Source organism: Eurytemora carolleeae, unplaced genomic scaffold (genome assembly GCF_000591075.1).
Source record: "Eurytemora carolleeae unplaced genomic scaffold, Eaff_2.0 scaffold1336, whole genome shotgun sequence".
Classification (NCBI taxonomy): Eukaryota; Metazoa; Arthropoda; class Copepoda; order Calanoida; family Temoridae; genus Eurytemora; species Eurytemora carolleeae.
In genome coordinates, this window is record NW_019398176.1 from 19,379 (window position 1) to 91,467 (window position 72,089).

At 32.8% G+C, this 72,089-nt stretch overlaps 4 protein-coding genes across 5 annotated transcripts; 2 read left to right on the forward strand and 2 right to left on the reverse strand.

The window, feature by feature from the left end:
- Window positions 1-17,802: 17,802 nt before the first annotated feature.
- LOC111716947 (prominin-like protein) lies at window positions 17,803-34,919 on the reverse strand. Its single transcript, XM_023492462.1, has 19 exons — window positions 34,835-34,919; window positions 34,550-34,616; window positions 34,103-34,232; window positions 33,620-33,720; window positions 32,757-32,825; window positions 31,857-32,002; window positions 31,464-31,590; window positions 29,928-30,038; window positions 29,088-29,174; window positions 28,587-28,691; window positions 27,741-27,847; window positions 26,558-26,666; window positions 24,665-24,760; window positions 23,530-23,612; window positions 22,847-22,973; window positions 21,864-21,967; window positions 21,361-21,440; window positions 20,364-20,514; window positions 17,803-19,552 (listed from the first exon to the last, which is right to left on the reverse strand). Exons 4-19 carry the CDS (start codon window positions 33,689-33,691, stop codon window positions 19,402-19,404), a joined length of 1,725 nt encoding a protein of 574 aa, XP_023348230.1. The 5' UTR covers window positions 33,692-33,720; window positions 34,103-34,232; window positions 34,550-34,616; window positions 34,835-34,919; the 3' UTR covers window positions 17,803-19,401.
- A 317-nt stretch (window positions 34,920-35,236) lies between these two features.
- On the reverse strand, window positions 35,237-39,355 carry LOC111716949 (prominin-2). Its single transcript, XM_023492463.1, has 6 exons — window positions 39,241-39,355; window positions 38,664-38,758; window positions 37,866-37,945; window positions 37,184-37,262; window positions 35,946-36,044; window positions 35,237-35,457 (listed from the first exon to the last, which is right to left on the reverse strand). The coding sequence occupies exons 2-6, from the start codon at window positions 38,731-38,733 to the stop codon at window positions 35,252-35,254; spliced, it is 534 nt and encodes a 177-aa protein (XP_023348231.1). The 5' UTR covers window positions 38,734-38,758; window positions 39,241-39,355; the 3' UTR covers window positions 35,237-35,251.
- Window positions 39,356-40,268: 913 nt separating this feature from the next.
- On the forward strand, window positions 40,269-59,213 carry LOC111716950 (transmembrane GTPase Marf). Its single transcript, XM_023492464.1, has 29 exons — window positions 40,269-40,347; window positions 40,814-40,941; window positions 41,563-41,622; window positions 42,085-42,119; window positions 42,512-42,638; window positions 43,318-43,367; window positions 43,507-43,617; window positions 44,486-44,534; window positions 45,564-45,640; window positions 46,045-46,154; window positions 47,081-47,166; window positions 47,809-47,885; window positions 48,352-48,423; window positions 48,973-49,035; window positions 49,753-49,769; window positions 49,878-49,964; window positions 50,504-50,591; window positions 51,006-51,090; window positions 52,285-52,366; window positions 52,967-53,000; window positions 53,630-53,724; window positions 54,047-54,165; window positions 55,678-55,760; window positions 56,414-56,486; window positions 56,697-56,760; window positions 57,262-57,306; window positions 58,068-58,178; window positions 58,262-58,271; window positions 58,401-59,213. The coding sequence occupies exons 2-29, from the start codon at window positions 40,887-40,889 to the stop codon at window positions 58,491-58,493; spliced, it is 2,058 nt and encodes a 685-aa protein (XP_023348232.1). The 5' UTR covers window positions 40,269-40,347; window positions 40,814-40,886; the 3' UTR covers window positions 58,494-59,213.
- Window positions 59,214-63,937: 4,724 nt separating this feature from the next.
- LOC111716946 (zinc finger protein 64 homolog, isoforms 1 and 2) lies at window positions 63,938-68,075 on the forward strand. 2 transcript variants are annotated; one of them, XM_023492461.1, is made up of 2 exons: window positions 63,938-64,144; window positions 67,397-68,075. In XM_023492461.1, the coding sequence occupies exons 1-2, from the start codon at window positions 63,958-63,960 to the stop codon at window positions 68,044-68,046; spliced, it is 837 nt and encodes a 278-aa protein (XP_023348229.1). In that variant the 5' UTR covers window positions 63,938-63,957; the 3' UTR covers window positions 68,047-68,075. The 2 variants fall into 2 exon arrangements, with proteins under 2 accessions (XP_023348229.1, XP_023348228.1); XM_023492460.1 differs by lacking the exon at window positions 63,938-64,144 and adding an exon at window positions 65,212-65,652 and having other exon boundaries at window positions 67,310-68,075.
- Window positions 68,076-72,089: the final 4,014 nt, after the last annotated feature.

The window sequence follows — 72,089 nt, forward strand, 5'->3', positions numbered from 1 at the left end:
CTCTAGCTCACTTTCTCTCTCTCTGGAAGAATCTATTTTTAGTTCCACTCTCTACCACCAGGATAATTAATTAACTCGACGGAGGAAATCCGGGATTTTTTATCACAAAATCCGGGAAAACTTTTCACTTCTTAATTTTCACTAAATTCACGTCACCGGGTCACAAACTATATTCACATCTAAATTCTTCCACTGTTAAGCTAAGTTGTCATCTTCTCTGTAGAAAAACAATGAAATTTACAAAATGGTTCTATAATTATAATTATAAACAACTTTACTATGAAAAGGTTTGGAATGGTATGCGCCTGTCTGCATTTTAAAACTGCAAAGTGAACAAAGGTGCTGGGGTGGTTTTAAACAATGGCTAAAAATAAAAAGAATAAAAAATCAAGGGAACATCTAATTTGTTAAGATTTAGTACAGAATACAATTGTAGGTAGTGATATGTTTTAAGTTGGTTCGTTTTTGTTTCGTTTTTAATTCGTTTTGGTTCGTTTTTTTCGTTTTTGGTTCGTTTTTGGTTCGTTTTGGTTCTTTTTTTGTTTTTGGTTCGTTTTGGCTCGTTTTTGGTTCGTTTTTGGTTCGCCTTTGGTTCGCCTTTGGTTCGTTTTTGGTTCGTTTTTGTCTTTATTTTCTTTTGGGGTCCAAATTTTGCGAATTGTAAGAAAATTTTGTAAAATGAAAAAAACAAACAAAAACGAACTATATAATATTTTGCTTATCCTATTCGATTCAATGAAAACAAAATTTTAAAAATCAAAAAAAGGCCTCTAAATTACTGTTTTTACAAGCAATAAGTTTTAAGGTTTTTTTTAAAAAGAACGTCAATATGAATGCAATCAGCAGTTTTTGAATTAGGTCTTAAATCTTTATCATGTGAATTTAAACAGAATTTGGTGTAATCCTTTACATTCAGTTTAAACAACTGTTTAAAACTTTCATTTTGATTTCATGATGTTGATTTTTTACGCCAAAGGGACCTTTTATGTAAACAAAGGGGCATGCCTGATTCACAACGTTGTACCATTTAAACCTTTATCTGATCAATAATATCGTCACTATCATATGCACAGAGAAACCACCCCACCCCCCAATATGCAAGAAACGGGTTTAAAAAAGTGTTATCGTACCTTTGGGCCGGGTTTCTTAGCCTACATATGCGTTCCAAAAGTGTTCAAAAAAAGTATTAAACCAAAAATAAAAAAAATACTATTTAAATGAATGAAAAGTTGTCTCCTATATTTAAGCAACAATAATGAATGATAGCAAATGGAAGTCAACAAGATTTTATACTTTATCCATATTATATTTAATAGACAGCGATGGATTTAGCATGTATACATATAATGTATATTATGTGTAGAGGTAAGGAAATAGAGGTAGGGATAGGGAGGGATGAGGAGGGATGAGGAGGAATGAGTAGGGATGAGAAGGGATGAGGTGGGATGAGAAGGGATGAGGAGGGATGAGGAGGGATGAGGAGGGATGAGGAGGGATGAGGAGGGATGAGGAGGGATGAGGAGGGATGAGGAGGGATGAGGAGGGATGAGGAGGGATGAGGAGGGATGAGGAGGGATGAGGAGGGATGAGGAGGGATGAGGAGGGATGAGGAGGGATGAGGAGGGATGAGGAGGGATGAGGAGGGATGAGGAGGGATGAGGAGGGATGAGGAGGGATGAGGAGGGATGAGGAGGGATGAGGAGGGATGAGGAGGNATACTCCTCTACTCTTCTCCAGCCGGGTACACCAACAGGTATACACACACACACACACCCTCTCACACACACACGTACACACTCTCACACACACCAACAAATACAGAAATCAAACGCTATAAAGAAGTCCAAATCAGGATATTAATGAAATGTCAAAGGCTTTGACTAAGTCCAAATTTGCATATTAATTTTTATTTAGAGTTCTTTATTTTCTATTGTAAAAAAAAAAATTTGAGACTTCACAAAACAGCTTTTTTGCTTCATGTGGCTTTTTTATAGTGCAAGGAGGCTGGCCATCAGAGGTCATAAGTTTTGGTGGCGATATCGCTTTATAGCACTGTATTTCCACCAGCCAAACTGCAGTATGTAAACATTCTGTCAAATAAGCTGAATTTTCTTATGGAGAAATAAATCATCCCACAAAGAAGTTTAACTGTCTTTTTAAATCAGAAATACTTATAACTTAAAGGGACTGTAAAGGAAAAATGAAAGGGGGTATATGCTGAAACCTGAGCATTTAAGTAGTTGATTGAGACCTATAAGAATAATTTCTTATGTTCCTGTCTCGAGAAATTGATATAAAACTGTGTCAAAATTATACCAAAACTTACATATGCAAGATTCTAAACGGCTAAAAATGTAACAAAATTCTACAGTAAACTAATCAGTAATTATACATTATTAAAACGTTTTATATGTCTCAAATATTTCTCCACAATACTTCATTCTCAGTTCAAATACCATACATTGCCGATCACTCACGTAAACTGTAAAAAAACGTGTTGAAAATTTAATATATATTTTCCTAGGGCTACAACAAAGTATAAGTATAAGTATAATCAAAGGCCAAGGCGTTGTCACACTTTAGAGTCTAAAAAGGTAAACCAAAGGCCAAGGCATTGTCACACTTTAGAGTCTAAAAAGGTAAACCAAAGGCCAAGGCGTTGTCACACTTTGGAGTCTAAAAAGGTAAACCAAGGGCCAAGACGTTGTCACACTTTAGAGTCTAAAAAGGTAAACCAAAGACCAAGGCGTTGTCACACTTTAGAGTCTAAAAAGGTAAACCAAAGGCCAAGGCGTTGTCACACTTTAGTCTAAAAAGGTAAACCAAAGGCCAAGGCGTTGTCACACTTTAGAGTCTAAAAAGGTAAACCAAAGGCCAAGGCGTTGTCACACTTTGAACTCTAAATAAGTAAACCAAAGGCCAAGGCGTTGTCACACTTTAGAGTCTAAAAATTTGATGAATAACTTTCATAGCACTGTAGTTTCAGTATAAGTAAATATTTCAATTTACTGTTTAGCCCCGATATAAGGATTCATATCTCTAATTGGATAATGAGATAGATAGACAGATAGATTTTAACGCCATGCAATTTCTATTGGTTCAGAATAGACACTAAGCACAGGTCTGAACCCTGATTGGATCAGGCGCTAATGGAATCGCATACAAGTGTGATAGTTGTCTATATCTATTTGCATCATATCCAAGGCATACCATCTGGCCAATAAGTAGGCCAAATCTAGTAAAATAACTTATATAAATTAAATATTAAATCACTAGATATTAAATAACTGACCATGCATAAAATAAAGAAATTACTAAAATATTGATTTTTTTGTTTTTTTCGATTTTCTGAAAAAAATCCAGTGTTTTACTGTTATGATCAATTAAAAATTATATTGATTTAAACAAAAACATACATTTCAATCAACAATATAATGGGCGTATACAGAAATTTGTTTGTGTGGGGAGGGGGGGGGCTTAAAAAAATTTTGATTTTTGTTGGGGGGCCCCGGACCCATTGGGGCCTAAACCCTCCTAGAAATCATAGAATTCACTTATTCAGAGGGGCTACGCCTCCATAGCCCTCGCCCCTGGATATTCTACTGAATATTTGCAGCTTGCAGTATTTCCTGCAAAAAAAATTCGAAATAGAAATTACTGTGTATGTATTAAACTATACAGTCTGAGCTGGGAACTTTGGAATGGGATTTCCTTAATCCCGATCGGTTCATTAATCTGGAGCTTAATAACAAGAGGAGAACTAGCATTATTTAATCTGGAGATTAAGAAAAAGAGTGGATCAAGCATTGATCTTGATATCCACTATTCTAAAGTTTACAGCTCTGACCAATCATTACTGTTTAAAAAATTTCAGAAAATTAATAATATTCTCAGATATTGGAGTTTTTTTCTATTCAAGAAAAGTTTAGTGTTTTCCACTTGATCAGAGTTGTTTTCTTCCCAAAATCTTTAGAAATTTTACAAAAATTTAATTAAAAAGTTTTAAAGAATTTTGAAGAAAAAACTGATTTTTTAGAAATAATTGAAAAAAAATGTTACTCCCTTCTTATCATTAAAAAAGTCGGTAACTCTCCACAGAAAACTGGTTTATTCCATATATTTAGGTTTACTCAATATTAAAACTAGGTTTACTCTATTTAGAAACTAGGTTTATTACTCAATATAGAAACTAAGTTTACTCTATTTAGAAACTAGGTTTATTATTCAATATAGAAACTGGGTTTACTCAATATAAAAACTAGGTTTACTCAATATTGAAAATAGGTTTACTTAATAAAAACTGGGTTTACTCAATATAGAAACTAGGTTTACTCAATTTAAAAACTAGGTTTACTCAATATTGAAACTAGGATTTACTTAATAAAAACTGGATTTAATCAATATAGAAACTAGGTTTACTTAAAAAAGAAACTATGTCTACTCAATAAAGTAAGTAGGTTTACTCAATATTGAAACTAGGTTTACATAATTAAAATAGGGTTACTTAATAAAAACTGGGTTTACTCAATATAGAAACTAGGTTTACTCAATATAGAATCTAGGTTTACTCAATATAGAAACTAGGTTTACTCAATATTGAAACTAGGTTTACTCAATATTGAAACTAGGTTTACTCAATATAGAAACTAGGTTTACTCAATATTGAAACTAGGTTTACTTAATAAAAACTGGGTTTACTCAATATAGAAACTAGGTTTACTCAATATAGAAACTTAGTTTACTTAATAAAAACTGGGTTTACTCAATACAGAAACTAGGTTTACTCAATATACAAACTAGGTTTACTCAATATTGAAACTAGGTTTACTCAATATAGAAACTAGGTTTACTCAATAAAGAAACTAGGTTTACTCAATATAGAAACTAGGTTTACTTAATATTGAAACTAGGTTTACTCAATATAGAAACTAGGTTTACTCAATATTGAAACTAGGTTTACTTAATAAAAATAGGGTTACTTAATAAAAACTGGGTTTACTCAATAAAGAAACTAGGTTTTCAATATAGAAACTTAGTTTACTTAAAAAAAACTGGGTTTACTCTATACAGAAACTAGGTTTACTCAATATAGAAACTAAGTTTACTTAATAAAAACTGGGTTTACTCTATACAGAAACTAGGTTTACTCAATATAGAAACTAAGTTTACTTAATAAAAACTGGGTTTACTCAATATAGAAACTAGGTTTACTCAATATAGAAACTTAGTTTACTTAATAAGAAATGGGTTTACTCAATACAGAAACTAGGTTTACTCAATATAGAAACTGGGTTTACTTAATATAGAAACTAGGTTTACTCAATATAGAAACTAGGTTTACTCAATATTGAAACTAAGTTTACTTAATTAAAACTGGGTTTACTCAATATAGAAACTAGGTTTACTCCATAAAAACTGGGTTTACTTAATAAAGAAACTGGGTTTACTCAACATAAAAACTGGGTTTACTCAATATAGAAACTAGGTTTACTCAATAAAGAAACTAGGTTTACTCAATATAGAAACTAGGTTTACTCAATATTGAAACTAGGTTTAATTTATATAAATAGGTTTACTTAATAAAAACTGGGTTTACTCAATATAGAAACTAGGTTTACTCAATTTATATACTAGGTTTACTCAATATAGAAACTAGGTTTACTCAATATAGAAATTAGGTTTACTCAATATAGAAACTAGGCTTACTCAAGATAGAAACTAGGTTTACTCAATATGGAAACTAGGTTTACTCAATATAGAAACTAGGTTTACTCAATATAGAAACTAGGTTTACTTAATATGGAAACTAGGTTTTACTCAATATAGAAACTAAGTTTATTTAATAAAATTTGGGTTTACTCAATAGAAACTTAGTTTGCTTAATAAAAACTGGGTTTACTCTATACAGAAACTAGGTTTACTCAATATAGAAACTAGTTTTACTCAATATAGAAACTAAGTTTATTTAATAAAATTTGGGTTTACGCAATATAGAAACTAGGTTTACTCAATATAGAAACTTAGTTTACTTAATAAAATTTGGGTTTACTCAATACAGAAACTAGGTTTACTTAATATAGAAACTAAGTTTACTTAATAAAATTTGGGTTTACTCAATACAGAAACTAGGTTTACTCAATATAGAAACTAGGTTTACTCAATATAGAAACTAAGTTTACTTAATAAAAACTGGGTTTACTCGATATAGAAACTTAGTTTACTTAACAAAAACTGGGTGTACTCAATGCAGAAGCTAGGTTTACTCAATATAGAAACTGGGTTTACTTAATACAGAAACTAGGTTTACTCAATATAGAAACTGGGTTTACTTAATATAGAAACTAGGTTTACTCAATAAAGAAACTAGGTTTACTCAATATAGAAACTAGGTTTACTCAATATAGAAACTTAGTTTACTTAATATAAAAACTAGGTTTACTCAATATAGAAACTAGGTTTACTCAACATAAAAACTAGGTTTACTCAATAAAGAAACTAGGTTTACTCAACATAAAAACATAGTTTACTCAATATAGAAACTAGGTTTACTCAATAAAAAAACTTGGTTTACCCAATATAGAAACTAGGTTTACTTAATATAAAAACTAGGTTTACTCAATATAGAAACTAGGTTTACTCAATATAGAAACTGGGTTTACTAAATATAGAAATTGGGTTTACTCAATATAGAAACTAAGTTTACTCAATATAGAAACTAGGTTTACTCAATATAGAAACAAGGTTTACTCAATATAGAAACTAGGTTTACTCAATATTGAAACTAGGTTTACTCAAAATAGAAACTAGGTTTACTCAATATAGAAACTAGAATTACTCAAAATAGAAACTAGGTTTACTCAATATAGAAACTAGGTTTACTCAATACAGAAACTAGGTTTACTCAATATAGATACTAGGTTTACTCAATATATAAACTAGGTTTAGTCAAAATAGAAACTAGGTTTACTCAATATTGAAACTATGTTTACTCAATATAGAAACTAAGTTTACTCAATATTGAAACTGGGTTTACTCAATATAGAAACTAGGTTTACTCAATATAGTAACTGGGTTTACTCAATATAGAAACTGGGTTGACTCAATATAGGAACTAAGTTTACTCAAAATGGAAACTAGGTTTACTCAATATGGAAACTGGGTTTACTCAATATGGAAACTAGGTTTACTCAATATGGAAACTGGGTTTACTTATTATAGAAACTAGGTTTACTCAATATGGAAACTGGGTTTTAATCAATAAAGAAACTGGGTTTACTCAATATAGAAAATAGGTTTACTCAATTTATATACTAGGTTTACTCAATATAGAAACTAGGTTTACTCAATATAGAAATTAGGTTTACTCAATATAGAAATTAGGTTTTCTCAAGATAGAAACTAGGTTTACTCAATATGGAAACTAGGTTTACTCAATATAGAAACTAGGTTTACTCAATATAGAAACTAGGTTTACTCAATATAGAAACTAGGTTTACCCAATATGGAAACTAGGTTTACTCAATTTAGAAACTAGGTTTACTCAATATAGAAACTGGGTTTTAATCAATAAAGAAACTGGGTTTACTCATTATAGAAACTGGGTTTTTCTCAATGAAACTGGGTTTACTCAATATAGAAACTGGGGTTTTCTTAATGAAACTGGGTTTACTCAATATAGAAACTGGGTTTTAAACCCTCTCATAATTCAAGATGAGAGAGAAAATTCAAGTTTAGAACTGTCACAAACATGACATACTCTTTATTCTCATTAGATTATTTTCTCCCCCATATATAACTACAACAACATACAACTACAACAGCATACAAATACAACCACATACAACCACAACCAGATACAACTACAACCACATACAACTACAACCACATACAACTACAACCACATATAACTACAACCACATACAACTACAACCACATGCAACTACAACCACATACAACTACAGCCACATACAACTACAACCACATACAACTACAACCACATACAACTACAACCATATACAACTACAACCACATACAACTACATCCAGATACAACTACAACCCCATACAACTACAACCACATACAACTACAACCATATACAACTACAAACAGATATAACTTCAACCACATACAACTACAACCATATACAACTACAACCACATACAAGTGCAACCAGATAAAACTACAACCACATACAACTACAACCATATACAACTGCAACCTGATACAACTAAAACCACATACAACTAAAACCACATGCAACCACAACCAGATACAACTACAACCTTATACAACTAAAAAATACATACAAATACAACCAGATACAACTACAACCATATACAACTACAACCATATACAACTAAAACCAGATACAACTATAACCATATGCAACTACAACCACATAAAACTACAATCAGATACAACTATAACCACATACAACTACAACCTTATACAACTGCAGTAAATGTTCTACTCCATAACCGTTTCTCGAAACGTATCTATCCAGGTACAACTCAGATTCTCTTGACTATCAATGTGAATACACGTCTCTAATCCCGGGAACTATCAACGCCAGTGCAACTGGGCGTGATCTCGTTAGCTATTGGTGTCAATACGGACACCAGCAAGTAATTAATCAATGTCTCAAACATGACACAATCCACAGGGTTAACTCGTGAACTATCAATGTCAGTACAACTGGGCGAAATCTTGTTAGCTTTCAATGTCAATACAGACACTAGCAATCAATTGATCAGTGTTAACTAGGACACATTCCTCAAGGCTACAATCCCGTGCCTAATCAAAAACCACTACACAGGGCGCGATCTCATTAGCTATCGATGTCAATACAGACACTAGCAATCAATTGATCAGTGCTAGCTAGGACATGATCCATAGGGCTACAATCCTGTGACTAATCAACGCCACTATACAGGACGTGATCTTGTTAGCTTTGGATGTCAATACAGACAGTAGCACTCAATAGATCAATACCAATATTCAAGGTATGATCTCTACTTGTATGTTTCAACGAGAACCTAATTACTTCTAATATCGTAATCAAAGCAGAGTCTCAATCAAATAACTTTATTTAATATCTTAAGTTACAAAGTTAACCGGAATTGACATAGTTACAATTCCTACTATGTTATCTACATTACATGATTAAGACCATCGTATTATGTATTTATCGCACAGTTAAACTTTTATATATATATATAAATATATATATAAACATATACTAAGATAGAAACTGCCCACTCCCACGAGAGAAATCTTGCGCCTGCGTAGTCAGTCTGTAAACAGCTTCTAAAACTAGTTTTTCACAATACGTTCTGTACAGATCCGCAGGGAGAACTCAGGAATTCACAGGGGCATCAAATAGACTTCATACACGGAGCATGGCTCGCGTAACAAATGTAATTGGTCAAAATAAATTTGACAACTTAAAACCAAGGTTTTTTCGGCCTTGCTCACGTTACTGGCCTAAAATTCTGCTTAGACTTTTACAAAACTATAAATTACATCTAACAAATTTTGTTTTAAAATATGTGGTATTTTTCATACAACTGAGATGCGTAACAAAATCACAATTTTAGCTTTATTTTAGCTGGAGAGCATCCTATCCTATAACGGATTAAAACAAATTTAAAAGTTTATAACCGTGTCGTTATTTTCCCACCATATTTATCAACTACAATGATTAAATTATTTAGTAACTGACGTTTTAATGTTGATTGTTTGAATTTAAAATCAAAACTGAAGCCAATGACGTCATATCTAAGTGTACAGAGCGTACACACTATTCGGATAAATTCCTAATGCCCTATCTTCTACTATTCTACCGTCTTTAAATATACCTGTATATATACAGTTTAGAGTACATATATCTGTATATATATACAGTTTAGAGTACATATACCTAAATATATACATATAATTTACACTATAAAGTAAAATATAAAGTTTGATTTTCAATTCCCCATAAATCAAGTTTGTATTTTCACGTCTTAAAAGATCAAAATGCCATCTTTTGAATATTTAAAATGTTGGATTCTTCATGAATAACTATTTTCAATTTTATTATTTTGGAACCCGGAAGAACCAGAGGAATATTTTCAGCTTGGTTAAGCAAATCTACGCTACCTTAATTGAAGAAAGTCTAGTTTCCTGGCTAAGCTGGGTTTCTAAGCTAGTAGGATAAATTGTTTTTCGAAAGATTTTCAAATATTTGTAATAAGTTTCGAATTGTAGATACATGCTGTACACAAAATGAAAAATAATCTAAATTAAAGGTTTTATATATTTTTGAATAAACTTTCAAGTCTAAACTTATAGACCTTATCTCAATTCAGAAAAGCTTTTTCTGAAATTGAAAAAGTTTATTTTTTAGATTTTCAAAGTTTCAGAAAAAAACTTTTAGGATAATATACATTCCACCCTCACTTTTCATTTATTATTCAAGTTACTATTATTGTGAAGTTATAACAGGAGTGGTTAAAATATTATTAGGAAAACTTAAGGTTGTACACTAAGGTTGTAGCAAAAATCGTGGAAACGTGATATTCTGTAAAACTGCAGTACGTTGTTCATATCAATGGCTTAATGTTGTAAACTTAGATATAATGAGATTATTCATTGAAACTGTGTTTTAATTGAATTCTTAACATGATTAGCTTGAATCATGCGACATACATAAATTATGCTATAAAACAAGTGTGGAGATAGCATAACTGTGTTATATCTATCCTCTCTAATCCTATATATATATATAAAAGTTTAACTGTGTGATAAATACGTAATATGATGGTTTTAATCATGTAATGTAGATAACATAGTAGGAATTGTAACTATGTCAATTCCTGTTAACTTTGTAACTTAAGATATTAAATAAAGTTATTTGATTGAGACTCTGCCTTGATTATGGTATTAAAAGTAGTCAGTTCTCGTTGAAACATATGAGTGGAGATCAAACCTTGAATGTTGGTATTGATCTATGAAGTCCTAGTGTCTGTATTGTGTAACGGAGTTCAAAGTGCATATTTTTAACAAAGAATGTCAGATCATGGTTGGAATCAATTATTTCTGTATATGAGAACTCTGCTGGGTGTTTACATAAACTAAAACTCTTTTTTGTAAAATTCACAAACGAATGTAACAGATTCTTTAAGAATTGATATTTGTGCTTTTATGAATAGTTAAAATGTATTTATATGTTTGTATTTTTTGTGAACAAAAACGCTCCTATATATTCCGTAACAAGTTTTAACCAATAAACATTTTTCAACCCCCACCATGTATCATTTAGTTAGACCTAAGGTTTAACAATTGACATCCATAGCTAACAAGATCGCGCCCTGTATAGAAGCGTTGATTAATCATGGGATTTTAGCCGTGCGGATTGTGTCCTTGTTAACACTAATCAATTGATTGCTAGTGTCTGTATTGACATTGATTGCTAATGAGATCGCCCCCTGTTTAGTGGTGTTGATTAATCACGGGAATGTAGCAGCGTGGATTATGTCCTGTTTGAGACACTGGTCAATTGATTTCTATTTGCTAGTGTATGTATGTAGTGGCATTGGTAGTTCTTGGGATTGTAGCAGTGTGAATTGTGTCCCTGTGTGACATTTAAAACATTGGATTATCCCTATCATTTGGGATCGTTGTATATAGCTTGGTTGATAGCTACGCTTGTGTCCCTGTGTGGCATTTAGAGCCTGGGATTCAGTCCTGGTTGAGTTTGATAGCGCATAGATTGTACCTGGATAGACACGCTCAAGAACCTTGTTATGGAGTAGGAATTTACTCAAAGGTTAGACACTCTGGATGCGCTCCAATGTACTAGAGGGAGGGAAGGATTTTCTCTGTTTTTTACAGCTGACAAGCAGAGAAAAATTCTTCCGTCCATACACTAGCAACGTTGTCACTTTAGCTTCCACCAATACCCAGTTACATCATTTGAGGATTTTCAGTGTCCATTGCTATAAAGATGACATTTATATCATAGTACATTGGAGCACAACCAGAGTATCTAACCTTACTGTACAACCTTGGGAAAACTTTAGTTTTACATACAGTGAGACCTATATAACTGTGGAATAGGAAAACCATATTTATGCAATATTCATATGAATATATGTATATATGTTGTTGTTAATGTTTTACCCAAAGAGAATAGAATATATATTAGAGTGGAATTTACTAGAAAAAAGTGCAAAACGGACATTTTACTGTTTCCATACTGCAGCTGTACTTCACATATTTTTGCTATATATAACCTTTTGGGCCCTGGAACATCATTTTATAGGAAATCTAAAATTAATATTAAAAGAAAACCAAATTATGAAATAGGCTGCTTTAAAAAATCGCAATTGAAATGGATAGTTATACATACTCTATTAATTTACTGTACTGCATATAATTTGTGAACATTTACATGATTTGTACACTTTGAACTCCCGTTCAGGCTGAAAGGGACTGACAAAATTCATACCGAGGGATTGTCTAAATTCCACTCTCATATATATTCTATTCTCTTTGGTTGTACCAGGAGCTTGAGAACCAACTTATTAAATAAACTGGTTCTGTGTAAACTGCACAATAGCTGTGTTGCATGTTTATTGTGCTATTTATAATATTTTATCTATGACTGTTTACTATCATAACTGGATTCTAACAGTCGTCTTCTTATTCCACAATTTAGAGGTTTACGGATCAGGAAATTACTTTTGGGTAACCCCTGCATTTATTTATACCTTGGCATGTACAATTCACATTCACAATGGTACCCTCAGAAACTAGTCTGTTGTAAATAATAAACAGTTTTGTTGAACAAAATCATTAATCTCCCCACAGACCCCTTTGAAAGTCGTCTTTACCAGGTCTTTTCCAAGGATGTCTCCGACAGAGTCTTAACACCAAACCAAACTTTCTCCGATACTCGATTGTAAATCAAAACAAGTTTGTAAATTATTTCAAACGCCTGTATAAGGAAAATTCCGAACATTTTATTGTTTTCATAAATAAATTCTTAAAACTAATAAAAGAGTTCTCTGAAAATAGTTTCCGAAAATTAAGTCCCAAAAAAATAAAAATATACGCTCCAGGAATATAAAATCTAGGACTTTATTTACCGTGACCCTTTGACTTGGGTCCTGGGACTTCAGTAAGTTGGGACTCTTTTACCTAACTTTTTATTCTAATATTTTGATCAAGAAACTTTTTTTCCTGTGTTTTTCTTTTATGGATTCTCCTTATGTAGTCGGCGATTATAGGATGATGTTTTTCTCTGAGAGTAGGATTGGGGTGGGGTGGGTAAATAACAAGCTTAGACCGGTTTCTTAGTCAAACTACCAATGCCATAATACACAGGATGCGACTTTTTTTTACAATTTATTTTTAAATTAAATTTTTCTATGTCTTCTAAGGATAAATTATTTGATCTGCCAAAGAAATAAACCGATTTCCATACATATAGAAAACCGTGAATATAAATAAAATACTTGCCAAATCTTTTACAGTCGTCTCGTCTCTGAAGTCTCTTCCGTTGAAGGTAACCTTTTATTATATTCAATTAACAATAAGAAATTAATTTCATGCAATACAATATAGTGAAAACTCTGAAATAGAGTGGAGACTCCATTACAGAAAGGAGTGACCAGAGTCTACTAATAATTAGTTTCATCAAAGACCTTCCGTCCCAAGAGAAGACACCGTTTTTGCGCATTTTCGATAAATTTACAAACAAAACTAATTTTTATGCTTCGTGACATTTTTCCGTGAACTTGATCATCATCATTCTTTTTTAAAGGGCATCTTTAGTTGAAGTTTTAGCTCACCAACTCAATCACAATTTTTTGTAGCCTTGGACATGTGAATTTTAAATCTAAGACTGCAATGGGCTTGTTTCTATTGCATCAGTTGGAAAATTCCTGATACATTTTTGAGAAAGAGCATAAATATTTTGGTTGCAGGGACACAATTAATTATAGTCTTTGGTGTTCTTTAAACAACGATATACTTTGATAAATAGATTAATAGAAGGATAGAAATCTAGATATCTATCTATCTATTTATATACCCAATGCTAGAAGATCTAAGATGCATATCCAACAATCTATTAATTTATGAAGAAGCTAGATATTTATATTTGCTTCTATCTATCTATCTATCTGTCTATCTATCTATCTATCCATCTATCTATCTTTCTATCTATCTTTCTATCTATCTATCTACCTACCTTCATCTATCTATCCTTCTATCTATTTCTATCTTTCTATCTATATATCTATCTATCTATCTATCTATCTATCTATCTATCTATATATACCTGGATAGGGTTCAGATTTCCTGTAGAGGGATATGAGAGGTACTCCTAGAGCTAGCACTGGCAGATATAGAAGAAAACACCTAGATAGATAGATAGATTGTTAGATTAATAGATAGAGAGATAGATTGTTAGATTAATAGATAGATAAATAGATAGGCATATAGATATAGAAAGATAGATAGAAAGACGATTAGAGAGGTACTCCTAGAGCTAGCACTGGAATATAGAGAAGAATACACCTAGATAGATTAGAAATCAAAAATTGCAATCGAAAAACGTCTTCATTGTATTGATATATACAACCACGACTGTATTATACAGATTTATAGATTGGTTACAAAATATTTAATTATCAACTTTTTAATTATTAAATATCTATATTAGGAGAGTTCTCGGTTTAATCAGACATCTATGAGGGTTGCGATCACAAATTTGATTGATCAGGCCAACAGGTATTATATTGGGATATATATTATAAACCTTTTTTCACAAGAATTAAATCATAAAAATTTGCTTAGAAATTTGCAGCATAGTTCTGCAAGATTGATACNGTTCAACGGAATCTCAAGATTATCATAATCTTTATCTTTCAGATCTTAAGGAAATCGTTCTAAAAGAAATCTTTATATTTCAGATTTTAGATTTAGAGGAAATCTTTATATTTATCAGATCGCAAGAAAATCTTTATCTTTCAGCTCTCAAGAAAATCGTTATCCTTTAAATCTCAAATTTCAAGGAAATCTTAATCTTTATTTCCAATCTATGGATAGAACTTATCATCTTTATAATAATAATCTCTGTATGTATAGAACCTATAATCTTTAAATTTCTAATCTTTGGATAGAACCTTTATTTTTTATATTTCTTATCTATGGAGAATCTAAATCTGAATGAATTTGCAGTTTCTGGTTTTATTAACCTGAAAACTAGGGTAACACAGTTTTTCTACAATAAATCAAGTTTTGATGTTTATTAACAGTTTTCTAGACTACATACAATAGGTTCTTATAAATGATGCATTTTTACATTTTTGAAAAGGCTTGGTCAAGAGCAGGCCCTTCCAGTTGCCGAATTTAAAGAATTTGAGCGGCGGTTTAAATTTAAGCCGCGGTTTAAATATGGTTGGTTCCACTTAAAATTGTAACAAAAGATTTAAGCCGGCGCTCAATTTAAACCGGGGTTTGGCGGATTTAAACCGCGGCTCAAATTCTTTAAATTCCATCTCAGGTCATTTATATTCGTTGATTTTATCCGATTCAACTTTTTTACTTCTTACTGTAATTTGTAATTTCAGGTGATCCTGTCCGATTTTCACCTTAAGGGAACATTGATAGGGAGATATTCTTTATTTTCAAACGGAAAACTAATCATTTTTAATCGTGGATTCTTAATATCAATCTTGCAGAACTATGCTGCAAATTTCTAAGCAAATTTTTATGATTTAATTCTTGTGAAAAAAGGTTTATAATATATATCCCAATATAATACCTGTTGGCCTGATCAATCAAATTTGTGATCGCAACCCTCATAGATGTCTGATTAAACCGAGAACTCTCCTAATATAGATATTTAATAATTAAAAAGTTGATAATTAAATATTTTGTATAAATAATATAGTTGGATATAAAAAAAGTTATCACAATTAATTTCATATCAAGCCAAAATAATTGAACAAACGAATAAATGAATTAATTAATCCATGAATAAATAAATAGATGAATCGATGAATAAATGAATGAATCAATCAATGAAAGGAAGGATGGATGAAAGGATGAATGAATGAATGAATAAATGAATAAAATGAATAAAATGAATAAATGAATAAATGAATGAATGAATAAATGAATAAATGAATAAATGAATAAATAGATAAATGAATAAATAAATAAATGAATGAATGAATAAACCTGCAGTGTGATGACACTACTCTTAAGATGTCTAAGAGTAACCTTCATGTCTGCAACTACCTTATTCATACCTTCCAACCATAGTGCCTGTAAACAGAATACAGATAGTTAGATGGATATATATATCAGATAGATAGATATACAGAATACAGATAGATAGATAGATATATCAGATAGAAAAATTGATATGCTAGATAGTCAGATAGGTAGATGGATTAGATAAGGAGGACAGACAGACAGACCGAAATACGAAGAAACTTTTTTAGTGCAAGAGATATAAATATGTGGAATAATTTTCCATACGAAATCATAAGTGCTGGAAACCTGAACATTTTCAAAAACAAGTTCGATAACTGGCCGAACTACTGAAAGGCCAATGAAGTTAGAAAAGAGGTTTTATATGATCACACCTGTGATATATAAACATTAACACACCAATTAAACCAATTAAACCAATTAAACCAATTAAACCAATTAAACCAATTGAACCAAATAAACCAAATAAACCAATTAAACCAATTAAACCAATTAAACCAAGTAAACCAATTAAACCAATTAAACCAATTTAACCAATTAAACCAATTAAACCAATTAAACCAATTAAACCAAGTAAACCAATTAAACCAATTAAACCAATTAAACCAATTAAACCAATTTAACCAATTAAACCAATTAAATCAATTAAACCAATTAAACCAATTAAACCAATTAAACCAATTAAACCAAGTAAGCCAATCAAACCAATCAAACCAATTAAACCATTTTGTTCATTGATCTCCTCAGATACAATGGCATCAAAATTCATCTTTCTCTACAGGGTTGCCCACAAAAGATGAGATTATAAAGACGACCCAAAGTTTAAACTAATTATGCTGCCCTGAATATAGTCTCACAATGGCGTATTTGATGATTTGTAAAAAAAGAAAGAGGGAATAAATTCCGTAGAGCCGTCTCTATAGTCTCATCCTTAATCAGCAACCCTGTAGGTTTAGATATTAAATTTGATAATATTACTTCTGCCGTTTTCTTGCTATCTATGTAAAGCTGAAAATCGTTTTTACCTTTTTTTAAGAGTTCTAACCGGGAAAGAAAAAAAAACTTGAATTATAGTAAACAATTATATTTCAAATTTATGAACGGTCAAAATTGGAAACTAAATTACATGGAATTATTCAAAAACAAATAATATATATATATAATCACTTTCACTAATATTAATCTTATTAAATAGTGTACAGAATTGGTCAGAACAAAATAGTAAAAAGACGACATTTATCATTTCGGCCTTTCGGCTTTTAATGCTAGTGAAGGAATTAAGCAATTTTGGTTTGTTTTTAAAAGAAAATATCCATCATTTACTCAATCAAATTCTGACATTTATAAACTCGCAATTTGAGAAAAACGAAGAAATGCGCCAAACTACACTGTGTACACTGTACACATTGTGTACACTGTTAGTCTACACTGTTGCAGTTTCTCCGCGAACAAGGGTACAACGGGTACAATCAATTTACTAAATTCTAGAACATTAAGAATTTAAGAATCAATCTTTCAACAAATTTTCAAATTTTTCTAGGTTTTTTCTTCTAATAAAGACGACAAACATTTTGATTTTAATTTCTGAGCCAGAGAGAAAAATTTTGAGATTCTTAAAGGGTGTAAATGCAATAATGAATCTTAAGTTTATCAAAAATTGTTCTTAATTAAGTTTCCAAAAATGTATAATCATAACATTAATATCTAATAATTTTCCTAGCTACAAAATCAGAATTATGTCACAAAAATCAGACTATAAATTAAAAAAAGCTTAACTAATACAAAATGTTGTGGAAGATCTATTTTCAAAGAAAAAGGGGCCATTATCCATGCAAGGTGTTCCTCCCTGGAAACGGTTTATTTTCTATGAATGGTTTATTATTACAGAAAATAATTTCATTCCTGGAAAAAACCTCCAAATAATGACCCTTGTATCGATGAGAGGTATATTTAAAATGAATACTTAATCTATCAGCAAAATGTCTTCAATATTTTAATCAATAAAGCAAATAAAAAATATTTTTGGTCTCCAGAATTGTCTTGAAAATGAAACTACAAAATATTTGTAATAATTTATGCTCGCTTGTTGATTCAGTATTTGATTTTTGATTCAGAGGATTAAAAATAAGATCAACTTGGAAACTTAAAAAATTAGTTTGAAACTGGGAGAATTCGACTAAAAAGAAGGGATTTACACTGTACAGGGTGTTCCACAAAACATGACAGTTGAAAAACGACAAAGATAGTCTTTGATGGCTATTAATACAAAGTTTTTTCTGGCTACCACTGATCAAAGACGATCCTTGGTCGTCTCTCCGGTGTCATGTTTATTAGGACACCCTGTATATATAACAGTAGTGGCAAGCAATGTTTCAAGTTTCACAGATTAAAAATCTACAGCTGAGACATTTCAAAATACGATCTATGCATCTTTCCGACAATATAAATTTTTCTAATAATAAGTTTTTTAATGGGCAGTAGGTCGGATGATTCACCATTAAAGTGGTAAAATTAGGTAAGACTCGTTAAGGTTCGCTATACCGAACTTATCGAAAACATTTCGGAACATTTTATATTTAACAATCTGAATTTTAAAAGTTGTGAAATATTTGTAATATTCTGTTCATAAGTTTTGAACAAAGTGTTCGCAATTTCAAAATGTTTTCTGCTCTTCGGTATTTCGATCAAAATGTTAGTATATTACGATATAAGGATTTCTATTGACAGTGTTGTAATCTGGAGACAGGATAGATAGGATAGCCAACCACTAGGCAGAAAGTTCCGCGGTGCATCCAAATAGTACAATTCTAAGTACAACAGTACAAATATTAACTAAGTAAAATTTATGTAGACAAAATCTGAGTACTTTCAAAAACTATATTAGGTTAAAAGATAATTCAAAACTGGGTAATATAGGAAGTAGTACTTCAATAGGAGTACTTGAATCTAAGCAGATTGGAAGGAGTACAAAGCAGGAGTACTCTAAGCTAGGTAGGAGTACTTCAATAGGAGTACTTTAAGCAAGTTTGGAAGAAGTACTTCAATACGAGTACACATATTTCAATAAGTAAAGAGTAAGACGACGCCTCCGGTCAAAGGACTCGAGGCGGAGGACTTCAGGCGGAGGATTTACTCCGGAGGTCCCGGATAGTAATAGGGAGGCGGACGCTCATACTCTCCGCCAGCTCCAGGTACTGGACCAGGCAGTGACGGGTTACTTGTATAGCGCGGCGGAGACACTTCCTCCGCCCCGTAATTCCTGGGAGCTATATCTCTGTACCTTAATTGTGAAGATATTAAATACAGAAAAAAAATTAAGGGAAAATTTTATTAAAATTATCACAGATAGGTAGAAGGTATATAATTAAGGGAAAATTTTATTAAAATTATCACAGATAGGTAGAAGGTATATAATTTAGGGTGACCCAAAATTCCATTAGAAAAAAAATTAGCAGCCAGGCTCAAATGGTTCCATACACATAAAAGTGTTCCTAAAAAAAATTCAGAAGTCTAGGAAGCAATTAAAAAAATTTAAAATTAAAAAAATTTCGAATTAGACCTCTTAGCTTTGAACTGCTACCTGAGCAATGCACTATTTACCTCATTCCCCTTAGCTATGAACTATCCACCTAATCGACCCCTTAGATATGAACTTTTTACCTGATTGACCCCTATTTATAAACTATCTGATTGACCCACCCTAGCTATATACTGCTTCATGATTTACCCCCTAGCTTTGAACTATATACCAGATTGACTCTCAAATAACTCTCTAAAATTAGACCTTCCAAACAGATGAATAATGTATAATAATGCATGTTTAAAGCAATCTTGGATGCATAAATATTACACAGTTGTTAGTGCAGAAGGAGCTATTGAGAAGATCAAATAGTTTAGTGAACATGAGTTGGAGATTACAAACCTTAAGGTCTTTGCTACATCCTTCCTTAAGTCAATTAAGGCAGATCATGCAGTTCTCAACGATTTCAATGCCTACGATGCTGCTGAAATATTGAAAGAAGAATGGGATTATGATGTTGATTTTAGTTTGAGAAGAAGTTTGGAAAACCACTACCCTGATTTATTCCTACCTGGCGTCCGAGTATTGGTTCTGCGGCGGAGTAGGTCGTGAATGAGTATACTCCGGGAGGAAGGCGGACGGATTCCGCCTGTGCCCTTTCTTACGATTCTTATTCTCCGCCCCGCTACCCAATTCCAGGGGCTGGGACTCCACCAGGGGACCTGGTAACAGAGCTCATGAGTTTACAATGCGACCCATTAAACTTTGATGGAATTTCATAAATCTTTGATAGAATTTTCATTCTCAAAACTTTGATAGAATCTCATAAAACTTTGATAGCATCTCATAAAACTTTGATAACATCTCATAAAACTTTGATAGCAACTAATAAAACTTTGATAGAATCTAATAAAATTTTGAAATAATCTAATAAAATTTTGATAGCATCTCATAAAAATTTGATAGCAACTAATAAAACTTTGTTAAATCTAAAATTTTTGATAGAATCTAATAAAATTTTGATAGAATAATGTAAAACTTTGTTAAATCTAACAAAACTTAGAAAGAATCTAATAAAACTTTGACAGAATCTTGTAAAACTTTGATCGAATCTAATAAAACTTTTGATAGAATCTTGTAATACTTTGAAAGAATCTAATACTTCTTTGACAGAACATTACAAAACTTCGTAAGAATCTAAAAAACTTTGATATCATCTAATAAATCTTTAATAGATTCTTATAAAACTTTGTTAGAATCTAATAAAGCTTTGTTGGAATATATAATGAGAAACAGAAAACTGTGGAACAGGAAGACGACTGCGAGACTTAGTTATGACTTTAAATAGTCCAATGAACACAGAAATTGTGCAGTGTTCATAGACCCATCTTTCTTATTTAGTTAAATTTCAAGCTACTGCTAAATCTATTTGCTTTTTAACAACATCAAAAACATAAGATTGCTAAGATGCATAATTTGATTAATTTTCCTTCCTTAACCATCACATTTCTTTAACTGAAAAAAAGATTAAAAAATAGTTAAAAAAAATAAAAAAAATGGTATTATACCTGGATAGGGTTCAGATTTCCTGTAGAGGGATATGAGAGGTACTCCTAGAGCTAGCACTGGCAGATATAGAAGAAAACACCTAGATAGATGGATAGATTGTTAGATTAATAGATAGATAAATAGATAGGCATATAGATATAGAAAGATAAATAGAAAGACGATTAGAGAGGTACTCTTAGAGCTAGCACTGGTAGATAGAGAAGCATACACCTAGATAGATTAGAAATCAAAAATTGCCATCGAAAAACGTCTTCATTGTATTTATATATACGATCACGACTGTATAGCTAAACAGACAGATAAACATATTGATAGAATGTTGGATTGATGTAGATAGGGGAAAACGATTAATAGAAAAATTACAAAAGTAGATATATGTTAAACATTAATAGATAGATATTAAGCTAAATAGATACTGGTCAAAATTGGCCGACAGAAAGAGAGAAGATAATGATAAACTAGAAAATAAAATCTGCGAAATTTTGTTAAAAGAATATCCTACCAGCCAATAGCAGCCCAGAACCCATTGAAGGGATCCACGATCTCGTTGCACAGCCCCACCACGGTAGCGTTGAGACTGGTGGAGAGAGGGGCACAGAACCCAACCTAGACAAATCATTTTATTAGATCTGGGAAATTTTGAATGGACGGAATGAGTTAAACTCATTATTTTGGTACGATGAGGTTTACCCTTCTCTCAGTGCCAAGGTTAAGTTTTGGTTCAGCTGAGGTAATTCAAAACTAGGTTGCAAAAGATTTAGTTTAATCCATTGTAAATAGTTGAACTGCCTCTCACTTATTCACAAATCACCACCCTATAACTGACCAGCCTCCTGTATAGTAACCTGGAAAAGGTACTTGATCTCCAGTGTATTAACGTTTCAGAACGTTTTCCTTGACCTCCTGTTTAGTAACCTGAAGGTGGTATTTGACCTGCACGTGATACTGACCACCTGCTAAGTGACCTGAAGGTGATATTTGACCTGCACATAATACTGACCTCCTTTTTAGTGACCTGAAGGTGGTATTTGACCTGCACGTGATACTGACCTCCTGCTTAGTGACCTAAAGATGATATTAGACCTCCACATGATACTGACCTCCTGTTTAGTGACCTGAAGGTGGTATTTGACCTCCACATTATACTGGCTTCCTGCTTAGGGACCTGAAGGTAGTCCTTGACCTCCTGTTTAGTGACCTGAAGGTGGTCCTTGACCTCCTGTTTATGGACCAGAACGTGGTCCTTGACATCCTGTTTTATGGACCAGAACGTGATACTTGACCTCCTGTTTATTGACCTGAAGGTGGTATTTGACCTCCTGTTTCTCGACCAGACCATGGTCCTTCACATACTATTTCTTAAAGTGACCAGAAGTTGGTATTTGACTTCCTGTTTATTGATCTAGAAATGGTCTTTGACCTTCTGTTTAGCGATCTGATTCTTTTGTTGACCTCCTAAATAGGAACCTCCAAAAAAATACTGACCTCCTGTTTAATCTTAGAATTGACCCTAGTAGCATACTGGTCTATCAGCCCAATTATCTCTCCGGCAAACTGTGTTGTCAGTTCAGTCACTAGTGTTGGGCCTTTCTCCCGCAGGTAACTACTCGCACTAAAACAGAGTTCAATTTATTCAACAGGGGTGTACATTTTCTAGAACCCCTCCCCCTTCAGAGAAATAAGCGCACATTCATATTTTTAAGATTTTCTATGCTGTATTGAGGAAAATAAATAAAATATAAGTTTTTAGGTAAAAAATAACAAAGTATGAAAAAAAAATTTTAGATATCTAATTTTTAATAATCATTCCCCGGGTGGGAGAGGTGGAGGGATGGAGTTATTGTTAAAATTATATACCCCGTGGCCGAATTTAAAGAATTTGAGCGGCGGTTTAAATTTAAGCCGCGGTTTAAATATGGTTGGTTCCACTTAAAATTGTAACAAATGTTTAAATATTTAAGCCGGCGCTTAATTTAAACCGGGTTTTGGTGGATTTAAACCGCGGCTCAAATTCTTTAAATTCCATCTCTGGTCATTTATATTCGTTGATTTTATCCGATTCAACTTTTTTACTTCTTACTGTAATTTGTAATTTCAGGTGATCCTGTCCGATTTTCACCTTAAGAATAAATGAATAAATAAATAAATGAATGAATGAATAAACCTGCAGTGTGATGACACTACTCTTAAGATGTCTAAGAGTAACCTTCATGTCTGCAACTACCTTATTCATACCTTCCAACCATAGTGCCTGTAAACAGAATACAGATAGTTAGATGGATATATATATCAGATAGATAGATATACAGAATACAGATAGATAGATAGATATATCAGATAGAAAAATTGATATGCTAGATAGTCAGATAGGTAGATGGATTAGATAAGGAGGACAGACAGACAGACCGAAATACGAAGAAACTTTTTTAGTGCAAGAGATATAAATATGTGGAATAATTTTCCATACGAAATCATAAGTGCTGGAAACCTGAACATTTTCAAAAACAAGTTCGATAACTGGCCGAACTACTGAAAGGCCAATGAAGTTAGAAAAGAGGTTTTATATGATCACACCTGTGATATATAAACATTAACACACCAATTAAACCAATTAAACCAATTAAACCAATTAAACCAATTAAACCAATTAAACCAATTGAACCAAATAAACCAAATAAACCAATTAAACCAATTAAACCAATTAAACCAAGTAAACCAATTAAACCAATTAAACCAATTTAACCAATTAAACCAATTAAACCAATTAAACCAATTAAACCAAGTAAACCAATTAAACCAATTAAACCAATTAAACCAATTAAACCAATTTAACCAATTAAACCAATTAAATCAATTAAACCAATTAAACCAATTAAACCAATTAAACCAATTAAACCAAGTAAGCCAATCAAACCAATCAAACCAATTAAACCAATTAAACCAATTAAACCAATTAAACCAATTAAACCAATTAAACCAATTAAAAACCAATTAAACCAATTATATAACTAGGTAAGAAAACTAACTAGATATACAGTCTACAGATAAAAAATAAATAAATAAAACAAATTAACAACAAACTGAGAGTTTAGAAACGACCGATGAATGAAAATTACTTGTTCCCTGCAGTTGTTAACTTACTTTGATAAAAATCATCAAATTCTAATTAAAATTAATTTCAAAATCAAAAACATTTGGTTAGAATCAAGATACTTATAGATGGACAGATAGATAGATAGCTTAATGAATAGAGAAATGAATAGATAGATAGATAGATAGATGGATAGATAGATTGATATATACCTGGTTTTCTATCTGAGTGGATAATCTAGTGCTGCCCTCAAACCTCCAAACCTCCTTCAGCTGACGCAGCTTAGAGATGAAACTACGCAGGTCAATCTAGATAGATAGATAGATAGATAGTTAGATAGATTGATAGATGAAAAGATAGATAGAGAGATATAGATAGATGGATAGAGAGCGGACCAATTATTTAAAGTGAGTGGGATCAGGGAACAGGAATATAGGGAAAGGAAATGGCGCTGGTCCGGCAAGAGAAAGCCAGTCGCACTGCTTTGCAGACCAGTACAGTAAACTTACAAACACTCTTGTGGTACAGACACACAACATGACTACAGTCAAGGAAATTGTAGAACAATGTCGTCAATTATAATTACACTTGAATAACGAGTAGTTTATTGTAAACTTTAATCAAATTATATTCTTTGCATAAAAATTTGGCTTTATAGTGTTGACTTAAATATGTAAATAATATATTACATGCATATTAAACTTATTTTTAATTAAACAATTAACAATAAACAAATGTACTCTCCTAGACTGTACAAATACCGAGACTCTTACATACTGTATAAACCTACAATACAAACCTTCGGTACTTTAAACTGACACACACTCTTTAGGTACAGACACACACACATGACGTTTCCGCCCCCTGAGTGGGATGCCTAATTCACAACGGTTCCCTGTAAACCCTTTAATTGATAAGGAATGAAAGAAATATCAATATTCACCCTATGATGTTAAACATGCAAAAAATACAAATCAGTTTCAAAACTGTATGATAAGAATCATTGAGAATGGAGTGGCTGCTGATTTGAGAAAAACTGAAGCTACAGCTGATCTCTAGCAGACCACACATGAAGAAATCAAGATATTCTCAACATTCCTATTTGGAAGATGGAGAATTAATTCTCAAGTATCAAGTAAGTATTTTGTGCTTAAAATTAATTCTTTTCAACTGTGATGTCTCTGCTAAGTGATTTCAACAGCTGAGACAGTATAGAAATTACGATTATTTAAAGTGTTCAAGACAGAGAAAAGCCCATCTAGTAGTTACTCTGAGGCCGAATTTAAAGATGTTTAGATAGATATGGTTGGTTCCACTTAAAATTACATAAAATTTTTCAAGATTTAAGCCGGCGCTCAATTGAAACCGGTTTTTCAGGGTTTTGAGACGCTGCTTTAATTCATCAAATTCGGACTCAGATTGAGGGTTGAAACTTACGACTGTGAATGGAAGTTTAACCAACACAGTTTTTCAGAACTATTTTTAATTAACTGATGTTTGATAATACGAGGGGGAAAATAAAAAAGTTGGTCATCAGATCATCCGATCATCCGATCATCAAATCATCAGATCATCCGATCATCCGATCATCCGATCATCCGATCATCCGATCATCCGATCATCCGATCATCCGATCATCCGATCATCCGATCATCCGATCATCCGATCATCCGATCATCCGATCATCCGATCATCCGATCATCAGATCATCAGATCATCAGATCATCAGATCATCAGATCATCAGATCATCAGATCATCAGATCATCAGATCATCAGATCATCAGATCATCAGATCATCAGATCATCAGATCATCAGATGGCAAATTTTTACCTTATTGATACTTTTTCTCAAAAAAATTGATTTTCCCCCATAACCATTTATTTCCCCAATTCAAAGAATAAAACCTTAACATTTTTGAGGAAAAAAATTATCTTTTAAAAGTGGGGGTAATGATTTTTCTAGAAAATGTACACCCCTTGAGAATGAATGAGAATTTGGAGAAGAAAATGGAAATGGTATAGGAAGGAAGAGAGGAGTAATGGGGGGAGTAATGAGGGGAGTAAGGAGGAGAATAATGAGGGGGAGTAATGAGGGGAGGGTCACCTTTGTAATCTGATCTTCAAGAAGATCCATAAATCTTGTGAAATCCATATCTGATATTTTAGTATCAGCCAACTTCCGTAGATCAGCAGCAGTTTCAGGAGACAACAGACTAAATATAAAAATATATATCACATAATTTTAGCCTACTTATAAACAGTCCAATTGATTTTTAAGACAGGGTCGATTTTGAAGTGTCGAAAACCTGGGGTCTTAAATTTGACCGTTTTGGCTCACTTATGCTTTTCTGTAGCCTTTTACATGTACATGTTAGAACTTTAAATCACTTCTTGTTAGTTTTAGTTTTTAATAAGTAATTGACAAAATTCTTACAAATTTTTTGCTTGAGAACGCGAGACCTTTAAATCACAGTGATATATATAAAAATATTTAAATCAATAAAAACCCAGTTCACAGATATCTAAAATTAGGCTCTGAAACGGAAAACGCGAATATAATTGATATTTAGTTTGTGCAATGTAAAGATAACCTCAAGATACAATGAAAACTAGAAAACTGTAAAATAAAAAGACGACATTCAAACACTTGCTGTGTCTCATAAAAGACGACATTAAAACAGTCTTTGTGTTTTTATAAAGCAAATAGTATCTTAAAATCCCTCATTACGTGAAATTAGTCTGTGTACACTGCACACTTGCTGGGTCTCATATTAATTGGAATATTTGATATCATAGCTTGAGCCTATAGGTCGTCTTTCTTTTCCACAGTTCATTGATTCTTACTTACTGTCATGATCCCAGAAATATTTTCTATCGAAAATTAGGATGAATGAATGAAAGGCTGAATGAATGAATGAAAGAATAGGTGAAAACATAAATGAATTAATGAAAGGATGAAAGAATCAAAGGATTAATTATTAAGTGAGTGAATAAATGAATAAATGGGTGATAGAATTAACGAAAGGATGAAAGAATGAAAGAATGAAAGGATTAATTATTAAGTGAGTGAATGAATGAATAAATGGGTGATAGAATTAACGAAAGGATGAAAGAATGAAAGAATGAAAGGATTAATTATTAAGTGAGTGAATGAATGAATGAATAAATGGGTGAATGAAAGAAAGGATGAATAAATAAATGAATGAATAAATTAATTAATAAATAAATAGATGAAAGGATGAATGAAAGGAAGGATGAATAAATGAATAAATGAATAAATGAATTACCGTATATCTGCTAACTGATCCAACTGAACCTTATTCTTCAAGTTTTCAATAAATTCTCCAATACCATAGTGAGCTCGCCAGTTAGATAATTGAGACAGATTATAAACCTGGAAAATGTTTTAATAATTTTGATAATTTTGAAAATTCTCGCAAATGCAACAAATTGCTTTTTAAAATTAGGCAAGAAAAAAGGGGTGCATAAAAATATAAAGATACGACACTCAAAACTCTTTCCCAAAAACTCGCAATTCATCCAAATCACGAAAATTTTGTGATTTGGATGAAATTAAATCAGACTTTTCTTAGAATTGAAGTGATCAAATCTGACAATTTGTCATACTTAAGTCTGATGATTAAGAATGCCTTTAACATTTCCTTTACTTATATTGAATCGGTCAACCGATATTGTGCCAGTCCACTGATTACAGATCAGAACCTTTAATCGCATTAGATTATACTGAATAATGGGTCGTTGGTTATTAATTATTTATTTTTTGAAATAAAACAAAAATATGCAAAATTAAGTCTATCAGGAGGAAATATTTGAAACCCTCCAGAGATATAGGTTGTGAGAATATTTTCCCCCCAATTCAAAAAAATAAAAAAATTAAAGGATAAATAAGGAGGCAATTTAAGTATTTATTGTTTAAATTATATTTAATATAACTAGTGGTGGATTTTTAGTATATTTCGTCAATGAACGAACAACTTTTTAAAATAAAAATTATAGATTTATTTGTAACGATGATGTTGGCTGTACTTAGATAAAAAAGGAGAAAAAAGAGGGGTTAAAAGGGGGAGGCGGAGGGGGGGGTAAAGGAGGGAATAACCCCATCAGGATATTACCTTCTCTAGTTTGAGTATGCTGAAAATTGTCTGGTTAGCGTGACAGCTTCTGATCAACTCTACAGCTGTGTAGTGTTCACGGGATCGTCTTCCTCGGTTTAAGATCTAAACAATCAATCAATCAACTGATACTTTAATCAATCATTCAATCAATTATTCATTCTAGCATTCAATTTCCAAGCAGACTTCCATTCATCCAACCAATCATCTAATCAGTCAGTCAGTTCATCAACCAATCAATTAATCGATTAGTTAATCATTCAATCCATAAATTAATCAATCTATCGATGAATTTTCAAGAAAAAGACTATAAAATATTTGGATCGAAATCGATTGAGATGTTCCACCCAAAACAAAATTGAATCCCTACCACCTCTTAAAAGACTTGGCTTTGTGTACACTTGGTCAACAATTATAAAAAAATTAACCTATCAACTAATCAATCGGTCAATAAATCAATCGATCCGTCAATAAATGAATGAATCAATCAATCGATCCTACCTCTGAGAGAGTTGGCTGTAGATACAGCTGATCAACCTGGCGGAACAAGTCGGAGTCATTTGGAGATTTTAACGTTTCACACACAACCTTTAATAGATATTTTTATTAAATAGAAAAAAGTAATAAAAATTAACATCAAACTACGCCTGGGAACCTAGTTGAATTAAACAGGGGATTCTAGAAATTTGGGAAGAAAGGAGGGGGGGGGGGAACCCAGGGTGTACTGTGCAGTGTACACTGACCAATTTAATATAGCTAGTTATTGGGAAAGAATTTGCTTTAAAACAACATCAAATATAAATAAGATTGCTTAAATGTCGTTTTCCTATTCCATAGTTTAATGGGTCCGAAAACCCAGTGTTGCTCCTTATTTTCTCTCAGGGGCAAAATTTTGCATAGTCTTGGGAAAGAAAAGTTTTTAAAATTAATTACTATGAACATCTGATTTCTTATATTGTGCCAAAATATGACCCTAAAGAAAATATATTTAAAAAAATCAACCAAAAACGATTTTCTTTGTTAGATTCGTTTTTTTAAGGGAAAAAATATTCTCCGTATCCAATATCCATGTCAGCAACATTTCTTTAAGATTTACTGATATTTTGTTGAAAAAAAATGTTGAGATAAATTTCCTTTTTTTCGTTATTATTATGCTTAAACTTCATAAACCATTCAAAGATAAGGAAATATTTGATATCTCTTATTTTCAACAGTTCAGATTTGTGTTTGAGAGCGATTTTGGTTGATATTTTACTCTTTGCATCCAGATCCGTGGATCCGCATATTTCAGCGGATGCGGATCCGGATCCAGGAAGCCCAAATGTTGCGGATCCAACTTACCTTCTCAACTGAAGCTCCAATAAGAAAGTGTGCTGTGGTCACCACCATGATAACAAATGAGAAAAGGAACGTGAGATAAATTCCAGTTACCAGGCAGTTGGCACCAGTCCCCTACAAAGTATCATTATTATTCATGTTATCATTCATTAGAGACATTTTGATAAATAGAAACGTCTGCAAGAAGCGACGATCAAAATAATTCACTAATTCTTTTTACCCTCCGCTTCATAAGTGCAATGCAAAACATATTTTAATTCATGCGACATCGCACATTTTTGGGTTAATTCAGAGATTTTTGTTTAATTAATCTTAAGACACAGTTATTAAAAAATAATGATGATTAAATGACAATATCTTTATTTGCTTTCAAAAATGTACAACCTTCTGTCATGTTATGGCTGTAAAAAAAAATTGCGATTTCTATGCTTTCTTGTCTTTTTAAATGCAACTAATGTGAATTAATAGTTCATTAATTAAAAGTTATAAATCTATATAATATAACAAGACATTCGTAGCCGGCCAAACGCCTGGACTGAATTGGCTGATGGTAAATCAGAATTAATATTCAGAATCTCCGGTAGAGGCTGAGTGGGCGTTTCCTCTCTCCCCCTCCCCCCTTCATACTTCATCTCTCTGCGTCCTGAGAGGTTGATGTATAGGAGCAATGACGACCTCGCCAACCCTCTTGGAAAGGTCAAAGTCGTTTTTATGTTATTTTACACTTTGGATTTTAGAGTGCTTTCTTGTGGATTGTTTAATATGTCCCAAAACATTTAAGACATGATACATTTGTGGTAAAAAGTACAATCATTTTGGGCGGAAACAGCCTCTAGAGTCTACATGTCATAAACAAATTGGGACGGATTGTTTTAAAGAGAGTATCAACATAGTTTAAATTGACCCTCCATTAAAAAAATGAAAATAATGGCATCGTATTATCATTAATCTAAGCTTTAATCTACACCAGAGCAAGACAAAGGTTGAAATGCATAACTTTTATGACGCTGAAACGACGCAATCTTAAAATAAAGGGTCTTATTTACATTGACAATCCCTTGAAGTGTACACTGTGCATGAAATACCGCAATATGTACACGGGATACATCTTGTGTATTGATTGATTGTCCCTCTGTTGAGTTCAGCGGCATTACGCTTCCTTGTACACGTGCACAAGCTATACACAGTGCGCAAGTGCCACACGCTTATGTTGTTTCAAAATATACAAATTAATTTTGTTTTGGTAGATTCATTAATGCTCTTAGTTGTTTATAATATGTTTTTATATGTATATAAATTAGCAATCTCGGTTTTTTCTGTGTTTTGATTGTTAGTAGGTTCGATCATGACTCAGTAACCCTACGACCGATTTGCCTTAAATTTTGATTGGGGAACTGGGTAGAACCACGGTTATGCTCTTAGCTTGGTTTTAAAAATCTAAATTGAGAGGGTTGACTTTTGTGGCGAAAGTGGGTTGACTTTTACAGGATAACTCTGGGGAAAGATGAGTTCCCAAGCTAGTTTATTTATAAAACTGACCTTATTACAACATTCGTCTCCGTAGAGACCTCCGGCTCTCTTCCCGCACATCCCGTAGAAGAGGCCGAGGACGAAACAGACGAGGATCAGGAGGATGAGGCTAGAGAGCCCGATACCAATATAGTACCTGAACATATACCAATATGGTCAACTATGAAACAACCCACCATGGAGAAATATTAAACACACTTTCAGCTCATAATCTCATCTAAAAATTTTAAAAAATCAAAATTATAAAAAATGCTAAAAAGATTACTTAATATGGGATACACCCACCTGTACTCAAAGTACGGCTATGTATGCTATTGAACCCACCTACACTCAAAGTACTGCTGTGTTTACTATTGAACCCACCTGTACTCTAAGTACTGTTGTGTATACTATTGAACCCACCTGTACTCAAAGTACTGCTGTGTGTAATGATCAATGAGAGGAACATCCTTCTGTATAACCCCAATATCCACTTCCCTCAGTGCTGCTTGAATCTCAGAGTTCTGACGGTCAAGCTCTTCACCTAGTGCTCGAATCTCCAGTTTTACCTAAAAAAAAGAGAAAAGTTAGCGCTAGAAGAAAAAAGTTCTGAGGCGGGAGTTTTTGGTTGAGATAAAGCTGAACCCCAGAGTGAGAACTAGAAAACTCTAGAATAAGAAGACGATGTTTAGACTTAAATTATGACTTCAAATAGTCAAAAAAAAACATGAGAGATGGCAATAGTGCAGTGTAAACAGACCAATTTTACTAAATAGTTGAAACAACATCAAATTTACATAAGGGCTGCTTTAATGTCGTCTTCCTAATTCACAGCTTTCAGGTAAACTCACTTTAAATATCATTTTAGAATAAACATGTCTAGATTATCTACAAAAATCATCAGGTCAGAAAAAAAAACTTTTGATTGTCTGAGGTTTAAATTTTCTAGACCTTTTATTGGTCAAACCCCAGATCGCTGATCAAAGAAAAGAACAATAATAGCATCATCTGCAGGGAATAAAAAATGTCAGCTTTATGGCTTGTGTATTCTTTTTACGAAATATTTCTTATCAACTTGTTATGTCATGAAAATTAACAATATATAAAAAAATAGGCATAATAATGAACTATTATATTCGATACGGTATGAGAAGGAACTTCTTTTCGCCGCACCATCAAAATAATTTCACAACATTTTTTGTGCAGATAAACTTTTAGCAAACAAACAAAGAAGCAAGAATACTTTTTGTCACAATTAGAATATGTATTTTACAAATAAAAAATAAACTAAACATACCTTTTTAGAAAGATTTTATAATTTACCTTAGGTTTAATATCATCAATTGATTTCTCTATTTCTTTCTCAATACTGTCAAACTCCGCCTTTCCGCTCTACACAGAAAGAGTTAAAAACGCTTAATTTACTTTTTAGAAATGTTAAAATTTCAAGAACTTTATTAATAGCGGAATATTTTTAAAATACACCGACTTTTTTTAACGATATTTAAAGAGTTATTTTTTTTGCGTAATTTATTAGATCAGGGGACGTATTGGGATTTAACCCATCACATTCAACAGACTTCGTAAAGGGACTGCCTGGTGCCAACGTAATTACAAGTCATGCAAAGACGGCAAAGTTCGATTAACACCGTGCTTAGCAGTGCTTAGGATCTATTTAATTTTGATGCGGATCCATATCCGGATCCGGATCCAGATCCAGGTCATTTCTTTCCTGATTTATTTAATTTTTTTAACAAAAAATAATTTTCAAATTTTCTGTTTTATTTTTTTTGAATTTTTGTATTTATATTGATGAACCATTAAAAAATGAGGAAATTTTTATAATCTTCTTTTTTTCTAAAAATTCAGATTTGGGTTTTAGGAGTAAAAAGTGTTTTTTTCCCCGTTTTTGGTTGATATTTTACCCCTTGGATCCGGATCCGTGGATCCGCATATTTTTGCGGATCGATGTTTTTAATTTTGAAGAAAACTGATCATTTTAATTGTGGTTTCTCTACATGAGTGACTTACGCATTTCTATTGCAGAAGATGTACCAAGGAAACTATCAGAAAAACAATATCTTCCACAATATTGATCAAATAAAGGTTTTAAGGGTACTGTTATGAATCTTTGAATGTGGAGTCACTGGAAAAATACGCTTACAGTCCCTTTAACAATGACTTACCAATACTTTCTTCTCAATATCATTCTGAATAAGATCGGAGACTCCTCGTAGGGTAGAGGCGAGATCAGGCATGTTAAACTTTATATTCACAAACTCCTCGGCTAGAAAACAAAAAATATAGATTTTTACAAAAAAAATAATTTTTAGCACCTTCGGGGAAAATTGGTATAAATTTCTGATAGGTAAATAATTAAGTTGTAAAACAGTGAAAAAAAATGTCAATACCTGAAAAGCTATCTATTTTCCTCTGGGTCAAAAGTTTCAATTAACGAATAATTTGTCAACTCATCGGAAAAGTCCAAAATAATTCTCAAAAAGATTGAAGCAAACTCACAAAAAGAAACATGCTTATGACCTCGAATACTGATAATGCATATGTACTTTGATTAGGTGTAGTGTTATTTTATTAATATATAATATATATATGAATATTATTAATATTAATATATTAATATATCTTTTTTTAATATCTTAAAATCCTACCGAGTGCTAAATCCTGTTCTAGATTATACTCCTTGAGAAAGCTGTTACACCGAGCATCTTCATTACAGTCCCTTAGAGCCACCACCAGGGACTCCTGGGCCTTCCCCAGTCCATCCTTCAGCTGCTCAACCTAAAAAACACCACATGCTTACAAATGGTGTCAAAACAAAATGGCGGACAAATAAAATGGCGCCAAAACAGACGAAGAAACAAAATGACCAAAAAAAAGGCAGGAAACAACTTTATAATGCGCCAAATCAAAATGGCGGTAAAACTAACTGACGTTTACACAAAATGGGGTCAGAAAACAATGGAGTATAACAAAATGGAGTGTAATCAAAAGAAACTAAGAAAAATAAAGGCGAAACAAAATGGTATCAACCAAAATTACATTTAAAAAGGATTAGGATCAAAAGAGAGAACGAAAGTAAAAGAGGAAGCACCAACCTTCTCCTCTAGTGTCCGGGTATCTGCTAGAATATCCTTCAGGTTTAATCGAATCTGTCCCAGACCACTGAAATAAAAATATTGCAGCTGTTATAATCCCTTAGCATAAATGTTCCTAACTGAATTTATGAAAATATGTTTTTTAACTCACGCAAACATTGATTCATTAAAAAATATAGTTTTGTAAACATTTGACGAGAAATATCCATCAAAGCTGAAGCGGAAAATTTTTCAAAAGTTGTATCTCAATAAATAAATCAGTTAACAAATGAGAAGAAAAACTACCTAACAATAGCTGTTAGATTATTGATGGCAATTGCTTTGGTAACTGTTGCCAAGGAATTCTTCAAGATGAGACCAGAGTCATCAAGAACCTAAAAAATATGAAAGATATGAAAAAAAATTCTAAATTTTTTAGTTGAAAAAAAATTATTATCTTANTAGATAGATAGATAGATAGATAGATAGATAGATAGATAGATAGATAGATAGATAGATAGATAGATAGATAGATAGATAGATAGATAGATAGATAGATAGATAGATAGATAGATAGATGATATTATAGATATGCTCAAGATACACTCCAGTATCCTCCAAGCTATCCTCAAGCTAGATGGATAGATAAGATAGATGGATAGATAGATAGATATGATAGATATGCTCAGGATACACTACAGTATCCTCCAGGCTATCCTCAAGCTAGATGGATACATAGATAGATAGATAGATAGACAGATAGATATATAGATAGATAGATAGATAGATATATAGATAGATAGATAGATAAAGATAGATAGATACCTTCTTGGTTAACTGTTGGCTACCCTGGTAACTGTAGTAGTTGGTAACATATGCGCATACCACTCCGAATACAGTTGCCATCACAAACAGGGATACAAGGACCCCTAAACATTTAGAAATTGATTAATTGATTAGTTTTCCGATTGATAGATCTTTTATTGATCGATTATAGTGAACAGATCAAGTAAAAAGATTATGCTTCAATAGCTGAAGGGCCCGTAAATTGTTTTATTATATAGAAGATTAACAATTGATCGATTGATTGATTGATATCAGCTGATCAAATGATCAATGAATAAACTGAAAAAGTAAAGCATATTTATATACTCAAAACAAGATCCGGAATAAATATTTTAGAATACCTCAATTAGTCATTGCTAGGTCAGTAAAATAGAAAACCCAAAGATTAAAAAACCTGTTTTTTTTTCTCTCTCTAATATTGGAAATTATACAAGCTATTAGTGACGCAACTTTCTACGTGTATCATAATGCGTATCTGCTTTAAAGTCAGGTAAAAATATTCAGGTTTCATTATCATGTATTTTTGTATTTTTTTTTGGGGGGGAGGGGATTTCTAGAAATTATCAAATACCTATAGTTACGCGCTTGCATGCGTCAGAGCGCTTGTCGTAATGCGTATCCGGATACGCAGCACACCGTCCACAGCAGCGGCAACAACAGAAACAAAATCCTGAAAATACGCAATTATATATTTTCCCATATATATGTGTTTGTTTATTTTTCGTCGTAATGGCTTAACCATTTAAAAAACAATTCTCCAATAAAATAATGATATTTCAAATTTTGAATAATAAACGCAAAAATAAAAAAAATATCACTCGACTAGACAGCCGTAGGACGGGGGCTTAGAAGCTTAGTTAAAAATATCAAATAAAGATGAAAATTTATTAATGAAAATGTGGTTAAACTATGTACGACTGATTCAACTATATTAGTTTTACAGAATACTCAAGTTCAAGTGGTTTAAAGGGAGTGTCTGGCTAAACATGGTAGAGCTGATTCAGGTGGTTTAAAGGGAGTGTCTGGCTAGACATGATAGGGCTGATTCAAGTGGTTTAAAGGGAGTGTCTGGCTAGACATGGTAGAGCTGATTCAAGTGGTTTAAAGGGAGTGTCTGGCTAGACATGGTAGAGCTGATTCAATTGGTTTAAAGGGAGTGTCTGGCTAGACATGGTAGAGCTGATTCAAGTGGTTTAAGGGGAGTGTCTGGCTAGACATGGTAGACCTGATTCAAGTGGTTTAAAGGGAGTGTCTGACTAGACATGGTAGGGCTGATTCAAGTGGTTTAAAGGGAGTGTCTGGCTAGACATGGTAGACCTGATTCAAGTGGTTTCAAGGGAGTGTCTGGCTAGACATGGTAGACCTGATTCAAGTGGTTTAAAGGGAGTGTCTGGCTAGACATGGTAGACCTGATTCAAGTGGTTTCAAGGGAGTGTCTGGCTAGACATGGTAGACCTGATTCAAGTGGTTTAAAGGGAGTGTCTGGCTAGACATGGTAGACCTGATTCAAGTGGTTTAAAGAAAGTGTCTGACTAAACATGGTAGAGCTGAATTAAGTGGTTTCAAGGGAGTCTCTGACTAGACATAGTAGAAAGAGGATTTTAAAGATCGATTTTGCACTCTTACTTAGAAATAATTCTCTACAATACTGGATTCTTAATTACTCTACCAATACAATGTATTAAAAGTTAAAATAAGCAAGAAATTGTGTAGAAAAAAGAAGATTGGGGGAAAGAAAAAATGGTGAGGGAATTCAAGAAACGAAGGGGGGGGGGGAATATTCAAGAATTCAGAATTATTCCCACCTACCTGTTATCGGTATAACAACGGCAAGAAATATCCCGAATATTGCAGTTGTAAGAATTCCAACATTCTGGAGCATAATATCCTAAAGAAGATTTTTTTTTAAATGTTATAATGTAGATTTTTTCTTTAAAGTACCTTAATAATAATTATAATAATAATAATATTAAATACGTAATTTAAAGTAACATCCATTTACTTGCTTCACAACAGTATCCTTTATATCTTATGCAAAAATATTTTTAAATATGTCAAAAATCTCAAAATCAACGTATCTCTTACTGATCAGAGCTGGGAACTTTTGAACGGTGGATATCGGGATTAATGTTTGATCTTTTTTTTTCTTAATCTCCAGATTAAATAATGCTTGTTCTCCTCTTGTTATTAATCTCCAGATTAATTAACCGATCGGGAACTTTTGTGTTCGATACTTATAATCCAGATCGCTTATTCTCGATATCCACTGAGGACACTTTTAATTTGAGGAACTAAAAATGCATTTTCCAATTTCCATATCTTCATTTGACGATTAACACGCGGGTTATCGAATAAAGATTAAATTAGTCTGCAGATTAACATCAAGCATTGATCTCGATATCCGAAAACATGAGTTCCTAGCTCAGGGTAAACATTTATTAAAAATCTCCCTTTCAATAACCCCCCCCCCCTCCCACTCCTACTTTTCTACCTGCCAGTTTTCTTTGAGTAGGTTGAGAACATCTTCAGGACTTTTCTCCGCAGCTTCGTGTATAGTACTCACGTTTATACCTCAAGTATCATTATTATTACTGTTATCATTTTATCAGAATCGTCATAAGAATTGTATAATTAAAAATTGTGAAAATTCTAAATTTTATAAACCAGATTTACTTATCAGGGAAAATTCTTTAATTTATGTGTTCTCCAAAATTTAATAAATAAAAGTAAAATTTTTATTTGGGTAAAGAAAGAGGGGTGCCCCCCCCCCTCTCACTTTAAGAAAAGAGGAAAGGGTTTACCAAAAAGGATTAGACTTCAGAGACGACTGTACAGAACTTAGGATGTCTGTTTCCTTAAATTCGTGATTCTCTGCAACTATAAACTTTTTCCTTTCTTTTCTAATGCATTTACTAAGCCAATAAAAGAATATTTTCAAGGCAAGACATAATTTCACCTTGGGATCGTCATATCACAAGAGTAAGCAGTGCTTAGGATCCATTTACTTTTAATGCGGATCCGGATCCTGGATTTGCATTGGAAAAAATGGATCCGGATCCGGATTCAGGTCATGAACATTTCTTTTAGATTTACTGAACAAAATAATTTTTTCACAATATTTTTTCAAATAATTTTTTTTTCAAATAATTTTTCTCCTTTTTGTTTTGTTAATGCTATATCTTGATGAACCATACCGAGAAAAGGAAAGCCTCAGAACTATTTTTTATCGTCTTTAGATTCTCATGCTTTTTTGATAACCCTGTATGTGCGGGGGGGGGGGTTTACTTACTTGGTGGAAGAACGTTATCTCTCTGAATAAGATCTAGAAACGTGTTGGCCAGGAAGTAAACGTGTTCCATTCCACGAGCATTAAAGCTGGCATCACTAAACAAATAAAAATAAATAACTTTTTTTTTCTTCCTCTGAATCTGTCTGAGCAAAAGTTGTGAAGATATTCATTATTTTACTCGCTAAAAATAATTTTTTTTAATAGTGGTTTTCCTGCAAAAGCGATTTACATACAAGTGCTGAAGAGACAAAGAAGGGGATTATCAGAATTTGAACAGATTTTAAACTAGAAAAAAAACATAAGATTCTCTGTCTAAAATTGTCATATCTATAAAATATTTGTCAACGAAGTGTCGCTACTCAACATCCTATTTAGTAGCAAAATATTTCCACAAAAAAAATAGAAATGAGGGAATCTGAGTTCAAGATTTACGTATTAAATTTTTAACTAGTTCAGCGTCAATAGAGGATAAGAAAATCTTACAAATTTTATTTCCTTATTGCTGAGCTACTTTACAATAAAAGAAGTTGAACCAATTGTATTTAGTTCAACTACTCTTCTCTATTCAAAAATGTACCTTCTGTAGATGGGTTGAGAAGGGAGGGGAGTATATGTGACAGTATGCTGTAGTACACCTTCAGGGGCGGTTAGTGAAACATCCTGACTGTGCTAAAATAATAGTTTTTTTTACTTCCTATATATGCCTTCAGGGGCGGTTAGTCTACATTCTTACAGTGCTTAAGTATGAGGTTTCTAAATTATTTGTACATCCTCAAAATGCTAAAAGACAGGGTTATGAATCATATGTGCGACCCTAATATGCTAAATATATTAGGGTTGAACTCCTGTTTATGCCTTCAGGGGCGGTTAAGTTAGGGCGGGCCCGTAAAGCCTATTTGTAACGGTGTTTTTATTATATTTCCAATAAAATGAAACCTGAAATACCATAAGTAAAATGTATTATTATAATTATTAATATTAATAATAATTTTCTTCCTAACATGCCATAATACATAATAGATATAATAATAGAAATGATAAAAAACCATTTCTGAAATTAAGAATATTTAGAAATTAATGAAAATCGCTTTCTTTATATAAAAAATGTTGTTTAACATAAATCAGCTGACAGAGAAGCAGGAACTAACTAAGGCAAAACAGGGAAATTTTCTCAATACTTAAATTAATTATTTTTAAAGTTATTTAATTACTATTTAGCAATATTAATTGATAAAATAATTAATCTTTTGAGAGAATGATAAACCCTGGCCTTTGGCAGGGTTTTACTTGGGAAGAGACTGGACGCCATTAAAATTATTGACTCACAACAAGGTCAGATTGAGGAACATATTTACTGCCATTAACAAAAATCGAAGACGACAAAATCAAGCGCATCTGCTGCGTTTGATTTTAGTTTCATCTTCCACTTCGTTCTGTATTTATTTATCTCAGATGGTGATGGCCATATAAATCGTAAACCTTTTTTTTGAAAATACGCCAAACTTGCATTAAAAATCCGCTAGTTGCCCTTTGGTAAATCTATCGTGAAGACATGAGTATGCATAGTTTTAAAATGTGTGATCTGTTAAATCAAGATCTAATCAATAATTGTATACTAAACGTAAATGTTCTCTTTCAGAGAATAATGATAATTTAAATCTCCAAGAATAAATCTTAGATCTAGGGAATTTTTTGATAATTCGACAATTATTTGTATTTTTGAAAGGAATTCATAGTTTTTTTTGTATATGTTTGTCATTCCAGTTTTAAGATCTCAAATCAATTCATTGGGGTATTATTTTCAGGGGAAATTATAGTCTTTTAGATTAGTCTTTTATATGTAGATTCCTAGAGAACGATTTTGGGACCCCCCTCATTTCTCATCTATATATACAATTTCCTTGTTAGCTTGCAACCGATTAACTCAAAACGGCTGAACCGATTGGGCCCAAATTTTTGTAATTCTCTTGATACGATCTAGGGAAGGATTATGGATGGTTAGAAATAAAAATCAAAACAAAACTTCGAGTATTAAAATGCATGAAAAAAAAAATAAGAACAACTACCAATAATTAAGAGATAAAATCGAAGATGGAGGGGAAGTGTTCTTGTAGCCTAGTTATTTATAATTATATAAAAAAATTCGTTAGTTATCAGCGCTTCAGTGTGACCGGTTCTGCACTTGAGATTGCTCGGCTCGGTTGATAATAAAATACAGCTGAAATGTCTGGTAGTATCAGTAGATCTGTTTCTCTTCTGTCTCCAGAGGATGGAGTTGGTAAATATTTAGTAGCGGATTATTATAATTGGGGGGGGGGGGGAAGATGAAACATCCTTTTTGTACCCTCCCCCCCACTTTCTGGTATATAAGTGATGTCATCACCCTGGAAAGATATGGGATGCAATATTTATTTCATTGGCCAAGGATTGTTTAAAAATGTTACATATTAAATCCATTAAAAACAAAAAATTGGTAAGTGCTGAAGCACAGGGGCTTGTCAGAATGCTTAATCCAATTAAAATTAAAGTTTAAATAAATGATCCGTTTTTTTAAGTTTTCTTTCAACAATAATTTAGATGTCGCGAAATTTTTTTAATTTACAAAAATAATTAATTTTAAAATCAAATCGATGAAGAAAAAAGTTTGAAATTAAATTGTCCAAACCTTTTCCAGAACGTTCGTTTTTAATTTGTATCCTAATTTTTATTCTTATGAAAAAAGCTCCTTTAAAGAAAAGGTTTTTAACAAATCATTTTTTAACTTACCACTTAATACATACAATAATGAGGCATGATCTATAGTTGTTGAAGTATACTGTTAAGTATGTGCATTAGTGTGAATCAAATATAGATATCAATAAATAAAAAAGTAAAAATAATTCAAAAATGTTTTGTTAAGGTTTAGCTGGTGGCCTGCCGGCATCCAATCCCAGGGGAGATTCAGGATTCGTTAATCCAGGTAGAGAATAAATTTCTCTTCAGACTTCTCCTTTTTCCTTCTTTCTTTTTTCTTCTTTCTTCGCCTTTTTCTTTGTCCCTCTTTTTTATTCATTCTTTTCATTTATCCTTTCTGCTCCTCTTTTTCTCCTTCTTCATCCTCCGCCTTTTTCCTTCTCCCTCTTTCTTCTTCATTTTCTCTCCCTCCTGTTCTGCTTTCTTCCTCTTCTCCTATTTTCTCTGTTACCCCATCTACTTCATTATCACTCTACCTTCTTTTCTTGCCCTTCTCCTAACCCCCCCCCTTTCTTCCTTTTCTCTTGCCCCCTTCTTCTACCCCCCCTCCTTCTTTTTCCTGTCCTCCATTCTATAGTTATAATATTTGTAATTTAATAAAACATATGAAAGTTTTGCTCTAAATAAAATGTGTTTGATTTTGTACAAGGCTTTTATTAAATTAAATTTATTTCTAATTTATTTTCAGCCAACTCTCCTTCTCCTCTTCAACACTTCGTTCAGGTGATACGTGTAATCAATCAATAATTTGATCAAGTAATCTCACATTTAATTAACTAGTCAATTAGTTAATTAACTAACTAATTATATAATTATATAATTCATTAACTTATAAATTAATTAATTAATCAATTAATTAACTAATGAAATAACTAACTAATCAGTTATTCAACTAAGCAATTAATTAACGAACCAATTAATTAAGTTATCAACTACTTAATCAATCAGCCAATCAACTGGTCAATTTATCATTTGAACAACTTATTTATTCTTTTATCAATTCGTTAGTCCTTTAATCAAACAATCAGTCAATTTAAAGATCGATCTCTTTCAATTAAAACACCTTGAATATATAAACCAGGCGAAAAATATCAATCAATCAATCAATGCTCTAGGCGAAGAAGAAGATCAATGAGGTGTTCCGTGAGATGGAACAGTATATCCATGAGACAGAGAGGTTCCTTGACACTGTTCCTGAGGATATCCTGGAACCTGATGTTCTCAAGAAAGCTCTAGAATTCAGTAAGTGTGAATACCCTAGCTTAGAATTCGGAATCGTACACTTCTAGCTCCCTAGATCCGGATCCGTATTCCGTATCCGCTAAAATATGCGGATCCTGGGTTTCAGAACTTGGATATAATATCTGCCAAAATATTGAGAAAAAGTCTTGCTCTCTAAATTCACATTTTAAGTGTCAACTGTTAAGATAACGTTAACAAGTTTTGAAGATTTTTATCAAGAAAACTTTTGTTGATTTCTTTATATTCAACTCTAATCAGGACATTATTTCAAGTTAATATGTTTTCTGGAGATGTGTCTTAAAGGAACATTATTTCAAGTTAATATGTTTTCGGGAGATGTGTCTGAAAGGAACGTAAATTCAAGTGATTCTCCTTCATTTAAACAAAACGGCATGTACGAGTCACCCTTCTAGACGTTGACTGAAAAAGAATGCATAAGATATCTGTCATCTTCTCCGTGTAAATTGATTTTTGTCAATTGTGGTTTCTCTTTGCTAAAATAAAACACTTCAAGTTAGAAAAACGACAATATCTTTCACACTCTTGATCAGATAAAGGTGTCAAGGGTACCATTGTGAATCATACATCAGATAGAGGTTTAAAGGGTACCATTGTGAATTAGGCATACAACTCTAAATGGAAATTACGTTTACAGTCTATATAATCAGCAAATGTTAAGGTGGAAAAGTGAACGGCATCAGGGAAGTTTTAGAACGAGATCACATGAAGGTATGTCAATCAAACCGTTTAAAACAAAATATGTTAAATTGGTGTTTAAAACAGAAATGTTACATTTTAGAAAATTTCGAAACAATGGGTTAAATGGAATTTTCTTTAACATTTTAAAATCTTTTTGAAATATTGATAGGTTGCATTCTTTGGACGTACGAGTAATGGAAAGAGTACCGCTATTAATTCTTTACTCGGAGAGAAAATTCTTCCTACGGGCATAGGACATACCACCAGCTGCTTTCTCCAGGTATAGGACATACCACCAGCTGCTTTCTCCAGGTATAGGACATACTACCAGCTGCTTTCTCCAGGTATAGGAAATACCACCAGCTGCTTTCTCCAGGTATAGGACATACTAGCAGATGCTTTCTCCAGGTATAGAACAAACTACCAACTACTTTCTCCAGGAATAGGACACACTACCAGCTGCTTTACCCAGATATAGGACATATCACCAGCTGCTTTCTCCAGGTATAGGACGTACTACCAACTACTTTCTCCATGTATAGGACATACTACCAGCTCCTTTCTCCAGGTATAGAACATACTACCACCTGCTTTCTCAAGGTATAGGACATACTACCAGCTCCTTTCTCCAGGTATAGAAAATACTACCAGCTGCTTTCTCAAGGTATAGGACATACTACCAGCTGATTTCTCTAGGTATAGGGCATGCTACCAGCTGCTTTCTCCAGGTATAGAACATACTACCAGCTCCTTTCTCCAGGTATAGGACATTCTACCAGCTCCTTTCTCCAGGTATAGGACATACCACCAGCTGTTTCTCCATGTATAGAACATACTACCAGCTGTTTTCTCCAGGTATAGGACATACAATCAGCTCCTTTCTCCAGGTATAGGACACACTGCCAGCTGCTTTACCCAGGTATAGGACATACTACTAGCTGCTTTCTCCAGGTATAGAACATAGTATCACTCCTAGCTGATTTCTCCCTTTTATATTTATTTTCTCAGACAAATGTGAAATATTTCTTAATCTGTTCTATTTTGAAAAGGAGTTGTTAACTTAAACTGGAACCTTTGGAATATATCAACAAAAAATCAGCAGTCAAATTTTGGTAAACTTGATTTAAAAATGAAATTAATATATTTAGGTTGAAGGATCACAGACTGGGGAAGCATACCTCACTACAGAGGGATCAGGTTCATAGGGGGAAATGAGAGTGCTTTTAAAAGTGTGTGCGTGGGGGGGGGGGGTATAGAAAAAATGTATTATACTAGCCATAGAGGGCGCTTCGCGCCCATCTTCTAAATTAATTGTGAACATGTTCTCTTTGTGTACATCGTAAAACAAAACAAAAATAATTCGCGGATTTTCACAAAAAATTTCGCGGATTTTCAAAATTTTCAAAAATTTAATGACGATCGAATTTTGATGGAGACAAATATTTGAAATTTTGATCATTCATAAACCTTCCCTGGGGTCCCTAGATGTCCCACAAAAAAGTTGGGCCCGATCGGTTCAGCCGTTTTGACGTTTATTGGATACAAACAAACAAACAGACAGACAGACAGACAAGCCAAATTTATATATAGATATCCCTGATATTTTCAAATTCTCTGGTATTCTCTTCTGTATTGTAAAGCCATATGAAACTTTCTATGATCATGTTGTTCTACCCAAGGGTGGCTTGCAATATTTTCCAGAGTAAGGAGGGGAGGGGGGGGGATTATTGAATTGATTTCCCCCCCTTATGGTATTTTAAACAGGGAATTTATTAACTTTTATTTCAAAACCATGACAAGGTAGGGGTAGGAGGGGGGAAATGTGTAACCAAATTCTTTTTTATTTTTTAAAAAGAATGTTTTTTTTGTGATTATTTGGTGGCGCAGGGAATTTTTTTTTCAAACAATAATCTTGCGCCTCTAATTTGTCAATGTCCAGGGGTGGGGGCGTCCTCCTTTCCTTCCCCCTTAATCCGCCTCTGTTTCTATCTATATCTATCTATTTATCTCATTCAAACTTTAATTGAACAAAATTACAGTAAAAATCTATATATGTATAATAAAATGTAAACACTCATTTACAAAATGCTTTTCGCATTATTCTCTCTATTTCACGTTAGATTTAGGTTTGACTAGTAGCATTTGACAATTCTGGAGTGGGATTTGAAAGAAAGAAAATAGGAAATATATATCTATCTATCTATCTATCTATCTATCTATTATCAGGTGAACACAAGAGCCTAACCTCTCTCTCACAGCTCGGGAACGCGCTCAGTACAGAAACCCTGGAGCACAATAGCCAGGTAACTCACAAGCTTAAAGGGGACTGTTCACGTTATTACGGAATTCTGATGGTTCAATTGCATTTTGAATTTTTAAACCTTATTCAGTTGTTTTTCGAAAGCCTTTTTGTCAATATATTTCCCCCCCCTTTTTTTCTATAAGGGACATAATTTTTCAAGAAAATATATGGTGTTCCACAAAACTTGACAGAAACGTAAAAGTCGTACTTGATTTTTGCAATAATTGATAATTTGCGACACTTCTAAATCTCTAAACTTATAAATCTAAAATTAGATTTCAATGCCGCAAATTATAAATAATTTCAAAGGTCAATACTACCTTCAAGTCGTCTTCTTACTGTCAAGTTTCGTGGGACACCCTGTATAGTTAATATAACTCTGAATTTATTTGTTTTTATTCCCAGGTTCGAATCCACTGGCCGGTTGAGAAATGTCGACTCCTCGGAGAGGAGGTCGTCATCATCGACAGTCCAGGCATTGATGTCGAAGCTGACCTCGACAATTGGATCGACAGGTAGGAACCTGATCATGTTTTTTCAGAGGCGCAACTTGGATATTTTGTTTGGGGGGGGGGGGGAAGTATATCTTCTAAAATTTGTGGTTTTATCTAATCTTTATAAAAACAAATTCTGTATTTTCACTTTTGACATGAAAAATAAATATATAAATTAATCCCTCCCCCCTTCTCCTCTCCTGTTGAGATATAGCAACCTTTGGTGATAATAGTATTCCAGGTCAGGCTAGGTCAAGATAGATAGATAGCCACGGAGTATACAAGATTGCTATTAAAGTGAGGGTCAAAAAACTTAATAGGAAAACGACGTTTAATCAATGTTTTGCATATTTCAGATCTAAACTTGATTTTATTTATATTGATTTAAAGAAATATAGTTTGATTCTAGCTTGAAAATCACCCCATTAAAGGGAGTCACCTGCTATGTAAGGTAGTTAAACTGAGTATGCAGTGTTATGGACAAATTCTTTAGGATTCATTTGAGACATATTAAACGTTTCCACTATGTATAATTACTGAGTTTAAGCGCAAAGTCGACGTTCAAAATCATGATTAATAATTTAATAATTAAAAAAAAATAATTCTGAAAACGTGCTCTTTCAAAAGTACGATTTTGAACGTCGACTTTGCGCTCAAACTCAGTAAATATATGTCGTAGAAACGTTTTATATGTCTCAAATAAATCTTAAAAAAAATTTACCACAAAAATACATATTCAGTTCAACCACCATAAATTGCCGGTCACTCCCTTTAAGTGAAATCGGTCTGCGTGTAGCACACAATTGCTGTCTTTCATGTTCTTGGACTACTGAAAATCATAAACTGCGTCTTAAAGTCGTCTTCCTATTCCAAATTTGTATGGGTCTCACCGTATGGTCCACGACACAAATAATCATTATTAACCTAATTGTGTCTGATATGTAAAGGTTCTGTCTGGACAGCGACGTGTTTGTCCTGGTCTCAAACGGGGAGTCCACCATCATGAACACGGAGAAAAGGTTTTTTCACAAAGGTAGACATCTTTGTCACAAAGAAATGTGTTTATATACTGGTTATATTTTGTATGGCCCATCTCTTCTAAAAATAACTTTTGCCTGTGCTGGTAAGATTTTGTGTAATTATTTTGGAGAAAATTATATAATATTTATCAGTAATAACAGTAATTCAACTATCCGTAACTAGTTCAACTTCTTCTCGCTGTTTATGAAATCCAACTTTTCCTTGTTCTTCGCCTTCCTGCCCTATAGGTGGCACAGGCGGTCGTTCTTGCCTGGTTTTGAGATTCAACGGTCATCGCCGTGTACTTCATTTAGTTGAACTAAACATCTATGCAAAGATGGCAATGTCCGATTTACAACGGTAGCTTTAAAATCTTTGTCTGATCAAGTGTGAATTAGATACAAATTTTTATCATTTCGAAAACTGTATATTTTCGATTGTGGTTTCTCTGCAAAAGTGAGTTGCACAGGAAAATATAGGAATTATCAAAGATAAACACTTTGAACCTAGAAAAATTAAAAAATCTTCCACATTCTTATCACTCAGATAAAGGTTTTAAGAGTGCTGTTGTGAATGGGGCATTGTCATCTTTACGTGAAGGGTCATTTGAAAGTACGCTTACAGTCCCTTTAATTTGATGAACATTGTTGTATAGTGAGTGAAAGATTGTCGAATCCAAATCTGTTTATTGTTCACAATAGATGGGATTGCTCAGCTGGGGAGGATTGCCAGGTAATCATCAACATTACCGACCCAAGATTTACCAAATTGCGGGATGTTAAGTTACTTAACTGACCCTTGGGACGGATCTTGTAAATAACATCCCGTTCGTGAAACATTTACTCGTTTTCATATCAAAAGACAATACAAATGTGTATATTTCTTTATCAATTAGTAATCAAAGTATAATTTTGACAACTTATTTTCAAGTGGGTTCTCTACAAAAGGGACCTACGCATTTCTACTGTCGGAAAACATACAGGAATTAAACATTTTCAAACCTAGAAAAAAAGGCAATATCTTCCACATTATTGTTGAGATAAAGGTTTAATGGGTTCCGTTGTGAATCCAGTTTTTCCATCTTTGCATGGAGGATCACTTGAATTTACGCTCATAGTCCCTTTTACTTCGGATTCAGTTGAGAGAGCTCATATAAATCTTTAGAAAAGAATTAAAGTTAATATAAGTTATTTTGCAGGAGGATGTGCGTAAGCAGCACACGAATAGAGCAGTACAGTTCCTAACTCAAGAGCTGGAGATTTGTACTAAGGTGTGTACTGCAATTCTTATCTATATAATAAAACTAAACATAAAACAAGTGTATATGTTCCCTACAGCCGGTCAAACGGCTGGTCGAATGGGCTAAAAAAAATTGAGTGAACCCAGGGGTTTCCGGGGGTAACATATACTAAAAAAATTCTAAAATTTATATTTTTCAAAAATCTAATTATTTTTTTTCAATAATCTTATTTTTTTTTAAAAATCAAAATTTTTGTTGCTATAATGAAATTTTTTATTATTCCACGGCTAACGCCGGGCCCTTCAGCTATTGTACAATATTAGTGTACAGCTTCTTCAGAAGCCGTTCAGCACGTTTTTTAATTTTTTTTGGGGGGGTAATATTTCACAATTATCACATTTTTTATGTTCAAAATTTGAAGAAGTTTAAATGGTCTTACAGTATTCATATACATTTTTAGTGACCTTAAAACAGGAATAAAAACCCTTTTAAAAATTCATGTGAAATTAATTTTTAATGAGAGGGGGATTATTTTGTGAATAAAATAATTACCCCTGTATTTCCCCCTGATATGTTCAGGATGAGGCAGCAGACAGAATATTCTTTATATCAGCTAAAGAAGCTCTTCAGACCAGGCTTCAGGTATCTATCTATCTTCAGACCAGGCTTCAGGTATCTATCTATCTTCAGACCAGGCTTCAGGTATCTATCTAACTTCAGACCAGGCTTCAAGTATCTATCTATCTTCAGACTAGGCTTCAGGTATCTATCTATCTTCAGACCAGGCTTCAGGTATCTATCTAACTTCAGACCAGACTTCAATTATCTCTATCTATCTATCTAGTTATCTTTTTATTTATATATCTATTTATCTATTCTTTTTTCTTATTAGGGTTTCCATTCGCAAAACTTTTGCGCAATTTTTGCGGAACGAAACGCAATATTTTTCTTTCTTTGCGCATCAATTTTGCGCGAAAAAACCGGTTCTAAAACGTTTGGTTTTACCATTTACAACATTCTATTATAAACCTGATTTTACCATTTTCAATATCCGGCTTTAATACTGGTTTTACCATTTAAAATATCCTGTTTTAAACCCGGTTTTACTTCTTACAATATCCTGTTCCAATACCAATTTTACCATTTACAATATCCTGTTCTAAAACCGGTTTTACTTGTTACAATATCCTGTCTTAAAACCTGTTTCACTGTTGGAAAATTAATTATTCTAAATTAATTTACAATATTTAAAATAAACATGTTCTCTTCCGTTCTTTCATGATTACGAATTTTAAGTAGGTTAACTCAGGGATTCAGACTCAAGGGGCAAAATATACATTTATAAACTTTATGTTTCAGAAACTGAAATCCCATATGTTGATCCTAATCCACCTTATCAACTATATAGACTACGTCACTAGCACCGTAGCACACAATATTTCCAACGTCCTCTGGTTTCTAGGGTAAACACTGTTTTATTATAGTTCTGGAAAGATTATGAGCCTGGTGCAAGAAACCTCAAGTAAAGCAAAACAAGCGGAAGAGATTATGAAAAAAGAACTTCTGCACCGGTAAGTAATCCTACAATCTACAACTCATCAGGGATGTATATTTTCTTGAAAAATCATCCCGTTAAGATGTTTTCGCCGAGTTCCCTTTTTCACCAGGTTTAAAAATGTGTATTTTGTTATGGCGTTACTAATACAGCAAACGGCACTGGTCAATGTCATGTTCAGGTATGAATAATGGTGGCGGGAAGTGGTGGGGGTAGAGCCCCCTCCCCCCTCCTCCTCCAGATATAATAATACACGTATGATAATATTAAAAACTAACTTGGGAACCCAGCGTGGACCAGGGGAGTCATAGTTAGTTTCACCGTTTACACGCCCCTTGTATATTACAATTTTATCTATTTTTCCTGATCAAAGTAGACCCTTACAACCTAGACTCTCAAAACCAAGCTAAGAACATTCCCGTGGCTGTCCCGAGTTCCTCAATTAATAGTCGAGGCAAATCGGTCCAGGGGTTCCAGAGTTATGATCGGACAAACAAACAGACAGACACACAGATAAACAGAGATTACAACTTTATATATATAGATGTGTTTTAGACTTGATTTTACTGAAAGAGAACTTGAGTTTATGACCCTGGAGATGAAGGATAAAATCTGCGCTATTGTTGAGGATGTCGAGTGGAAGGTAGGACGTAGGTTTAATCGGAGGGAGGAAGATAAGTTCTAAGGGAAGGGAGTCGCCCTTAAAGACAAGTACTAGGGGAAGGGGGTCTCACCCAAATATAAGTTCCAGGAGAAGGGTATCAACCTCAAAGATAAATTCTAGTGGAAGGGGGTCTCACTCAAAGATAAGTTCTAGAGGAACCCCCTAAAAAGATAAGGACTAGAGGAAGGGAGTCACCCTCAAAGATAAGTTCTAGGGTAAGGGGTTGTTTCTACTAACATTTGCACTACAATTTTAATTTAGTTCAATAACCAAAGAAAAGTTAAGTTAAGTGTGACTTATGATGTTTGCCCCTATCACAAAAGAGCTAAACACTACTTTTTTTTGAACAAATCGCTTTTGAGGGAGGATTTAATTTCTGAATCACCCTTANAGTCAGGTAGGTTAATTTATCCCTTCCATCCTGATCCTCTGGTTGTAAACGTTTATAAATCTAAACTAAACCACTATGTAGAGTCAGGTAGGTTAATTTATCCCTTCCATCCTGATCCTCTGGTTGTAAACGTTTATAAATCTAAACTAAACCACTATGTAGAGTCAGGTAGGTTAATTTATCCCTTCCATCCTGATCCTCTGGTTGTAAACGTTTATAAATCTAAACTAAACCATTATGTAGAGTCAGGTAGGCAAATTTACAGGGATGAATATTTTGATGGGGAATCTACACTGTTTGTGCATGATGGATGCTTACTGTTCTCAGATGAACACATTTTCCATTTTATGCCTGAAAAATTAAATAATAAAAGTATTTAAAAGTATAAACCCAAAACATCCGACAGTCGCTACGGTTGGTATGAGAGTGTACCTCCTCTGCTCCTCTCAGTGTCGCGCATACTCGTCCGCTGTTTTTGCGCTCGGTCTGAGCACGGTTTTCAGTTCAAAGGTACCTGACAATTTAGATAGAACTCCACTATCTTAATTGCTGTACTATCCTGCATAGAGGAACTATATTTATTTTCGGTTAAAGGGACTATTAGCTTAATTTCAAGTGACCAGATGGCAATGCCTGATTTACAACGGTACCCTTGAAATCTTTGTCCGATAAAGTGCAAATTAGTTATGCTTGGTTTTTTATTTAAAATATTAATTTTTATTTATGGTTTTCTGCAAAATTTACTTGCACATTTCTTACATAAAAGAAACATTGTAGAATTTATCAGAGTTAAACTTTTGAGCGAGAGTAAATCGGGAATTGCAATCTTTGCATGGAGGATCACTTACACTTACACTTACACTTACACTTACCCTTACACTTACACTTACACTTACACTTACACTTACAGTCCCTTTAAGTTTGAAAAATAATTTCAAGATTGGCGTCTTGGTAAAAATGATATTTAAATGAATAAACATAAAAAGTCTTACAATTTGGAATTTGTAAAAATTTGTCGAACAAACTTTTGAAATAAACAATAATGTTTGATTACTGAACGAACGATGTTTTTGAAGGAATGATTTTGATCAACGGACGATTTTACTGAACAATCCTCTAGTGAGAAAACAAACGAAATAGATGGAAAATAAACGATAATTTTGAGAACAAACGAAATCAATGTTTTTTGAACGATTGAAAAAAGTGTGTTGTTCACAAATGATAAACGTACGAAATAAAAAAAAGGCCGAACGTATCCATCTCTACTTAAACTGGTTCTAGGCGTTGGTTCAAACTTGAAGAGCCGACTATCCTCCGATCTCTCCCAGAACATGGAGACACAGCAGAAGGAGATGATGGACAGGTGGGGAAATTTTTTAATAACCAGGCTTTCAGGGCGCTTCGCGGCAAACTTCTATTTCAATTTTGAACATTTTCTCGTTGTATTCATTGTAAAACAATAACAAAAACAGTTAGCGGATTTTATCAAAAAATTTCGCGAATTTTTTTAATTTAATGAAAATCGAATTTTGTTGAAGGCTAAACCCTTAAACCTTCTCTGGGTTCATTTGAGGTCCCACACAAAATTTGGGCCCTATCGGTTCAGCCGTTTTGGCGTTGTTTTAACACAAACAAAAAGACAGACAAATAAAGTATAAAGATAGATGCCATAGCGCTTCATATTACTAGTCATCCCAGTGTCATACGTCAGTTCATCTCCCCTTTTATGATCACCGTTTTATGCATCAAAAACAATGTTAAAACATTAAAAACTACAAAATTACATAACTAAATGCGTGTTTAATTCTAAAATGCATCATTAAGAGTATTATTAGTAAATGAATATAAGATAATAGAAAAATATTTAAAACCTGACCCAAATTTTCGTCAATTAAAATATTGAGAAAGAACCCCTAATTGTTGTCCTTTCATAATAATAATAATAATATTTGTAAATCTTTAGAATGACAGCTCTACTTCCACCTGAGAAACAAACGGTTAGTAAGCACCTTCAGGCATTTGTTGATAAACAATATTTTTCTTATTCTAAGAACTGAGTTCCCTCCACAAATGCTAATTTATTAATCATTATATCTTTACAACCTGATGTCGGAGACCTTCGTTATTTTGCTTACATAGTCAAAGTTTAAAATACCAATGTTTAATATGATCTGATTGCAAAGATATATGGATTAAAAAACCATAGTTGGAATCTCTAATCTTTTATCGAAAATTTATTTCCCCCCTCCCCTTCAAAAAAACAATTTATTATTATTAACGGCAATGCTTATTCCATATTGTATTAGCTTGAATGGACTGTAAGCGTAATTTCAAGTGAGGCCCTCCAAGCAAGGATGGTAATACCCGATTCACAAAGATACCCTTGAAACCTTTATATCTGATAATTTAATTCTGATAATTCCAATAAGTTTTCCTGCAGCGGAAATGCCTAGGTAACTTTTGAAAGTAAACAGTTTTCAAGCTTGTAAACATTGATATATAATTTATTACTAATTAGACAAAGCTCTGAAGGTTTACCATTGAAAATCGATTGCAATCATTGCATGGAGGGTCACTTTGCCTTTAATGAACAATGGCTGATATAGTAAAATGTATATTTGAACAGGTTTCCCGGAATATTCTGCCACGTCGCGAGGCATTCGAGGTTCTTTATCATCTCAACTGTGAGAACCTGTGCGCAGACTTCCAGGAAGATTTAAGGTAAGTCTTGCGCGCTCGTGCGTATGTTTCTTCTTCTGTAATTTTTCCGTTTAGTGTTCATCTGAAGTGAATAAAGATAACATTGAATTGAGATCTTAAGACTCTTATCAATAAATTATGGTATTCGTATTTAAAAGTTATGTTTCACTTTCTTTATTTCAAAGTGAAGTTTCTTATGTAAAAAAGTTATTTTCCACTTTTTGAGGTTTAAAAGTTATGTACACGACGTTAAAAAATAATGTTCCTCTTGTTAAAGTTTAAAAGTTACGTTTCTTATGTTTAATAGTATTTTATTTTAAAATTCAGCAGTGTTTTTTTTCAGTTTCCGGTTTTCTCTTGGATTTAGTTCTGTTCTAAACCGGTTCCTGTCGAGTAAACAAACAAAGAGGACTCCCAGGAGTCCGGGGGGAATACCTAGAGGACTCCCACTCCTTACTCCAGGTAAGCAATCAAGAAGGACTCCTAGGAGTCCGGGGGAATACCTAGAGAACTCCTATTCCATACTCCAGGTAAACAAACAAGAAGGACTCCCAGGAGTCCGGGGGGAATACTTAGAGGACTCCTACTCCATACTTCAGGTAAACAAACAAGAAGGACTCCCAGGAGTCAGGGGGGAATACCAGAGGACTCCCACTTCTTACTCCAGGTAAACAAACAAGAAGCTCCTATGAGTCCGGAGGGAATACCTAAAAGACTCCAACTTTTTACTCCATGTTAACTCACAAGGAGGACTCCTAATAGTCCGGGGGGAATACCAAGAAGACTCCCACTCCTTACTCCAGGTAAGCAATCAAGAAGGACTCCTCGGGGGAATACCTAGAGAACTCCTACTCCATACCCCAGGTAAAAAACATGTAGGACTCCCAGGAGTCCGGGGGGAATCCTAGAGGACTCCCACTCCTTACTGCAGGTAAACAAACAAGAAGGACTCCCAGGTGTCCCGGGGGAATACCTCGAGGACTCTCGCTTCTTACTCCAGGTAAACATGAAGAAGGACTCCTAGGAGTCCGGGGGGAATACCTAAAAGACTCCAACTTTTTACTCCAGGTAAACTCACAAGGAGGACTCCTAGGAGTCCGGGGGTAATACCTAAAGGACTCCTACTTCTTAATCCAGGGGTCGGGGGTACAAACAAGGAAGACTCCCAGGAGTCCAGGGGGATACCTAAAGGACTCCCACTTCTTACTCTAGGTAAAAAGGATAAAGGGAATGTTCACCTATTCATGGGCGTACTCAGGAATTTGTTCAGGGTGGCTTCAATTTGTTTCTTACCGTTGGGGCCTAAACCCCCTGAAAACCAGACTACCTCAGGCGTGAGGAATACACGTGTCATTAGGGGGAGTGCTGATGGGTGGGATTGCCTTGGGCCAGGAACAACCCCAGCGATTCTCTTTAAATAAATAATAAAAAAAAATTTACTGATCCAGGGGTGCTTGAGCCCCAATATACACTCCCCTATTGTACGCCCTTATTTGAAAAAAATCGTACTTTTATTTCTAGAATCACAAATAAAGTGCATATTCGAGGGTAAAGATGGACATTGGTGTGGTTTTTAGCCCAAAAGATTGATATTATGAGTATTTGGGAATAGTTCTAAATATCCCTTGAAGCACATTTGAGGTTGGAACTTTTGAATTGTTAAACCCTTCAGAAATCCAAAATCCAAAATTTTTGGTGTCGCACAGATTAAGTTCATTCATTTTGCATATCTGTGAAGGTCCGACCAATCAGCAACAACTAAAAATCTGCTCTCCGTCGCAAAAATTTGAGCTGGCTTTTTTTAACGGATTAAACACTTAAAATTACTTCAAATCCAAAGTTTTAGGCTATAAATGTGTTATAGATGATCGGTGTCAAAAGAAAGGTTTCGACTTATGGTTGAAATATTATCGAACGCAAAAGTATATATTCAATTTTACTTCTTAATATATTCTACAAATTTATCTATTATAGACACCCCATCCAATGAGTTCTTTGTTCCCCAGGATGATTGGTCTTTGTTAAGCAAACTAGCAATAGCTTCTATATCCTCACAGGTATTTACACTGTTTATATACACCATGTACTTTACACCATTACCGTACTAAAAAGGAACTGTCAAGTCTTCATATTTGAACTTTTATTGTAAAATATATTGCATAAAAATATACGAAGGTATTCATCATTCAATATCTTAATTATAATAAAAGTTCAATGTTAACAGTTTGAATCAGGTTCAAATTTGATACTGCAAATGCTAGATTTCTCTTCAGGGTCTGATGAAAAACTTTTAATATAAATTTTTTATCACAGAAATGTCGGATAGAAGTAAGACTGGTTCAGCCTAATTTCAATTGTGGTTTCTCTACATAAGAATTAAAAACGACATCTTCCACATTATTGACTAAATAAAGGTTTCAATGGTTGTGAATTGGTCATTGTCATCTTTGCATGTTGGGTCACTTGAAATTATGCTTATGCTTTAAATATCTATTTTAGGACTTTTAGTATTTGTTTTTAAGTTAATATCTCTACTATTCAGGGTACAATGGGTGGACTTCTTGTTAATATCTCTACTATTCAGGGTACAATGGGTGGACTTCTTGTTAATATCTCTACTATTCAGGGTACAATGGGTGGACTCCTTGTTAATATCTCTACTATTCAGGGTACAATGGGTGGACTACTTGTTTTTATCTCTACTATTCAGGGTACAATGGGTGGACTTCTTGTCGGTGGTCTTCTGTTCAAAACTGTTGGCTGGAGGGTGCTAGCTGTTACAGGTACATTAACATGAAATAAGATTTATCATGATTTTAGGCAGTGTATAGGATTCGGATCCATTGAATCCACAACATTTTGGTTTGTAAATCTGGATCTGCATAAATATGTTGACAACAAATGGAGGCTGCATGCAAAATTTGAAAAAAATTGAAAAAATGTGTCGAATTTTTAATTATATTTATTTATTTATTTTATATATATATATATAGGCCTGGTGTATGGTACAGTGTACGCCTATGAGAGGATGACCTGGACCAACCAGGCGAGGATGAGGTTAGAAACATTTATTATATATTCTTAAAGGGACTGTAGACGTTATTTCAACTGACTCTCCAATTATAGAGAAGCATGTCCGATTTAGAACAGTACCCTTAAAAGTATTTTTTACATTAGATGAGACATCAACCATTTTATATTCTTAATTTTTAATATTTAAAACTTACTTGCGCATTTCTGCTTCGGAAATTAAATCAAGGAAATATAACTATTTTTAAGCTAGACCAACGTACCTTCCACATTATTGATCAGGTTTAAAGGGTATCGCCGGGAACCGGGTATTCCCCTATTCTAATGGAAAGTCGCCTGAAATTACAGCGACAATCGCTTTCGCAAATCATTCCCTGCCTCTTCAAAAATCCAGTTTCATCAATTATTTTAAAAAGTTTTTTGTAAAGCCGTCAGTTTTTTGTGAAACGAAAAGCTTGTAATTTCAGGAAAATAAATCTAACTAAAAAAATTTTAAAAATCTGAGTTTGTTAAAAAATTTAATTTTAGGTTGTTTAAGAAACAGTACGTGGAACACGCCGCCAGGCAACTCAAGTAGGATTTTTTTATCATTAATATTATCATAATTTTTATTGTTATCATCGTTATCATTATCAGCATCAGCTTCATTATCGTTATCATTATCATTATTATCATCATTATCATCATTGCTATAATTATCATCATCGTTATCATCGTTATCATCAATATCATCATTATCATAAATATCATCATTTTCATGATTTTCATAATTTTCATAACTTTCTTAATTTTCATCATTTTCGTCATTATTATTATCATCATCATTATTTTCATAAATTTCAACATTATCATCATTATTATTGGTATCATCAACATCATGATTATTTCATTATCATCATTATCATCATTATCATCATCGTTATCATCATCATCATCATCATTTTCATCATCATTTTCATCATCATTTTCATCATTTTCATCATTTTCATCATTTTCACCCTTTTCATCATTTTTATCATTTTCATCCTTATCACAAGTATTTCAGTTTATTAATGCAAGTGAACTCTTTTTCTTATCAAGTAACCGGAGACCTTAATACTTACTTACACTGTTGATTTGTAGTTTACATGGTAATTATGTACTTAGAGCTCACCGATCAAAACAAATGTTCTATAAAGTTAATAAATAGATTAAATTAATTCATACCTGCAAGTCGTTCTAAAAAACGGTCAGTCAGAAGGGTTTGAATGTCGTCCTTGATTTCTCACAGTTCAGTTTTATGCCCAAACCAGGAAAACTCACTGTGCTTACCATCCTTAGCATCCTTATTATAGGAGGATAGTAGATATGACGAGCTCTAACTGTTCCCATCAGGTTCAGCAGGAACTCTCATCAACCTTTGCCAGACTCTGTCATATGGTAATAATATATCTATACATAAAAGAGTAATACAGGGGTGTATATTTTCCTGAAATATCATTCCCCCCTCGTTTAAATTTTTGTTTCATATAGTAGGTATGGGTTTTAGGAAATTTTTCGTTTAATTGGGGAAAAGAAATGAAGTTTTGGGTAAAAGTTGCAAAGAGGATAAAAAAACTTTCCAAAATTTTATTATTTATTATTTATTATTATTTAATTCCAAATTTAATTTAATTTTTTTTCTTCAGGTTACTGGAAAATCTAAAGTTCTAAGGAATGAATCTTCGTTCCTTGCCAACAAGCTGGATATGTTCAAGAACTCGTTCCTCAACTCCATCTAGTTCTAACAGTTCATACTTCCAATGATTCTTTTGTTCCTTCGGTCTTCAACGGAGTTAAAAAAACTGTCTCGGACGGAGCTTAGAGTGACCATCATTGACGATGCTTTAAGCAACAGTCTTTGACGGAGCTTAAATCACAGTCTTTGACGGAGCTTAAAGCAACAGTTTTGACGGAGCTTAAAGCAACAGTCATCGACAGAGCTTGAAGCAATAGTCTTTGACGGAGCTTGAAGCAACCGTCTTTTACGTAGCCTGAAGCAATAGTCTTTGACGGAGCTTGAAGCAACAGTCTCTGACGGAGCTTGAAGCAACATTCTCAGACGGAGCTTGAAGCCTTAAAATATAGTCATTTGAACTGTAGTCTTAACAGTAGTCACAATTTTTCTCGCAGGAGCTTTAGAAACTATATAAATATTTAGATATCGATCCTAGAGAACTGGGATAAACTTAAAACTATGGAACGTTTTATGAATTTTTTCCATTTTTCTTTATCCTGTCTCCTCTTGGACGCTAATTATCTTATTAAATTAGTTGTATCTAAATGAATAAACTTCTTGGAAGTTTTCAAACAATATTTATATTTAACCTCTGCAATTATTAATTGTAAAAGCCATATTTAAGCACTTGTTCAGTTTTAAAATCAATAATTGTTAGTTGTTTAAAAATGGGCGCATGTTGAAAGTCTGCCGTCAATCAGATTGATAATAAATTATTTTGTTATTTAAACTTTCTTTTAGACTACAGTCATCTTCGTTTATATCATTACAATGAAGACGACTTTCTTTTTCAATTTATGATTTCTACCAAGCTTGATCAAGCAGCATGGTTGCATATAAACATGGAAACAAAGCTTCTCTTTGTTTACTTGTAAACTTGTAATTTGAGAAAAGCTTGTTATAAATCAAAACTTAAACAGAAAAGTCGTCTTAATTGTCTTGATAAAAACGCCGACCACTGTATATTGCTCACAAAAGGTCTAACAGTTATGTGAAATCATCTCCAATAACCAAAAGTGTTTCTTTAAAATTAAAATGGCCGTCGCAAATAGGGTTCTAATGAAAATAAAATTGTATAAGTGAAAATGATTACTTGGAAAACGTTTGATTTGCTGAAACTGGCTTTAGTAGAGTAAATAGTTTTTTTCCGAAACTATTAAAATTTTCAACATTTTTTAACTCTGTTCATGAATTTGAGCCCGAGTTTTCAGAACGATTCTGTTGATAAAAAATAACCAGTTCATTACATCTATTTACCTGTATGATTTTGTAAACTTTTCATTTTCACTTCTACTTGTGATTTTTCCCTCTAATTATCATTTAAACCCATTTTTAATTTTAGTGAAAATTCCATTTTGAAAACTTCTAGAAAAGAACTATTTTGGTTCTTGAAAATGATTTTAGAATATTTACCCAATTATTGCTCACAAAAAATTTGACTTTGAAGATACTGTAGTGTACTGTAGTGTACTTTACAGTGCTGTACTATACTTTACTGTACTATGCTGTACTGTACTGTACTTTACTGTACTGTACTGTACTGTACCGCACCGTACCATACTGTACTGTACTGAATTTTCCAATCTTGTAACTAGCAATAATGGTTGTCACTTGTCATACCTGCTGGTCTGCGCGGCTATCTTTCCCAAATCAAATTTCATTTCTTTGTAGACAGGCGCGTACACAGGATTTTAGTCAGGGGGGAATTTGAATTGTTTTGTTCAAAAGTCAATAAACACCATAAAAATACACCAAAAAGACTTCATTTTTGGGTGGTTACTAACCTTATAGAGTCTATAAATTATTCCTTTGCTCGAATAACTAACTATTTAACTTTATAAATTTATCAGTTAACTCCATCACAGCTAACTAAGGCAATAATCACAGCATCATTAAACAAATTATATTTTTACTAATAAACGAGATTTCTTCTGTTCTTCCGAATTCGAAAATTACCTTTTTTTCTTTTAAAAGAGATGGCTATCTAATTTAGTTTGAAGTATCTTAAAATTTTGTATTAACAGTGAATTTAGAGAAAACCATAGTCTTTGTCATTGTCAGGTGTTACTTTTTAAAATTTGTTTCGTTTTAATTTTGTATTCCCCCCCCCCCTGTGTACGCGCCTGTTTGTAGACAAAAGTTAAGTAAAAACTTCCGATGTATAATATTCAAAGAGTTATTGGTCGTTAATTAACGAACTGGTGGTGTCCCTCCCTCCTTCTATAGAGGACATGTCTGATTCACAACGGTAGCTCTGATTATTGGTTACAGAGTAAATTGTGTTTATCTCTAAAATTGTGTTCAATTTATCGGAAAACTGAAGTGTACTTTGTGAATAGTTTTGTCCAACGCCACGCGTGAAATTTTGTTTTTGTTTTGTTTTAAAATGTATCCAAAGAGAAAATATTCACAAGCTTGAAAATTAGAAGCGCCCTAAAAGTCAAGTTTTTAAAATAAAACAGAAGGTTTTCAATTATAGCAAGAGTCTGCATTAGGGTTTCCAGTCGTAATTACGCGAAACACTTTCTTTCACTTACGGAGGAGCATTACGCGAAATAACGTGCTAATTACGTATACGAAAGAAAGTCTAGTTTCGCGTAATTAAGGTGAAATTACGTAATACGAAACCATTCTGTTATGTAAAGTACATATTAATTCTCCGAAATGAATATATAGCGGGAAAGTATGTGAAAGGTGAATTTTCGTGAATTATAGCCGCGAAATATTTATAAAACTATATAATTTTATTTTGAGTGATCAAAAACAAACTAGAAATAGTAAAAATCACAGCAAAAATATTTTCCCATGCATGTTACCCATTACAATAACATTTATTGTTTTTTTTTTTCAATTTTACTCATTTTTTTTAATAATAGGTTGATAAACTTACTTTATCACCCAACAATGAGAAATATTAGATGCTAAATATGAAATCTTAATAGTAGGGTGATAAAGTTACTTTTTCGTCCTGTTGAAGGGCAATAAAGTCACTTTATCGCCCAACAGCGGCCAATATTGGGTGTGACAAATTCCCTAAAAATTGAATAAAAATTATAAAATCCCAAAAATATTTTACACTAAATATAATCATTCTCACAAAAATATATATAATTGTAAACAAAAACGATTTAATTTTTAGATAAACATGGTGATATATTTATAATTTATTTACATATATTTCGTAAAAATCTAGGCTGAACATTATGCAATGTAAGATTTAACATAATAATAAAGATCTGATTAATATCAATAACTAACTGCATAAAGTTCAAAATGGCCTAAAAACATGCAAACACACTTGTTCCACTGCTCTACTTTATAGATTTAAGATTAATATTCAATCTTTTATTATTCAGGAGAATACTTGGCTCAATTAATTTGATCATCTGCAATCTTAACCAAAACCAATGAGAATCAAGAAGAGTAAATATGAATATCCATGTTCTCGATGTGACTGTGTTGCATCTCAAGCAGGTAACCTGAAGATTCATGTTGAATGTAAACACTCAGAATTGAAATATCCTTGTTCTGAATGTTAATTTTTTTGAAACTACAGCAGCAAGAAATCTGAGGAGACATGTTGAAAATAAACACAAAGAAATGAGCTAAACATGCTCACAATGTAAGCATGCTGCAACTAGTGCAAGTGATCTAAAAACAAAAATTGAAAATGCATGAAGGAGTGAGATATCCTGGCCCTGAATGTGAGTATTTTGCCAGTCGAACAAAACAACTGAAGATTCACATTGAAAAAAATTCAAACTCAAATTCACATTCCAATTTAAATTTATTCAAATTTTGTAAAAAGGAGCCGTAAAAAGATGTCAATATAGAGAATTTCTAAGGAGTAAAATCATAAATCCGGAAACAAGAAGTATAGTTAAGAGGGAATTAATGGCAAATCTTACAGAAAGGATGGTTATATATAAATTTTACTAGATTTAAATATTGAATTGTTATTTCTGTTATTATGATTATTCTGTAAATACAGTTGACAGATTCATATGATAAACACTTTATCTAAAATAAAGAGTTGACCGAAAATTTATGCTTGCAGTTAAACAATTTTTTTTTATTATTTTCATTTGTTCTTCCTTCCTTTTTTGTCCAAAATTGCAAACTTCATGAATAAACAGATGTCTTAATAATATTTTAAAAATGCTCATTATTAACATCTTACAGCTTGTACAGGGTGTCCCAATAAACATGGGAACAATATGACCACTTCTATGTCGTCTTTATTCCAAGCAGGATTATTTCGTAAATATGATTTTTTAGTAACTGCAGTTAAACATTTAACACTGAAAACTGCTAGTCTCGGGATTTCAACAGAGATTTTAGATTTCAACAGGGATTTTAGAAAATTTGTCCACATTCAAGTTAAGTAAAAATCAACAATACTGATAAAACGTTTAATATCTCCGTCAATTTTAAAGATATAAAGAAGGTTGACCACATTTTGGAAAGCTTGTTAGACGTTTAATTTTTAAGTCATTTATCAATTATCATAACATAAAGATGATATTCAAGTCATCTCTCAATTCTCATGATTATTGGGACACCCTAAAGTATATTTAAATTTATCTAAATGTCGTTTTTCATCATATAACTGAAGGATCTAAATGTCGTCTTTCATCATGGATCAGCTATTACTGGCATTTTTTAATGATCAGCTGATCATATATGTTTTAAATACTTTTTTAGCTTTATGATGATTTAGATCTAGATGTTTCTTTTCAGACTTTGTAAAAGTTTTTTTTTAAAGTAATTCCCCCCAAAATGACCTAACTTCTTGGAGTACAAATTATTTTAAAAGAGGGGGGGGATTTTTAAGAAAATATACACCCCTGTGGTTTTTCCCAATTAAATATTTCCTCTTTCTGCCAACACTCTCCATTACGCTATTTTCTATTTTATGTAATTTTTACACAAACAAACTTTATAAGTAAAAATAGTTTATGTTTATCTATAATCCAGAAAAAAACCTGGAAAATGAAATGAATTTTTTTTAATGAATTTATTATATTGAATTCGAAATTATACAGGTAATTACAAAAAAAAATAGTGTAAAATCAAAATACAAATCATTTGCAATGCAAGAGGTATAAAAATACAATCAAAACCTACCTACAAATGTGGTTGTTTCCTTTTGAGATGAAACATAAGATGCATGCACTGATACACTCTTGTTGGAACTGATGTGAGAATTTTTATTAAAACTTGAATTTTTATTCACACATTTAAAAATTTCCAACTCATACAACCTATGAATAGTTTAATTTTATCTAAAAGTTAACATCAATTACCAATGTGTTTGGTGTGATATGCTTATATGATAAGTTTTGATTTGATATATTTAGTGAACAAATTTTTTGTGGTACTCCACAGGTTTTTCTCGAATATTAATATTCTAATATTTCAGTTTGTTAATAATGTTCACATAATTCATAAATCAAATTTATCAATTTATGTCGTCTTTTTCAGGAGAACACGTGGATCAGAAATTTGATCCTCTGCAATCTGAACCAAAGAAATTCAAGAGGGGTAATGATGGATATCCATGTAATGATTGTGAGTTCGTAGCTTCAAGAGCTGATCATTTGAAGAGACATGTTGAAAATAAGCACATAAGAATAAGATATGCTTGTGATGAATGTGAGTATGTTGCAACGAGAGCAGATAATTTGAAGGTTCATGTTGAAAATAAACATGACGGAGTGAAGTATCCTTGCTCTTACTGTGAGTATGCTGCGACTACAGCAAGTAATCTAAAGATTCATGCTGAAAGTAAACACGAAGAATTGAGATATCCATGTCCTAAATGTAAGTATGCTGCGACTACAGCAAATAACCTGAAGATTCATGTTGAAAGTAAACACGAAGGAGTTAGATTAGGAGTTAGTTAGGAGATAGATGTGCTCATTGTGAACATGCCTCTACTACAGCAGGTAGCCTGAAGATTCATGTTAAAAACAAACATGAAGGAGTAAGATATCCTTGTTGTCATTGTAAGTATACCGCAACTACAACAAGTTACCTGAAGAGACATGTTGAAAGTAAACATGAGGGAGTAAGATATCCTTGTTCTCAATGTAAGTATGCGGCAACTACAGCGAATTACCTGAAGATTCATGTTGATGTTAAACATGAAGGAGTAAGATATCCTTGCTCTCAATGTGAGTATGCTGCAACTACAGCAAGTAGCCTGAAGATTCATGTTGAAAAAAAACATGAGGGAGTAAGATATCCTTGCTCTCAATGTGAGTATGCCGCAACTACAGCAAGTTGCCTGAAGAGACATGTGGAAAGTAAACATGAAGGAGTGAGATATTCTTGTTCTCAATGTGAGTATGTTGCAACTCAACAAAGTGTCCTGAAAATTTATGTTGAAAATAAACATGAAGGAGTAAGATATCCTTGCTCTCAATGTGAGTATGCCGCAACTACAGCAAGTTACCTGAAGAGACATGTTGAAAGTAAACATGAAGGAGTAAGATATTCTTGTCCTAAATGTAAATATGCTGCAACTCAGAAAGAATCTCTGGAAAAACATTTAGAAAATAAACATAATTGAGTTCAGATATTTCTGTTCTGATAATGCTGCCAAGGAATTGCATACAAATTTACCATGACTGGGGGCTATCAAACTTTAATTTTTTTGGTTTTGAATTTGTGGAAAATTATGTCACATAATTAAAATTTTCTAATCTTAATGTCACAATTGTAAGTTATTTTTGATTTTAATCGTTTGAATTTTTTGTTTCATTTTGAAAACTTATTTTAAATAAATTTTATAGTTGTTTGTGTATTATCTATAATTTGGTGGTATAAACAAAATCGCTTAATTCTCAGAAATTAGTAAGTTCAAAAATCTCTGTTCTGATAATGCTGCCAAAGAATTGCATAAAAATTTACATTGACTGGGGGCTATCATCAAACATTTATTTCTTTTGTTTTGAATTTGTGGTTCAGACAGAATAGACATGTTATCATTTTAATGAAGGAAATGGTGTCACATATGTTTATTTATTTTTCAGATAGAATGGCAGAGATTATGAAGAAAGAAGTATATGTCAAGGAATCTGAGATAACCTCAACTGTAGAGGATAAATGTTTTAATATACCTGAAGAAGATATAAAGCTGGAAAATACAGATATAAAAGGTAATCTTGATAAGTTTACTATTCTTAAAGCATAGAAGCGCTTCGTGTTTTTAGATGGGGGAGGGGGTTGTGAGGTGTGTATGTTTAGTGTTTACATAGTGATGATAAAATATTTGAAACTTTTACTAAGCCTTGAAAATTTATCTTCCCAATATATGACTACTTCTATGTCGTCTTTATTCCAAGCAGGATTATTTCGTAAATATGATTTTTTAGTAACTGCAGTTAAACATTTAACACTGAAAACTACTAGTCTTGGGATTTTAACAGAGTTTTTAGGAAATTTGTCCACATTCAAGTTTAGTAAAAATCAACAAAACTGTTAAAACGTTTAATATCTCTGTCAATTTTAAAGATATAAAGAAGATTGACCACATTTTGGAAAGCTTGTTAGACGTTTAATTTTTAAGTCATTTATCAATTATCAGAACATAAAGACGATATTCAAGTCATCTCTCAATTCTCATGATTATTGGGACACCCCAAAGTATAATAAGATTTATCTAAATGTCGTCTTTCATCATGGATCAGCTGTTACTGGCATTTTTTCATGATCAGCTGATCATGAAATCTAGGTCGGAATATACGCGGCATACATATATGTTATCTTTATAAATACTTTTTTAGCTTTATGATACTTTAGATCTAGATGTTTCTTTTCAGACTTTGTAAAAGTTTTTTTTAAAAGTTGAATCTATTTTTCAGATAAAATGGCAGAAACTACTATGGAAGAATTAAATATAGAAAAGTTTGAGATAAAAGTCCCCAAAGAAGTTTGGCGCGGAGAGATTAACCTTCGGAACAAGTTTAATAACCGCTTTCCCGCCTCCCTGAGTTTGCACGAGCCTGGACTGAGGTGCAACTAAGGGGGTGAGAGGTTTCGTGACGTGCGGGGGTACTTGCCAGGCTCTCTTAATTGTGTTGACAATCCCTTTATTGAGATACTTGCAGATCCTAAGATACGGTCCCACAGGATAGCGTGGGATAGAATTGTCGGCGGCGACTAGATTCTCAACAACTTCCTCAGTAACACTACCCCTTTCATCCCTTGGCAGACTTGACTTAACCCCTTCAAAGCTCTCAATATCAGACCGGGGTTCAGGACAAGTAGAAGTTGATTGTAAGTTCCGTATACCTAATTCACAACAGTACCTTTAAAACTTTTATTTATCAGTTCACTAAAGTGCCTTTTAAAACCTTTATTTATCGATTCACAACAGCAATAAAATATAATCTCCAAATCCTGCAAAACCTGCTAAACCTAGAGTTTTCAAATCCTACTAAACCTGCTAAACCTAGAGTTTCCAAATCCTACTAAACCTAGAGTTTCCAAATCCTACTAAACCTGCTAAACCTAGAGTTTCCAAATCCTACTAAACCTGCTAAACCTAGAGTATGAATTTTTATTCACACATTAAAAAATTTTCAACTCATACAACCTATGAATAGTTTAATTTTATCTAATAGTTAATATCAATTACCAATGTGTTTGGTTTTATATGCTTATGATAAGTTTTGATTTGATATATTTAGTGAACAAATTTTTTGTGGTACTCCACAGGTTTTTCTCAAATATTAATAGTCTAATATTTCAGTTTGTTAATAATGTTCACAAAATTCATAAATCAAATTTATCAATTTATGTCGTCTTTTTCAGGAGTACACGTGGATCAGAAATTTGATCCTCTGCAATCTGAACCAAAGAAATTCAAGAGGGGTAATGATGGATATCCATGTAATGAATGTGAGTACGTAGCTTCACGAGCTGATCATTTAAAGAGACATGTTGAAAATAAGCACAAAAGAATAAGATATGCTTGTGATAAATGTGAGTACGTAGCTTCACGAGCTGATCATTTAAAAAGAAATGTTGAAAATAAGCACATAAGAATAAGATATGCTTCTGATGAATGGGAGTATGTTGCTACCAGAGCAGACAATTTAAAGGTTCATGTTGAAAGTAAACATGGAGGAGGGAGATATCCTTGTTCTCAATGTAAGTATGCTGCGACTACAGCAAGTAATCTGAAGAGACATGTTGAAAATAAACATGAAGGAGTAAGATATCCTTGTTCTCACTGTGAGTATGTTGCAACTCAGCAAAGTAACCTGAAAATTCATGTTGAAAATAAACATGAAGGGGTAAGATATCCTTGTTCTCAATGTAAGTATGCTGCAACTACAGCAGGTTACCTGAAGATTCATTTAAAAAATAAACACGAAGGAGTGAGATATCCTTGTTCTCAATGTGAGTATGCCGCAACTGAAGCAAGTAAGCTGAAGAGACATGTTGAAAGTAAACATGAAGGAGTAAGATATCCTTGTCCTGAATGTAAATATGCTGCAACTCAGAAAGGAGCTCTGAAAAAACATTTAGAAAATAAACATAATTGAGTTCAGATATCTCTGTTCTAATAATGCTGCCAAGGAATTGCATACAAATTTACCATGACTGGGGGCTATCAAACTATAATTTTTTTTTGGTTTTGAATTTGTGGAAACTTATGTCACATAATTAAAATTTTCTAATGTTAATGTCACAATTGTAAGTTATTTTTGATTTTAATCGTTTGATTTTTTTGTTTCATTTTGAAAACTTATTTTAAATAAATTTTATAGTTGTTTGTGTATTATCTATAACAAAATCGCTTAATTCTTAGAAATTAATGAGTTCAGTTATCTCTGTTCTGATAATGCTGCCAAAGAATTGCATAAAAATTTACCATGACTGGGGGCTATCATCAAACATTTATTTCTTTAGTTTTGAATTTGTGGTTCAGACAGAATAGACATGTTATCATTTTAATGAAGGAAATGGTATCAAATTCGAAAATTGTTTTTGACACATGATCCGATTTGAGGAATGAAATAAACACAAACAGACATGAGCGGCTTAGTCCAAAGAGCTTTAGTCTATATTGTATCAATATTTAAATTCTGTGCATAAATTAAATAACCAAAAACAGATGAGCAAGTCGATTCACAAAGTTTTAGTCTATATTGTTGACCAAATTCGAGAATTGTTAGAGACACACAAACAGGTTTGAAAAGGGAACTAAAAGAAAGCAGACCAGAGCCGCTTCCTTCGAAAAATTTTAGACTATATTTAATTTTCTCATTGTAAATTTGGTCAACTAACATAATACAATGAATAGTTTTGTTTTGTATAATTTTACTTATTCTTATAACCAGATATTGAGTAGTGCTACAAAAAACAACAATTTTCTCATTGTAAATTTGGTGAACTAACATAATACAAAGAATAGTTTTGTTTTGTATAATTTCACTTATTCTTAAAACCTGATATTGAGCAGTGCTACAATGAACAACAATTTTCGTGAATTATAGTCGCGAAATATTTATAAAACTATATAATTTTATTTTGATTGATCAGAAACAAACTAGAAAAAGTAAAAATCACAGCAAAAATAATTCTCCCACGCATGAGACCCATAACAATAACACTTATAGTTTTATTCAATTTTACTCATTTTATTTAATAATAAGTTACTTTATCACCTAACAATGGGAAATATTAGGTGCTAAATATGAAATTTTAATTGTAGGGTGATAAAGGTACTTTTCCGTCCTGTTGAAGGGCAATAAAGTAACTTTATCGCCCTACAGCGGCAATATTAGGTGTGACAAATTCCCTAAAAGTTGAATGAAAATTATAAAATTCGATAAAATTCGAACAAGTATAAAAGGTGCATAAAAATATATAAGTTCAAAACGAGCCAAGTATTTTAGGACAATTTAACAAGCATAAAAGATGCATAAAAAAAATAAGTTTAAAAACTAGCCCAGTTTATAAGGAAAATTTCACAAGTACAAAAGATGCATAAAAATATTAAGTTGAAAACAAGAAGATTATAGAGAGGGAGGGTTTAGGGGAATATAAATATATAGAGAAACCTGGTTGGAAGAGTAGTAGTAGTTCTGCCTGTAGATCCCAGACTGAATCTACTATGAAAAGGTGGCCTTTTTATACGGCCGGGTCTTGCATAATGATGATGAAAAACTAGGACATATTTCATGGCTTGTAAGGGAAAGAATGTTCTAGAATATGTATATTGCCCAATGATGATAAAAATATAGGGCTTGAGAAGATAGAAATTGTAAAAATGAACTCAATTTATAATTCAGAGATTATAAAGATAAAAGAGGAGGGGAGGGGAGAAAACATGTACAATGAATACAAAACATATATTTCTAAATAAAATTTTCTTGATTCTTGATTGTCCAGAGTAACAAAAGGAAATGATCTCCATCGATGCTGAATATCTCATGAGAATCCTCTCACCTCTAGTAGGAGCCAAACAGTTATTTTGATAGAAAATATCGTTAGAATTTATAATCTTGGAGATTATAACATACTGTCCCAGCTAACAGGAGAATTTGCCTTGATGATCACTTTAAATAAGATAATACTGCAGACAGATATTGTTGAGTGGAAGAAAATGAACAGAATCTGATCCAATTGAAGGGAGGCAGAGAGTCGCAACTTTTAAACTCAGAATTCTTGGTTGTTATGATTTGTCATTCTTCTTACTTCTAAAATAATGTCCTCCGAGGCTGATGACTCGAACTGTATTGTTGTAGTCTCCTGCGATGTCATGTCCATAGTCACTCTCTCCTAAAATATCTGTAAGTTTCCACTAATATATCTGGAAGTTTTTAATAAAATATCTGTGAGTTTTTACTAAAATAGAATATCAGAATAATTATTAGAATATTGTGAAACTGAAGTCTGAAGCTGAACACTTGCCACAAATTTAAGTTTATAATTCTTTTCAAACTGTGAACTATATTAAATTAAAAATTAAAGTTTGAAATATTAAAGTTATACACTAGGGGTGTTCATTTTTAAGGTCACTTTTGGTACAGAGATGCAAGGTCGCCAGAAAGTTGCAAAATTTTGCAAGATTTTCAAAAATAATTTTTAAAAAATTCTTGAAATTTTTTTTTCAGGGTGCGCCAATTAATTAAAAGTTTACCTTTTTTCGTTTTTTTTCACAAAAATTGTAATATGCCCATCCCTAATTTAATTATCAACATGCATATCAGTTATTATTGAGATAAACATGTCTAGAATACACACACACAAAATTAAAACCCTATCTTGACTGGAAAGGTGTGCGCCAATTGGTTTCTTGAACTACGCAAAAACAAAAAAATCAATCAATCAATCAATATTTTTCAACATTTTTGGCGCAAGTACTTCTAACCAAGGTAGGATGTTTTTTTTTGTATGAACAAATTAGACCATTTCAGATAATATATCTGGATAGTATCATCTTAACTTGTCGGGGGGGGATACTGTACTGTACCGTACTGTACTGTACCGTACTGTACTGTACCGTACTGTACTGTACTGTACTGTACTGAATTTTTCCAATCTTGTAACTAGCAATAATGGTTGTCACTTGTCATACCTGCTGGTCTGCGCGGCTATCTTTCCCAAATCAAATTTCATTTCTTTGTAGACAGGCGCGTACACAGGATTATAGTCAGGGGGGAATTGGAATTGTTTTGTTCAAAAGTCAATAAACACCATAAAAATACACCAAAAAGACTTCATTTCTGGGTGTTACTAACCTTATAGAGTCTAAAAATTATTCCTTTGCTTGAATAACTAACTTTTTAACTTTATAAATTTATCAGTTAACTCCATCACAGCTAACTAAGGCAATAATCACAGCATCATTAAACAAATTATATTTTTACTAATAAACGAGATTTCTCCTGTTCTTCCGAATTCGAAAATTACCTTTTTTTCTTTTAAAAGAGATTGCTATCTAATTTAGTTTGAAGTATCTTAAAATTTTGTATTAACAGGGAATTCCCTCCCTCCTTCTATAGAGGACATGTCTGATTCACAACGGTAGCTCTGATTATTGGTTCCAGAGTAAATTGTGTTTTTATCTCTAAAATCGTGTTCAATTTATCGGAAAACTGAAGTGTACTTTGTGAATAGTTTTTGTCCAACCCCACGCGTGAAATTTTGTTTTTGTTTTGTTTTACAATGTATCCAAAGAGAAAATATTCACAAGCTTGAAAATTAGAAGCGCCCTAAAAGTCAAGTTTTTCAAATAAAACAGAAGGTTTTCAATTATAGTAAGCATTACGCGAAATTACGTGCTAATTACGTGTACGAAAGAAAGTCTAGTTTTGCGTAATTAAGGTGAAATTACGAAATACAAAACCATTCCGTTATGTAAAGTACAAATTAATTCTCCGAAATGAATATATAGCGGGAAAGTATGTGAAAGGTGAATTTTCGTGAATTAAAGTCGCGAAATATTTATAAAACTATATAATTTTATTTTGAATGATCAAAAACAAACTAGAAATAGTAAAAATCACCGCAAAAATATTTTCCCATGCATGATACCCATTACAATAACACTTATTGTTTTTTTCAATTTTACTCATTT

Excerpts from the sequence above, each read along its gene's own strand:
- LOC111716947 (XM_023492462.1), bottom strand. The coding sequence starts at position 33,691 with ATGCCTGATCTCGCCTCTACCCTACGAGGAGTCTCCGATCTTATTCAG. Across the intron at positions 30,039-31,463 it reads GAGACGAATGTTGTAATAAG|GGGACTGGTGCCAACTGCCT; the intron begins GTCAGTTTTATA and ends GATACTTTGTAG. Across the intron at positions 22,974-23,529 it reads AAGAGTAGTGTCATCACACT|TGCGAGTAGTTACCTGCGGG; the intron begins GCAGGTTTATTC and ends ACTCTGTTTTAG.
- LOC111716949 (XM_023492463.1), bottom strand. The coding sequence starts at position 38,733 with ATGGAACACGTTTACTTCCTGGCCAACACGTTTCTAGATCTTATTCAG. Across the intron at positions 37,946-38,663 it reads AGATAACGTTCTTCCACCAA|GTATAAACGTGAGTACTATA; the intron begins GTAAGTAAACCC and ends ATGATACTTGAG. Across the intron at positions 36,045-37,183 it reads CGTTGTTATACCGATAACAG|GATTTTGTTTCTGTTGTTGC; the intron begins GTAGGTGGGAAT and ends GCGTATTTTCAG.
- LOC111716950 (XM_023492464.1), top strand. The coding sequence starts at position 40,887 with ATGTCTGGTAGTATCAGTAGATCTGTTTCTCTTCTGTCTCCAGAGGAT. Across the intron at positions 53,001-53,629 it reads TTCCACCTGAGAAACAAACG|GTTTCCCGGAATATTCTGCC; the intron begins GTTAGTAAGCAC and ends ATATTTGAACAG. Across the intron at positions 54,166-55,677 it reads ACTCCCACTCCTTACTCCAG|ACACCCCATCCAATGAGTTC; the intron begins GTAAGCAATCAA and ends TATCTATTATAG.
- LOC111716946 (XM_023492460.1), top strand. The coding sequence starts at position 65,487 with ATGAAGGAAATGGTGTCACATATGTTTATTTATTTTTCAGATAGAATG. Across the intron at positions 65,653-67,309 it reads GGAAAATACAGATATAAAAG|GAGTACACGTGGATCAGAAA; the intron begins GTAATCTTGATA and ends CGTCTTTTTCAG.